Here is a 72,089-nt window from a genome sequence, read left to right as displayed (position 1 = left end):
CATTTTTAACATGCGCATTCCACGATATGCCAGTTTGTATTTTCTTGAGGGCTGTCATGTATCGACCGGCCTATGGACCTCCCATCCGAGGTTTTATTATTCCTGAAACATCGACAACCCAATTTATGTATTTTTTTTGAAGAAAACACATATGTATGTTCTATTTTTCTATATAAGAATAGGAACCCCTGGTCTAACTTATGTTTCCCTTCTAACTATATTATATATATTTAAATTATTTTATATGTTATTATATATTATTGTTATTGTCATTATATATTTAACAGATACTTACATATGTAATAAACAATATCCACATCTTATTAACTTATAAAATGATTTCTTAACAATAAAATCCTGGATTTTTTTGGCAACGAAAATCCTGGTGATTGTGCATAAAAGCTTGGTAAGATTTAAGGACCAATGTAATAATAAATCACTAATTATTTAAATATATTTATAACAAAATTCTCAGTCCCTGTTTATTTTTTTGATAACATTATTGCGCCCAACCCAACATTATAATTAGAATCAGCCCAGCAAAATCGTGTATTTCGAGAAAGTGCAAATGGCATGTAATTTTTTTGGAAAAAAATAAATGGGCCGCATGGACGCTACATTATTTGTTCACCCAGCCCAGCTAATGGACTGTAATTCTAAAAAAAAGATCAAATGGACTATAAATTCTACCCCACAAAAAAGACTGTAAATTCTAAAAAAATGGGTTGAATATGTGCCACATTTTTGGAGGCTGAAATGTTGGCCAATAGGTCGAAGCCAACGCAAGTCGTTGTCAACTTAGTCAAAAAATGATTCTGACATCGTTAGCCATTGGATTTACATCTAACGACCGGCATCCATCTTCAATCTCTCGTCTTCTTCCCCCAGCGCCGCCGGGACCACCTGCTCCCACCTCCTGCTGCTAGCAGCTCTGCTTAGCACGCTTCGCTGTGAAGCGCTACTCCACCGTTGGCCAAGCCATCCCTCCACTCCTCCACACCTTCTGTTCTTCTCCACTGACTACCGAACCAGACCGCAGCAGAACAAATTAACCCTCGTACACCTCTCCATCTGCGACTCTACTCCCGCGTCTTCCCATCTCCGGCTCATTGCTGTTCGGGGCCTTGCCGTCGTCCACCACCTTGGATGCACTCGGCGCGGAGTGGTCAACATGGTCAACGAATGACACCATTGGAAGTAGACTATGCGTGGAGAGGCTGACAGCTAGGTCCATGGCCGCACGCAAGGAAATGCCTCCTTATTACGCGCAAAATAATGATTCATCCACCTGACAGCTAGGACCCACCGGAAGGGCCTCTGTGTTTCGTGAAAAAAATGTTCCCCCCGCTGATGGGTCGGACCCACCAGCTACATCTTCACACACAAGGAAGTGCCTCCTTATTACGCACAAAAAAATGAATACCTCCTGCTAGCTGGGACCCACCTAGTGGGAGGCTGACTTGTGTTCCAACTAAGTAGACGGGGACAGAGGGCTTTGTAAACTTAGTCAATATGAATGATTCTAGCTCCAGTGACCGTACGATGTCCATCCAACGGCCGTAGTGCTTCTTCAACCTCTTGTCTTCTTGCTCCAGCCGCCCAAACCAGCGTCGGTCGTTCCACGTGCTCCTGCCTCCCATGGCCGGTTGTGATGTCGCGGAGGCCTCACCGGCCCCTACTACTCCCACCACTGGCCAGGCCATCCCTCTACTCACCCGCACCCCCTGTTATTCTGCAGCGACTGCAGCCTCACCAGTGAACCCTCATACTCCTCTCTGCATGGGCATCCACTGTCGCGACTTCCCAGCTCCGCGTCGTCCCCTTCCTAGGCCTCGCCGTCGTCCATCGCCCTGGTGCTCTCGGCGCGGCGTGGTCAACATGGTCAAGGAACGACTTCCATCGGAAGATTATTGTACGTTGATAGGCTGACAGCTGGGTCCATGATAGCCGCAAGAAATTGGCTCCTTATTACGCGTAGAATAATTTTTCCTCCACCTGACAGTAGGGACCCACCGGATGGGCCACTGTATTTCACAAAAAAACATTTCCCCCCTGACTGCTAGGATCCACCAGCTGCATCTTCGCATGCAAGGAAGTGCGTCCATATTACGGGCAAAAAAACGATTTGCCCCCCTGACTGTTGGGACCCACCAGCTACATCTTCGCACGCAAGAAAGTGCCTGACAGTTGGGACCCACCTAGTCGAAACGTACGTAGCGTTGTCATTCTGGTCGCAAACGTGTACGTATATACTGGTTGATGTAGAGGCGCGCACGTGTCGTAGTAGAGGAGCGCACTTAGCATGTACACGTATGTACAGTGGCCAGGGTGCAAGAAAGAAAATACGGCCACATACATACATACGGGTGGGGTCTCGAACGCCTACTCGTGCATACGTACTACCAGAGCTCATGTACATGGCTGGGTCGGAACGGAGAAACTGTGTCGTCATCATGTTCATGGGGAGCCAACCGGCTGGGTCGGAACGGAATGCATCGCCGTATTCATCAGGAGGGCTTGGATGGAACAGCCGATGTAAAAAAGGCCTGGCGTACAACAGAACGGAGGAAATGGTCTTGTGTTCGACCGGCCACGGTCGAAACGGGATCCTGTTCATCGGGAGGGGTCTAGCGTACCGCAAAACGGAGGAAACAGACTTCTGTTGGACCTCCTACGGTAGAAACGGGGTCCTTTTGATTGTGAGGGGTGCGGAGTACCGCAAAACGGAGAAAACGGACTTGTGTTGGAGCGCTACGGTCGAAACGGGGGTCCTGTTCATCGGGAGGGGTGTGGCGTACCGCAAAACGGGACTCCATGGGATACTGTTCATCTCCACCGTCGACCTCCTCCAGCCTCCATGGGATACTGTTCATCCACCGTCGACCTCCTCTAGCCTCCACCTACGGCTATTCATCCACGGGCTCCTGTTCATGCAAAACAAGGGATGTACTGCTTGAAATGGAAATTAAGATCGTAAATTAGATATATTGAAATAATAGAGCAAGATGCACATGTGGGAGTAACTGATAGAACAGAATAATATATAGATGAAAGCAAAGTATAAAAATATAGAATTAAAAATAGATAATGTAACAAAGATTTGATGCAAATATATGGATAATGTAGCAACAGACAGTATATGTTCACAAATTTAGGCCATGCCGACCGTGGTAGGTTGAGATAGAACATACCGAGTGCTCCCTGAAGTCATCCGAAATGGTGAGATAGAAGTTTGTTTCCGACTAGCCGCGACCACACTTGCCCGATTTGTGCTCGCACTGTATACACATGAATGAACACCCACGAATCAGCTAGAACAAAAATGATTCCACGGCGATTTCCGCGGGTTGATTAATAGCTACGGGCGGACTATGATAAGAGATGAGTGAATATTTTGCTAAGTTGATTACCTTCTCCATGATAAAAATCCCTGGCCCAATCCCGCAGAAAACCCCAGTCAACCAGAGTCTAGAATGTCGGTGCAGATAGGCGGCGGAAAGCGATAGGGGCGAAATCCCATGCCGTTTGGAGCGCGACCTACGCCCACCGACAACAGCTGTCGAGCTTAGGGTGGCAGCCGCAATAGAAGTTGATGAGGTGCAGAGTTGCAAAGGAGTCCGCGGCGAGTGGGTGGGGATGAAGTGGGCGAGGGTTTTCTTTTTCCTTTTGCATGTGTGAGTGAACACACAAGGTTCGCAGAGGCGACGGAGATGAATCGTGTGCGATAGTAAATCACCGAGATTGAATGGGAATCCAAATTTCCTTTGTCCTTCGTCCATGAGTTTTTTTCTATGATGAACATAAACCCTTCTAATCACTTTGTTCAAATTTGGCACTTCTCTGGGTTCATTTACAATATTTAGGGGATTATGTGCATTTTGTGGGCATTAATGCACATAATTCAAATTCAAACAATTGGTGCTTGAAAAGGTGCACAAGAAAGGTGTGGAAAAACCATACTCGTGGTATTTAGTAAATTCTCAAGCCTTTTACAAGGAATGGGCTGAGATTTCAAGGGGATGCGTGGCAATAGTCAACCACACAAACGCGTCATTTACTGGGTTATCAACTATAAAACAATGAAATATGTGCATGAAAAACATGATGCCTTGCATGGTGCCATGGTATGGCCTCACCTTGCCCTGGTTAAAAGCTGAGAAGGTTTGATTTATGTCCTCATGCATGCCCTTCATAAATCGAACCATCAACGAGGAAGTTCCATGCTTTCGAGAGGGAAATCACCAAGATTGAAGGGGAATCCAAATTTCCGTCCTAGTTTGTCATTCAGTTTTTTTCCAACAATCAGCATACCATCTCAAATGCAACGTATTCAAATTTGACATTTTTCTAGGCTCATTTACCATATTTAGGGGATTATGTGCATTTTCTAGGCATTAATTATGCACATAATTCAAATTTGAACAATCGGTGCAGGAAAAGGTGCACAAGAACGGTCTGGGAAACCATGCTCGTGCTATTTAGTACATTCTCATGCCTTTTACAAGGAATGGGCAGATATTTCAAGGAAATGTGTGGCAATAGTCAACCATAAACCGTCATCACTGGGTTAACAACTATACAAAAAATGAAATACATGCTTGCAAAACATGACGCCTGGTGTGGTGCCATGGTATGGGCCTCACCATTCCCTGGTAAAAATTTGAGAATGTTTTCCTTATGCCGTGATGCATGCCTTTCATAAATCAAACCATCACCGAGGAAGTTTCACGGTTTTGAGGGGGAAATCACTAAGATTGAAGGGGGATCTAAATTTTCTTTCTCCTTTGTCCATGAGTTTTTTCTACGATGAACATACACCCTGCAAATCACCGTGTTCAAATTTGGCACTTTTCTGGGTTCATTTACCATATTTAGGAGATTATGTGCATTTCCTAGGCATTAATGCACATAATTCAAGTTTAAACAATCGGTGCATGGAAGGGTGCACAACAACGGCCTGGAAGACCATGCTCGTGCCATTTAGTAAATTCTCATGCCTTTTAGAAGGAATGGACATATATTTCGATAAAATGTGTGGCAATAGTCAACCACAAACATTTGTTTATTGGGTTTCAACTATAGGAAAAATGAAATAAATGCTTGAAAAACATGACGCCTGGCATGGTGCCATGGTATGACCTCACCATGGCTTGGTAAAATTTTGAGAAGGTTTGGCTTATGTCATCATGCACACCCTTCATAAATCAAACCATCACCGAGGAAGTTCCATGCTTTCGAGAGGGAAATCACCAAGATTGAAGGGGAATCCAAATTTCCATCCTAGTTTGTCATTCAGTTTTTTTTCCAACGATCAACATACCGCCTCAAATGCAATGTGTTCAAATTTGACATTTTTTGGGCTCATTTACCATATTTATGGGATTATGTGCATTTTCTAGGCATTAATGCACATAATTCAAATTCGAACAATTAGTGCATGAAAAGGTGCACAAGAACGGTCTGGAAAACCATGCTCGTGCTATTTAGTACATTCTCATGCCTTTTACAAGGAATGTGTAGATATTTCAAGGAAATGTGTGGTAGTAGTCAACCATAACATGTCATTTACTAGGTTAACAACTATACAAAAACTGAAATACATGGTTGGAAAACATGACGCCTGGCGTGGTGCCATGGTATGACCTCACCGTGCCCTCGTAAAAATTGGAGAATGTTTTCCTTGTGTCGTGATGCACGTCTTTCATAAGTCGAACCATAACCGAGGAAGTTTCATGCTTTCGAAGGGCAAATCACCAAGATTGAAGGGGGGTCCAAATTTCCTTTTTCCTTTGTCCATGAGTTTTTTTCTATGATGAACATACACCCTCCAATCACCGTGTTCAAATTTGGCACTTTTTCGGGTTCATTTACCGTATTTAGGGGATTATGTGCATTTCCTAGGCATTAATACACATAATTCAACTTCAAACAACTGGTGCATGAAAGGGTGCACAAGAACGGCCTGGAAAACCATGCTTGTGCCATTTAGTAAATTCGCATGCCTTTTACAAGGAATGGACAGATATTTCGATGAAATGTGTGGCAATAGTCAACAACAAATGTTTGTTTGTCAGGTTTTCAACTATAGAAAAAAATGAAATAAATGCTTGAAAAACATGACGCCTGGCATGGTGCCATGGTATGACCTCACCAGGCCCTAGTCAAAATTTGAGAAGGTTTGGCTTATGTCGTCATGCACAGCCTTCATAAATCGAACCATCAGCGAGGAAGTTACATGCTTTCTAGAGGGAAATCGCCAAGATTGAAGGGGAATCCAAATTTTCTTCGTTCTTTGCCCTGGAGCTTTTTTTATACGATGAACAAACACCCTGCAAATCACCGTGTTCAAATTTGGCATTTTCCGGGCTCATTTACCATATTTAGGGGATTATGTTCATTTTCTAGGCATTTAGCGTATATAAATCCAATTGAGCTACAACTGCACGGGTGTGATGTCAGGGACGTGGATTGTCGTTCGATCGTGGTGCATCCTAGGGTGCACCAACGTGATCCACGTGGCTGGGGTTCTGGCTAATCATAACACAACACACAATAGGCTCAGTGCACACTGTTTCTGGAAGCGACGAAGATGAACCGTGTGGACTAATGAACGAGCAAAGTTATCAGGGAAGCCGAATTTCTACTGTCATTTTTCCTTGAGCTCTTGAATACCACCGCACTGTACGGCTTCCTGGCCCCTCCATCCCAGAGCCCTCTCCAAGTGTCGTCCATGGCACCGTGGTGCACAGTAACTCGTAAGGAAGCAATGGCATCCCATCACGCCGCGTTGCTCGCCGCCCATGAATGCACACATGGTAAGGAAGCGATGGCATCTCGCCGCGCCGAGTTCATTGCCGCCGGTGGCCACAGAGTTACGTGGGAGAACTTTGAGGCTGCCATGGCCGAATGGGCGGTGGATCTAGAGGCGGCCAAAGCCGCACAGAAGGAGCGGAAAAGGCAGAAAGCAGTCAAGAAAAGAGAGCCTCGCTGCCGCAAGAAAGAAGAGGCCGCATGCCGTGGTGAGGAGAGCTTGGCGGAGATCGAAGCACGGTGGGCTGCCGCCTACAATGTCAGGAAGGAGAACGCCACCGTCTGGCCCACATGCCCTGGTGGCAGCATGTGAGAAGTAGTTTAAGTTTGTAGTATTAGAGAAAATTACTAGTAGTACTTTAAGTTTGTAGTATTAACATACAATGTCGGTAAGAGCATCCTTTGAGGGCTTTGAGCGTTGATTAGCATGTGTGCCCGTGTGCTTTTTTTGTGTTAATCATTTGAAGATCACAAAACACATGGTTTCTATGTCATACCCGTCTGCGTTTTTTGCGTTAATCATCCATTAGTCAGTTACATGTGCGATGTTTCCTAATAAACCAGGCGTACCATTGACCGAAAAAATCAACTCCACGTGTACATTTTTTTGGAGACGGGATGTGCCAATTTTCTGTTTTCTTGCACACGAGTATTTTACGCGCTTCATCTGCATTGTGTGTTTCCCCCGCCCAAGTTTAAAGTTTCGCAACAAAATTTTCATTAGGTGCGCGATTTCAGATTTTATTCCTCCAACCACATCCCCACCCACCAAATTTCCTTAGTATCTCCCCCCACGCGCGCCTCCCCCTACCGGCAGCTCAAACTGCCACCGCTGCAACCACAGCTTCAACCACATCCATGTTCTGCTCGGATCCAGTCAGGTAACCCACCGATCTCTATCGTGGCCCCGGTCTGATTGCTTAAATGGAGCCTGTGAAACATCCTCATGCCTCCAAATCCCCACCGCCAGGAGCTGATTTCGGTCCATGGCGCGATGCCCACTGTGCGTGTTGACCCGGAGGAACACCTCGCCTCCGCCGCCGCTGACATGGTGCAACTTTGGCCCAGATGAAGTGCCCCAGTGACTACCCCCAGGATTTAACAGGTAAGATCTGACCAGCTAAATCTTACCAATAGCACTTTCAATGGCTATGATTTGTACGGTTGATGTATTAAGCATGTTCGTGCCTTGTTTATTTCAGTACTACACACTGTGTGATGTTCAAATATTACCGTGTCCAGCTCAACTTCACCAATACCAGCAACAAACTTGCAAGACATGACTCGGGATATCACTAGAGATGCTGCCCATTTGCTATTTTTAGTGGGTGCTAACCCTATCGTACTTAACATGCCTGTCCATGTACTTACGCAGGGTCATAACAACTGTTGTTGTTGTTTGCCTTCGAGGTTAGCTGCATCCCATGTCTTACAGTATTTCACATCATTTGTGCAATTGTAGTTTAACTTCTACCATTTACTAGTTGCCTATAGATACACATGTCAGTGGCACTGATCCTTGCTTCGACCCGGAGGAACAACTCACCTCCGTCGCCGCTGACTTTGGGCGGGCTCTGGCCAAGACAAAGTGCCCCAGCAACTACCTCTCAGGACTTACCAAGTATGTACTCACCAGTTCAATCTTACCAATACCAATTGCAATTGATGGCTATATTATGTATGGTCGATTTTTTAAGCATGTTCTAGTAAACATGCCTAACACGTTTTAGCTACTTTCCCTACCATTTTATAGACAACTGGGCCATTCTCTGCTCTAGCAGCACCTGCCTTGTGATGTTTAACTCTGCCAATTGCATTTTTATCAGTACCGATTTCAACAGCTACTAAGCCTGTTGCAATTAACAGTTGAATCCATTTTTAAACATTTGTATTTCAATGGCTACAAACTTACAAAACATGAATTAGGATGCTGTTAAGCCTGTTGCAATTAACAATTGTATCCATTTTTTTAATTTGTCCCTTTGCTACCATGTTACTCTCCGCAATGAAGACATACTAGAGATGCTGCCCATTTGCTATTTTTGGTGGATGCGAACCCTGTTGTACTTAACATGCCTGTCCATGTACTTATGCAGGGTCATAACGGCCGATGTTGTTGTTTGCCATTGAGGTTAGTTGAATCCCATGTCTTACAGTGTTTCACATCTTTTGTGCAATTGCAGTTTAACTTCTACCATTTACTGGTTGCCTTTAGGTACACATGTCAGTGTCACTGATCCACGCTTTGACCCGGAGGAACAGCTCGCCTCTGCCGCCACTGACTCTAGGCGGGCTCCTGCCAAGATGTAGTGCCCCAGCAACTACCTCTCAAGACTTACCAAGTATGTACTCACAAGATCAATCTTACCAATACCAGTTGCAATTAATGGCTATGTTTTGTTTGGTCGTGTATTAAGCATGTTGTAGTAAACATGCCTAACACGTTTTAGCTATTTTCCCGACCTTTTTATAGACAACTGGGCCATTATCTGCTCTGGCAACACCTGCCTTATGATGTTTAACTCTGCCAATTGCATTTTTATCAGTACCGATTTCAATGGACATTAAGCCTGTTGCAACTAATAGTTGTATCCATTTTTAAACAGTTGTATTTCAATGGCTACAAACTTACAAAACATGAATTAGGATGTTGTTAAGCCTGTTGCAATTAACAGTTGTATCCAGTTTTTAATCCGTCCCTATGCTACCGTGCTACTCTTTTGCAATGAAGATATCACTACAGATGCTGCCGTTTTATTACCATTTGCTATTTTCTGTGGATGTTAACCCTGTTGTAGTTAACATTGCCTTTCCATGTACTTACACAGGGCTACAATGGGTGATGATGTTGTTTGCCGTCGAGGTTAGCTGCATCCCATGTCTTATACACCATCTATTCCTAAATATAGGTATTTTTAGAGATTCCAATATAGACTTCATAAGGAGCACAATGAGTGATTCTAGATTCTAATCTAAACTATATATATAATTCAACATACATTTGTATGTAGTTCATATTCAAATCTCTAAAAAACTACTTGTACTTAGCAACCTAGGTAGGTGTATTTTACATCATTTGTGCAATCTCAGTTTAGCTTCTAACATTTATTGGTCACTTGTAGGTACATATATGAGCGATACTGATCCACGCTTTGATCCCTTTTGTGTATGGGGCAATGAGATATTCATGAACAAGCGTCAAGAGAGGGAACTAAGAAAGATTGTTAGGCGAAAGAAACGAGTGATTGGAAGTAAGCTCTTTATTTACACTTTGTCCAAGACAATAGTGAACTTTAGGATGGTAAGTAATGTGTTGCCTTTTCCCCCTGCCCACAACAAATTACTCTATTAGACCTCAGTATCTGATATTTTTCTCCTTTCAGTGGTTTCCTAAGCTATTTATTGATAATTACCTTGCAAACTACATGACCGGAGTGGAGGCAACTAAGGTTAAAGTATATAATTCATGCTACCATGATAATGCTCTAGAAGTCTTCCTGAAGGTGGTGAAGGATCGGTGGGCGATCATCACAAGGGGTTGGACAAAAGTGGTTCGTGCCTATGGCATGCAGGAAGGCACATTATGGGCATTCCTCTTCTTGAACACCATTCATATTTAAAAATTTCCAATTCGAATAATAAATTATAGGCAAAAATAGAAATATACAGGAGCCAATAAAATAATGTGCACACGGTTAGAAAGAAAACAACGTGTGCGATGAAAAAAAGAGAACAGATGGTTCTTTGACGTGAAACACTTGCGATGCTCGACGGATGCACACATGGTTTCGTATCATATGCGTGTGTGATTCATGGTAATATGGCAAACGTTTCAAACCAGTGTGCATGTGTGATAGGAATACCAATCGCACAAAGTTATGAAAATGGACATGTTGGCATTAGTAGAGGCACGACACACATTTTAAATTCTTGAACCGTGTGCGATAATGTACATATCACAAACATATCGGCAGGTTAAATGTTGATGTCCACCTTTTTCACACGACTATAGCGGCGTAATCATTTGGGATGTCCCTCTGATCAGAAACGTAATGTCGAGATGTAACGTGCGGGACTGGGTCGGCTTCTCATACGTTTATTCTATGGCGATCGTCAATAGCCCCTCTCCCATCCCCGACGGTTTCTGGGTCATGTGGGAAGGAGCCCCTATCACCCACACTCACTTGGCGGTGGTTCCAAATGTTGTCACGGAAAGGGGTTAAAACCATTTGTATAGCACCGACGCGTGCCAGTGAGTGTGGTGTTTTTGTCAGGTCAAGAGGGTGAGATAGCTACACTCGATGAGTTGGAAGCCCCCAAGTGACCTTATGATCTATTAATGAAAGACTCATGCACAATATATGAGATGAAATGACAGAGGCACTGAGTTTTGGGGGTGCCGGCTTTATAACATTGATCATAAAAGATATATAAAAGATATGTATGTACAATGATTGGAGCCAGTGGCTCAATTATAGTAAGGCCGAAGAAGAGCAATGTTCCAGGCCATGTTTGTCTCCTCCTCATAGGTACATGATTTCTTGTGTTCACGTATGTCGATGACATAGTATGACCCATTGTTGAGGTTCTTGCTAACCACAAAGGGTACTTCCCAAGGAGGTGAAAGCTTATGCATGTCTGTCTAATTTTGAATCAAACAGAGCACTAAGTCGCCCTCCTAGAAAGTACGGCTTTGAATTTTGCGGCTATGACACTGGTGCAGGATGCTGCTAACGCAACACTATGATCAAAGACCTTTTGACAAAACTGTGTGTGATGCATTAATCGCAAATGGTGGTGTAAAAAACCCGTCAAAAAAGGTGCAAAATGTTTGCGATGACGGATGCATCAAACACGGTTCAGATTTTAGTTCTGTGTGTGATGTAGGGCATACGGTTCAGTGCAATTAACTGTTTGCGATCAGGAGCAACAAAAGAAACGGGCAGCCAGATGAAGGTGTGTGCGATAAACATCATACGGTTCACTAGGATGAACTGTTTGTGATTAGGAAACACAAAATATACGGTCAGCCAGATCAAGGTGTGTGCAATATATGGCATGCGGTTCACTCGGATGAACTGTTTGTGTTCAGACAAGAGAACATAAATGGATCAATATAACACGATGTGTGTGATACGTGGCAAATAGGTCTGTAATCAGAAATGTGTGCGAAGACCGAAAATAACACAAACGATTGCTGCTAGTAAGACGTGTGTGTTATGCGATGGGATTGCATACAGAACAACAATATATATATATATATATACACACTTATAAGGACATGGTTGCATAACCAAATTAAACATCCACTTACATAGGTGGCTACTACAACCGTGGCATTTGCACACACCAAAGTTAACTATTACATGCATAATTACATAGGTGGCTACTACACACATGACATTTTCACAAACCAAAGTGAACTATATATTACATGCATGATTAACTAGCATGCACGATCATCTGATCATCATCTACTGCTTGTGAAGCTGGCTCAGCTTGTGGCTCGATCCGTGATCATCGATTTGGGTAACAAGGCACTTCCTCATGTCAACGATCCACCTGTGCATCTCGTAGCATGTGTACACGCTCTTGGCCGCAAACCTGAGGTGAGGTTCATCCAGTTGCCACATTCAGGCCCTGTGCCAGGATACGGGACTTGTTCTCTGGGCATCCTACTTCATCTTTGCATAGTAGGGGTCGATGATGGCCGAGGCGAATTCAACCAGGGAGTCCTTCGCGCTACCCCGAACCCTGTAGTGCTCACGGATTTTGACAAGGTTCTTGCAGGCCAAGCCCGTAACCCTGAGCGCTTTTACATCGTCAGTGGTTTCCACCGTAGCGAACTTGTAGTCGGTGCTGTTGACAAACCTGGCGAAATGGACGCAAGGCTCTGTGGCCATGCAGTAGTGGTAGATGAGGACATGATGGCGCATGCACAACTGGGTGACGGCAACCTTCTGATCTTTGCCGGGAAGACCGGCGGTGTACTGGAGGTCGATGCTGACCACCTTGTACTTGTCTCTAGCAAGCAAAGGCTCAACGGTGTTGATGTAGTCGTCCACCACGGCCCAGTCGATGGTGTACACCACCGAGAGATCCATCTCCCTCGTGTGGGTCTCCACTTTATGCTTGCCGAACTCCATTGGAGCACCGCTAGACATCCCCTCTCTATGCTTCGTCGTGGGTGCTTGTTGTGTTGTGGGGCGCGATCGAAAGGTTGAAGAGACTAAGGTTATAATGGCCGCGAGTGTCGTCGTTCTGGATATGTGGTACCCAGACTTGCCTACCTGTGGCCCATGGCATGGCTCCATCAACAGCCTGGTACGGCCTAGCTTCAACATCAATGACTCAAGACCCTCGCAAGGGGCCAAGCCTCGCGAGGCGGACGACATCAAGACCTCCAAAGGGATTGGCCTCCTCAGGATGGCTCCTGAGGAGCGAAGATTTCTATGCAAGGTTCACCTCGCGAGGTTCAGGTGACCTGAGCAATGACGATCAAGGCCAGGCGGGGGCTAGGCGGGCGCCAGCGGGCGCAGTGTACATGTTTCCTCTTTGGTGCAAGGGAGGCAAGCAGCAAGCGTGGAGTCCCCAGGAATCAACCAAAGGTTTCAATTCTTGTGCAACAAGACCAAGACCGCCCGGACGGAAGGATAGAGGTCATCACAGAGCCCACCGCAGCATCACAACCAGAAGCTTTTGTAGGCGAAGACCACTTTAGTTAGGATAAGATGTACTAGTTGTCCCCCTTCAAATTTGGCCGTTGTGGGATCCCTTCCCGCCTCCATTTGGGAACAGGACGAAGGCCACTATAAATAGGACCTAGCCACCATTAGAGGGGCAAATCGGATCTGTTTCACCCTCACAATCTCACTAGCTCACTTGAGCCCCAAAACACGCCTCCTGAGGCCGTTCTCCACTGTATTAGTTCTTCCTCAGCCCCTCAAGGCAAATCCACCACAAAGCAGGAGTAGGGTTTTACACCGCAAGGTGGCCCGAACCTGGGTAAACTATTGTGTCTTTCTTTCCCTTCAAGCTCGACGCGCTAGGCTGTGAGGTTGGTGAGTTGGCAGTCTGGGAAGGTTGAGATCTCTGGATGCACCCCAGAGTTTGAACCTCTCAAGGGTTTGCAGAACCCGAAATCCACATTTGGCATGCCAGGTAGGGGTGCATCGGACCTCCTCTTCCGTCGATCGATCCACCACTACTCCGACGCTTCCATGGCTGACGCGCGTCGAGCTCGAGCTGAGCGTCGGGCCGCGGTTGCAGCCCGCGTAGCTCAGACGGCACCGGCGGGCGACGACTATCTTTGCCGACCCCCATCTCCAGGGGAAAATGCCGTCACGGGCCCTGCTGGCCACGAGCAGCAAGCTTCATCGCTGCACCCCTCAGTGCCCCGCGACGGGCACACCGCTACTCCGTCGCTGACTGCTACCTCTTGAGCATGTGTTGGTTTTCCCTTGAAGATGAAAGGGTGATGCAACAAAGTAGCATAAGTATTTCCCTTAGTTTTTGAGAACCAAGGTATCAATCCAGTAGGAGGCTACACTCAAATCCCTCGTACCTGCACAAACAAATAAGAACCTTGCAACCAACGCGATAAAGGGGTTGTCAATCCCTTCACGGGCACTTGCAAAAGTGAGATCTGATAGAGATAATAAGATAAATATTTTTGGTATTTTTATGATATAGATTGGAAAGTAAATATTGCAAAATAAAATAGATCGGAAACCTATATGATGGAAAATAGACCCGGGACCATAGGTTTCACTAGTGGCTTCTCTCAAGATCGCATAAGTATTATGGTGGGTGAAGAAATTACTGTCGAGCAATTGATAGAAAAGTGCATAGTTATGAGAATATCTAGGCATGATCATGTATATAGGCATCACGTCCGCGACAAGTAGATCGAAACGATTCTGCATCTACTACTATTGCTCCACACATCGACCGCTATCCAGCATGCATCTAGAGTATTAAGTTCATAAGAACAGAGTAACGCATTAGGCAAGATGACATGATGTAGAGGGATAAACTCAAGCAATATGATATAAACCCCATCTTTTTATCCTCGATGTCAACACTACAATACGTGCCTTTCTGCCCCTGCTGTCACTGGGAAAGGACACTGGAAGATTGAACCCAAAGCTAAGAACTTCTCCCATTGCAAGAAAGATCAATCTAGTAGGCCAAACCAAACTGATAATTCGAAGAGACTTGCAAAGATAACAAATCATACATAAAAGAATCCAGAGGAGATTCAAATATTGTTCATAGATAATCTTGGTCATAAACCCACAATTCACCGGATCTCAACAAACACACCACAAAAAGAATTACATCGAATAGATCTCCAAGAAGATCGAGGAGAACTTTGTATTGAGATCCAAAGAGAGAGAAGAAGCCATCTAGCGAATAACCATGAACCCGACGGTCTGAGGTAAACTGCTCACACATCATCGGAGAGGCTATGGTGTTGATGTAGAAGCCCTCTGTGATTGATTCCCCCTCCGATGGAGCGCCGGAAAAGGCCCCAAGATGGGATCTCACAGGTACAGAAGGTTGCGGCGGTGGAAATAGGGTTACGTGGTGCTCTCGGATGTTTTCAGGGTATATGAGTATATATAGGCAAAAGAAGTCGGTCAGGGGACCACGAGGGGCCCACGAGGGTGGGGGCGCGCCTACCCCCTTGGGCACGCCTGCCTGCCTCATGGCCGCCTCGTTGCTTCCTTGACATCCATTCCAAGTCACCTAGATTGCATTTGTTCCAAAAATGACTCTCCCGAAGGTTTCATTCCGTTTGGACTCCGTTTGATATTCCTTTTCTGCGAAACACTGAAATAGGCAAAAAAATAGCAATTTGGACTAGGCCTCCGTTAATAGGTTAGTCCCAAAAATAGTATAAAAGTGTATAATAAAGCCCATTAAACATCCAAAATAGATAATATAATACCATGGAACAATCAAAAATTATAGATACGTTGGAGACGTATCAAGCATCCCCAAGCTTAGTTCCTGCTCGTCCTCGAGTAGGTAAGTGATAAAAGCAGAATTTTTGATGTGGAATGCTACCTAGCATAATTCTCAATGTAATTTTCTTTATTGTGGCATGAATATTCAGATCCGAAAGATTCAAGACAAAATTTTAATATTGACATAAGAGTAATAATACTTCAAGCATACTAACAAAGTAATCATGTCTTCTCAAAATAACATGGCCAAAGAAAGTTATCCCTACAAAATCATATATTCTGGCTATGCTCTATCTGCATCACACAAAATATTTAAATCATGCACAACCCCGGTTTTAGCCAAACAATTGTTTCATACTTTAGTATTCTCAAACTTTTTTAATCTTCATGCAATACATGAGCTTGAGCCATGGACATAGCACTATAGGTGGAATAGGATGGTGGTTGTGGAGAAGACAAAAAAGGAGAAGATAGTCTCACATCAACTAGGCGTATCAACTGGCTATGGAGATGCCCATTAATAGATATCAATGTGAGTGAGTAGGGATTGCCATGCAACGGATGCACTAGAGCTATAAGTGTATGAAAGCTCATCAAAAGAAACTAAGTTGGTGTCCATCCAACTTGCTTGCTCATGAAGACCTAGGGTAATTTGAGTAAGCCCATCATTGGAATATACAAGCCAAGTTCTATAATGAAAAATTCCCACTACCATATGAAGGTGACAACATAGCAGACTCTCTATCACGAAGATCATGGTGCTACTTGAAGCACAAGTGGTAAAAGGATAGTAACATTGTCCCTTCTCTCTTCTTCTCTCATTGTTTTTCCTTTTTTGGTGGGCTTCTTTGGCCTTTGTTTTTTATTTGGGCTTCTTTGGCCTCTTTTATTTTTATAAAGCCCGGATACTCATCCCAACTTGTGAGGGAATCATTGCTTCCATCATCCTTTCCTCACATGGGACAATGCTCTGATAATGAAGATCATCACACTTTTATCTACTTACAACTCAAGAATCTTAGAACAAAATATGACTCTATGTGGATGCCTCCGGCGGTGTCCGGGATAATGAATGAAGAGTGACATGTATGGGAGAATTATGAATGGTGGCTTTGCCACAAATACGATGTCAACTACATGATCATGCAAAGCAATATGACAATGGTGGAGCTGTCATAATAAATGTAACGGTGGAAAGTTGCATGGTAATATATCTTGGAATGGCTATGGAAATGCCATAGTAGGTAGGTATGGTGGCTGTTTTGAGGAAGGTATATGGTGGGTATATGATACCGACCAAAGTTGTGCGGCACAAGAGAGGCTAGCAATGGTGGAAGGGTGAGAGTGTGTATAATCCATGGACTCAACATTAGTCATGAAGAACTCACATACTTATTGCAAAAATCTACAAGTTATCGAAACAAAGTACTACATGCATGCTCCTAGGGGAAGGGTTGGTAGGAGTTAACCATCGCGCGATCCCGACCTCCACACATAAGGAAGACAATCAATAAATAAATCATGCTCCAACTTCATCACATAACGATTCAGCATACTTGCATGCTACGAGAATCACAAACTTTTAACACAAGTACTCCTCAAATTCACAACTACTCAACTAGAATGACACTAATATTACCATCCTCATATCTCAAAACAATCATCAAGTATCAAACTTCTCATAGTATTGAATGCACTTTATATGATAGTTTTTATTATACCTATCTTGGATGCTCATCATATTAGGACTAAAATCTTAACCAAAGCAATTACCATGGTGTTCTAAAGGACTCTCAAAATAATATAAGTGAAGCATGAGAAATCAATAATTTCTATAAAATAAAACCTCCGCCGTGCTCTAAAAAGATATAAGTGAAGTACTAGAGCAAAATTATCTAGCTCAAAAGATATAAGTGAAGCACATAGAGTATTCTAATAAATTCTGATTCATGTGTGTCTCTCTCAAAAGGTGTGTACAGCAAGGATGATTGTGGCAAATTAAAAAGCAATTCATACAAGGGGCCCACGAGGGTGGGGGCGCGCCTACCCCCCTAGGCGCGCCTGCCTGCCTCGTGGCCGCCTCGTTGCTTCCTTGACGTCCACTCCAAGTCTCCTGGATTGCGTTTGTTCCCAAAACGACTCTCCCGAAGGTTTCATTCCGTTTGGACTCCGTTTGATATTCCTTTTTAGTGAAACACTAAAATAGGCAAAGAAAACAGCAATTTGGACTGGGCCTCCAGTTAATAGGTTAGTCACAAAAATAGTATAAAAGTGTATAATAAAGCCCATTAAACATCCAAAACAGATAATATAATAGCATGGAACAATCAAAAATTCTAGATATGTTGGAGATGTATCACTGACTCTGGCCGCGTCGTACTCCCACGCATGTTGTGGCCCGACAAACGCGCAGGCCGCGCTGCTCATGGCATGAGAGCTCCTGCGCTACCGCCCGCTTGACGACTTCTATGAGGAGTGGCTCGAATGCATCGCTGAGCTCGTCAGCGCCACCGGAGACTCTGCTGTACCATCCCGCTCGTTGCCTCAACCGCCGCCTGCTACAGGCGACATGGCTCACGGGGTACCTCCTCCACCGCCCGTCCAGGGCGCCATTGTCGAGCCAAGTCAGGTGGCGCCTTGGCGTGACCCGTAGCATCAGGCGCCCGCGCGTGATGTAGCAAGTTGTCAAGTGGGGCAGTAGCCCCAAGAAGATGCACGTGCGATCCTAGCACCTCCACGTCAAGACCATGCTCTACCTATGGTGGTGGCACACGAGCACCAAGACCAGGCTCCACCATCCTGACGGGTTCTCGTGACCATAGCAGGGTGTCGGGTGTTCACTCCGGAGCAGCGCAACGTCATCTGGTCGGGGAAGTTCAAGCCTGACCTTCCCCCACCACTACAAAAAAATACACTTCCGTTATGATACGTGTTTGTCACAGTAGGTTGCGTTTTCTGTCATGCATGTACATCCATGACGATTTTATGACAGAATCAAGATAGTAGTACCTCTGTTGTCGTAGAAGTGTTCCATGACATTGCCAAAATTATCATCACGGAAGTGTGGACTTCCATGACGGTAAATTGCACGTCATAGAAGTGCTTTCGTCAAGGGTGACAAACACGTGGTATCCATCGTAACGGAACGTCGTTAAGCTATCGGGTCCGATTTTGGATCCGATAACCCGTTAACAGCCCCGGACCATGGGGATTTTCCACGTGTAAAATCATCATTGGCTGAAGGGAACATGTGTCGGCTTACCATTGGGACAGATGTCATCCACTCATTGGACCGAAGGCGCCTATGATACGTCGACACGTGGCACGGCCCAATAGAGGCCCATTCCTGTGAAAAGGCCATCATGTTTGACTTGGTCAAAAGGTGGCGGGCTGGCCCATGGAAAGCCTATTAACGGCCTATTCGCATATAGCCCATTTACAGCCCGCTAACCCAGGGCTTGTTACGACCTATCCGAATTAGGCCCAATAGCGTCATCTAGGCCGTCCAATATAATTCCAGCCCGTTTTAACTTCCAGCCCATGTATGGCCCATGACGTCTTTCAGCCCATATGAGGCCCTTTGTAACTCTTGGCCCATTAACGGCCCATGGTGAAATGCCCATAATGAACAGTGTATCACTTTATACCCATTAACGGCACGTGGTGAAACTGGCCCGTAATGAATAGTGTATCACTTTATACCCATTAACGGCCCATTATTCTGTTGGGCCGTTTCCAGCCCGTGTTATCTTTCGGCCTTCTCAGGGCCCATTTATTCTTGGGCTCATTTCCAGCATTCGTTTACTTACGACCTGTTACTGTCATATTCTGCTTGTGGGCAAAATTCAGCCTGTGGTTACAGTCGGCCCGTTTGTGGCCCATTAATACGTTGGGCCATTTTCATAGCGTCATCAAATACGACCGATTAACGACAGCCCGTTATGGTTGGCCCATGAACGGATGATTCCAACTCTAGCCCGTTTACGTCCATAATGCGGTTTGTTATTGGCCCATGTTTGGCCAACTGATCATACTACCCGTAGAAGGCCCATTGTGTCTACGACCCGTAGAAGGCCCATTGTTTCTATGCCCCGTAAAAGGCCCATTGTTTATAAGGCCCTTAGAAGGCCCATTGTTTCCACGGCCCGTAGGAGGCCCATGGTAACTACAGTAAATATGTAGCCCATGGTTATTGTGCCCTAGTTTTAAAAAATAGGTTATTGCGGCCACTAGCAAACCACGAAAAAAGAACTGCATTGACTACAAGCAAACAAATAAACAAGACAATAAGGAAATAAATAAGCAAGCAACTTACGTTAGGCTATCACGCCTATTACACATATTACATCCACTGGGCATCAAAGTTCGCCACCAGTGCAAATATATGGAACAAAGCAGCATATAAACCCCGCAGCAAAACAAGTCCAGAACTGAAACCACTTCAGAAGAGCTCAAGAAACAATATCCTGGGTACCCATAATGCTGGCAAGATGCTTAGCAAGCTTATTAACTTTTTCTTGTTTGGCGCTTAAATCCTCCAGCACTTGTTGTTGCACCAGAAAGTATGCATCTGAATTCTACAGGGACTTCCTCAGTCCTTCGGCTTCCTGTCGCATAACATCTGATCTATGTCTTTCAACTTGAAGTTGAGACTCAAGAAGCCGAACTGATTCAGGCAGTGAGTTCGAAGAGCTGGTGCCAGCAATAGTAGCCAGTAACTCGAACACTACATCAAGACAGGACTTTCGGGTTGTCTCAGTGTCTTCAATATAGTTTTTATCAGCTTTCTTGGAGACCAACAGGGATGTCTCACTATCTTGAACCTTATCTGCATTACTTCCTTTACCATTGCATAATGGGGTACTCTTCTCCAATATTTTATCCGCGTTCTAAAAGAGAAACAAACAAACACATCACAGGTTTACAATGTAGTATATGAAACTCATTTTGGTAAACCAGTTCAGTAGTAAGGTGGACAGGATAACAGCATGAAACAAACATATATCTATGTAGTATGGTCACTGTATGGTCTATTTATTCTAGTTTATGTTGCCAAATCAAGATAGATACAATTTGAATCATATCTATTTAAGACAAAGCAGCTTAGATGGAATATAAGTGTGGGAAAGTACACAGCAATAACAACACTTGTAATGTGCATGGCATGAGAACATAACTATTTATTCAATTGAAACTGAAATCAACATAGAGCAAGTTACAACAGCAAACACGTTAAAGAAACAGGTTTAAAATGTACATGTTGCGCCATTGGAGTTTCAATTGCATCCTTCAAATTTGAAATTTGTTAGTATGAGTAAATACAGTGATGCAAGAGCAGAGTAGTATAAACCATAGCTACGGAATCTGACATGAGAACAATTCTTCTTCTGCTTTAAGCATTGACTTGGGGTTCGGAGTTGTGGTCCTCGTGCTTTGGGCACTACAGTTACCTTACTAACTACTCGTGTTTGGGTGCTCTATGGTGGAGACGGTGTTGTTTCAATGGGAACTGGGTTACTATCTGCTGGGGTTGGGGTAAGAAGGGGTGTAGCTGGTTCTCTGTACAACTGGGTAGGGGTACAATCTGCGTGAGTCTAGGTTATGTGTGGTGTGGTGGGGCAAGTACAACCATGGTTCTATCTACATCGACAGGTAGCACGATCTTTTCTGAAGATCGTGTTTTTACTCCCACAGATACTGCCATCACCCCCTCCAATTGAAATGGCTGATAAACAAGAAAAGTAATTGAATGTACAGGCATTGTAAGATAGACAAGTGCAATGGATAGTAGGGAAGAAAACAGGGCATCAAATAATTCACATTTATGTTGTCTAACCAAACAGAATAGTAGGACATAATTTCACATATATGGTTGCTAATTAAAAAGGATAGCATGACACAATTTCACATGTATGATGGCTAACTAAATAGGATAGAATGACATACTTCAAAATATGATGACTATGTAAACAGGATGATATGATATAACTATACGATGTGTCTATTAAAGTGGTTGGCATGCCATAAATCACAAACATGCCGTCAATGGAAACATGATGGCATCATATAATTCACGGATAGAATGACATAATTCAAAATATGACGACTATGTAAACAGGATGAGATGATATAACTATATTATGTCTTTAGAAAATGGGTTGGCATGCCATAATTTAGATACATGTTGTCTATGTAAACATCACGGCATGATATAATTCAAATATATGATTTATATACTAAGGAGGTGAGTAGAGGGCAATCGCATATATGATGTGTCAACTAAGGAGATGGCATTCAATATTGTCTATATGATGTAAAAACTAAGCATTACAATACAACATATGCATGATATGAGTAATATAACTCCGCAAAGTTTGAGAATACACCTCAGGGGGATAATAGGACTGGTCATCTGCCTCTGAATCCTCCTCTAAAGAGCTATCTATAACCAGCAAGATATCTGCTTCAGCAGGTAGCATTGTCTACTCTGAAGACCTTGTTTTCACTCCAGCTTTCTCCATCACCAATTCAAATGGCTAATGCACAGGAAGAGCAGTTGAATATACAAACATTGTCGACAAAAGCAATGAGAAATACAAAAAAAGGACGGCATGATATAATTCACATATATGATGCTTGGCTAAACAACATGGCATTGCATAATTCACATATATAATGCCTTGCAACAAGATAGCATTGCATAATTCACATATATAATGTCTTGCAACAAGATGGCATTGCATAATTCACATATATGGTAATTAGATACTAAACAAGTGGCATTCACACAAAGCATGTCTAAACTAAGCAAATGACATAGCAATGCAAGATACCATACGCACGATATGAGCAACATAACCCTGCCAAGTTAGAGCATGCACCTGTGGGGGGAATAGGACTGGTCATCTGTCTCTGAATCCTCCTCTGAGGAGCTATCCATAACCAGCAAGACATGTGCTTCGTCAGATAGCATTGTCTTCTTAGAAGAACTTGTTTCCACTCTAGATTTTTCCATGACCATGCTGAATGGCTGATGCACAGGAAGAATAATTTAATGTACTAAAATTGTTGACAAATTTAACACATAATAAAAAATGATGGCATGATATAATTCACATATAAGATGACTGGCTAACCAGGGTGGCATTGCAAAATTCACATATATGATGCCTGGCTAAACAAGATGGCATTGCATGATTCACATAAATGATAAAGAAACTAAACAGATGGCATTGACACAAAGCATGTCTAAACCAAGCAGATGACATCTTTGATGTATACAGTAAGCAATGCAAGGCACCATATGCATGATATTACCAACATCAGCATGCCATGTTAGAGTGAAGACCTCATGGGGTAAACTGGAGTGGTCTTCTCCTTCCGAGTCCCCCTCAGAACAGTTATCTTCCTCTTGATTACAATCCGAAATGGGTGGAGGGGGGCTGCCTTTGCACCCACCACGGAGCGACGTCTGCATGAAATTTTATTGCCACGCAAGGCTCGTCTCTTTCGCTCTACATGTTCTGTTCCGTTGTGTACAATAACTGACATGCATAGGAATAAAACATAGAGAGATTATGTAAGGAGTGAATGCACAAATCCAGAGTGATGGTAGGAAACTGTGGATAGACCCAAAACCAATGATAGCAGGCTGATAATAGATTTAGTTAAAAAATGCAGATAATGCCTCCTTTAATGTTTGTTTGCACCCAACATGAAACTCATAGTAGACAGATAGTATTGATTGCTACCCTAATATGTACCGCACAACCATTTAAAAACTCAAGTTTCAGCATTAGTTTGGACCTAAATCGGAGTCTAATAGGTGAACACAATGATAAAGTAGCATGTCATCATATTAAGCGATGCAAAACGTAAGCAGACACGGAAGAGTGCGACCTCTCTTGCGGACCCATGTAGTCCTCAAGGTCATCTGCTCAGTTGATGATGGTAATGCAGTTGTCATGGCTGCCGGCAGCGGGGAAGAAGATTTGAGGCGGTGAAAGACAGTCTAGAGAGCGGATCCCTGCTGTGGTGAACCCTTCCATCGTTGGAGCAGCTGAGCTAGGGTGGAACACAGCGCCGCAGGAGCAGGACAATCCACACAAGGTTTTCTTTGACACATATCTATAACAGAAGTAATTGTGTAAGGGCTTGTTTAATTTTGAGGATTCTAACAATGCGGGGATAGGAAATAGACAGGAATAGGATAGGAATGCATGTGCAAAACAGAGAATTTAAAAACACAGGATTTCCGCCAATCTAGGTGTTTGATTCACAAGAATTGGAAGATCATAGGATTCAAAGAAGCATGGTGAGATTAAATCAAACCACAAGAAATGTACGGTTATAATGCTATTATGCTACTATCTCTTAGTCTTATGCTTCATGAATAGGAATTTGAAAAGGAGGATAAGTGGAAATTAAAATTCCTACAGTTTTTCTTTCAAGGAGACACTAAAGGAACAAATCCTACAGTTTTCCTTTGCTCCATTCCTTTGAACCAAATTCATGAATAGTAGTACCATAGGAAAGTTTCCAATTCCTATGTTTTTCATTCACTTTTCCTTTCAAGCAGTCACGATTCTAGTAGGCAGGCTTGAGCAAGGAAAAGCCTACACTAAAAAAATGTTTTTGTGCTACCTCTATTACTTTGGACCCAGGCCACTGCCCTACTAGCTCCACTCCTAGGCCCATCGACAAATGCACAGCTCAAACGCGCAGAGATAAATAATGATGGCGTTCAAGAGAGTCCATCATGGATAGCTAAGTTGCCTGATACCTCACTGCTTGTCATATATTAGGATAAAATAATCGTATTTCATGTTACTATGTGTGCTCAGTGGACAATATATATAACATGTAGAGTAAAAAAGAGATGCAACAAGTGTACAACCTCTTTGGCGAAGCCATGTCGATCTCAGCGTGATTGGGTAGGCCGGTGAGGATGCTCTAGCTGACTTGGCTGTTGGAGGAGGGGAAGAAGATCTTAGGCATCTGGAGATGGAGCCCGAGGTACTGCTCCGCTGTGATGGAGGGTTTCATCGTTGGAGCAGCACCAGTGAGTTGTACGACGCCGAGGCTAAAGCAGAACAAGAGAGACTACGTTAACCTGAGTGGAATTCTAATAGCATCTCCAATAGATGACATAAAATACATAACCACAAAGTGCTGGATGTAAAATACATCAGCAGCTCATCTCTGAACTTAACTGTCAAAACTGAATTTTACTGTCGAAACTGAACTTAACTGTCGAAACTGAATTTTGCTGTCGAAACTGGACGCACTAGAGGTGAGGCTACACGTCAGTCGTCTGACTTTTTCATCTCTGGTCAGTCGATTTTGCTGCCGTTGGATACGAAATCAAGGGCCTACAATTCATCTTCAAGCTCCACCCCCCTGAGCCACCAGCCACCACCGTCCAAACAGCCACCCCCCGCCGCCTGCAGCCGGCGGTGCGCCGCCCCGCCCGCGCCAAAAACACTCCCACCGTCGGTCCGCCGCCGCCCCGGCCATCCCTCTACGCCCCTCCGTCCTGAGCTTTTTCTCCGGTGATCCCCACGCCACTGCCCCACCACCACTGGCGACCACCGCCCCCACCCTGAACCCTAAGATAAATGGTGGGGTACCTCTCTAGCGAGCCCCCTCCCCGATGCGGCTGGTTCTTCCTTAACTGCGGTGAGCACCCCCACTTCCCCCACCCCCTGAAAATCTACTGACCCAAAAGTCGATTCAGTCGTCTGAAGTGTAGCTAAATCGGAGTAGCATCGCAAGAAAGAGCAAGAGAGAGAGAAGCAACGCGAGCAAGAGCAAGAGCAAGAGCAAGAGCGAGAGCAGCAGCGCGAGCAAGAGCAAGAGCAACAACAATAGCAAGAGCAGACTAGGTAGGGGACCAAGAGCAAGAGCAGAGCAGCAGCGTGAGCGAGAGCTAAAGTAGCAATAGCTCCTACTAATGTGGACGTTGCTGCTGACAGAGCGACACCATGGAGGAAGTGGCCGGTGACACCTCCGTGGATGGAGCCGCACCGTGTTGGCTCGGGACCGAACGCCGGTTGTACCATGAGATCGAATCAAGAAGAAAATGCGGCGATTAGTGTACAACCTCTTTGGTGGCGCCGATTAGGCCGCAGCTTCATCCAAGGAAATAGTGGTGATGCTGCTCTTCCGGTGGTGCAGGTGAAGACGTTGGTGTGGGGATGGAGGTGGCGCGAAAGACGAGGGGAACGTCGGGGCAGCTCCTTGGAGGTAGAGGACGGGGTGGCTGAACCGGTGGGATGACGAGATCAACGATGGATCCTCATCCGGTACGGTGGATGAGGGACGTCAAGGTGTTGCTATGGTCGATGTCGTCGGGGAAGAGGCTCCGGCTGGGTGGCGAACGGAGGAGGGTGTGGGGCTTCGCGGGTTTTCGCGGCCTCGGTGTACGAATGGGTGGGCGGATGGGATGGGAGTGGGGAACCATGGCTTAGGGACGCGCTTGTCCGAAATGTGGGGTAAGTTACGAAAGTACCCCCACCAATTAGAGGTGGTTCTTTCGGTTCAGGGGTATCACGGGAATTTCACATGTCGGGATTTCACAGGAGGTGGGAGTTTTCGCATGCGTTGTAATTTTGGAATAGCAAGGCGTGGGTTGAGATGGAGGGAGTTGTCGGAGCACAACAAGACAAAGATATTTCTTAAATATTTTGGGCTAACAAGGCACGAGTTGAAGAGGCGGGAGTTTCACAGCACGATAGACAAAGACGCTAGCTTGAAATTTCGGCATAACAAGGCGCGACTTCAAATTTCGGGAGAACAAGCTTAACGTGTACCCAAAAAAGACAATTCGCACCTCATCACTATAGAGAGCCATGTCCCATTTTACTATATTACTAGAAATGCATTCAAACACAACAAATAAAAACTAAAAAAATCGGGACAAGAAACTTAACGTGTACAGTACCAAAACAATTTGCACTTCCCTCAACAATAAAAAAAACAATGTGTGTTGTCTAGCATATGGACTAAATTTGAGTACATTTTCCCTATTTGAATGGGATTGTACTCGGGTTAGTTATACAACCATCTAAATATTATCTTCACAACACATGACATGAATATAGGAGAAGTAAATTCGTATATAAATACAAACTACATGTACATACGATCTCAAATTCAAATATATGTATCCATTTTGTGTTGAATTCAAATCATAGTACATGTATGCTCTAGCTAGATGTTCAGAATCTAAACCATGTATAATATACTACGTACAATGTGTTTAAAACGCACAACACACACACACACAAACACCATTAAGACTAGTAAGGTACACGTACATTGCATGCATGAGATTTGGTAACCAAATTATGAATAAATACCACATTATAGCATGTAAGCTTTGACTCATATATGCATGATCTAGATGTTCGTTTAATTCTTATAGTTCATTTCATTCAAAATCATCTAGTTTTTATAAGAAAGCTAATCTATTTTAAGATTCATGGAATTGTGCGTTGTAAGGCATAAAGTAAAAACAAATAATGGCAAATCATGTAGAAAAACATTTGGGCAATTATGATACGGAAGATTCTAGAACAAAGAAGAAGTGCTTGTGTTTTGAGGTTTGTGCATTATGCTTAAGTTCAACCATGGAGTCTTTTAGATTGTACATGTGGCAAAATCTTGTGGATCTAGATGATATCCAACGACCAGTAGTGCTCAAATTTGCCATCTCTGCATCATCGGATTGGCCTCATCCAATGACCATCTTTCAAAGTTAAAGTTATCCGCACACAATATAAAAAATAAAAAATATAATATATATAGGGGTATAGATATAGATATGTGATGCGAAAGCCACCCATCATCTCCAATTAGAATAGTGTGTCCATGCATGGATGCAATGTGGCCAAACGATGTCTGCCATCGGTATCTCAAATTCAAATCAGTCTAACCTTGGTCAATGTGTATACATTACAACATGCTCGTTTCCAAACCACACCACGCAGATCTCCGTTATATTCATGCATGCATGGGTTTCAAACATCATGATCTCTTATTCAAATATTTGAATTCAACTTTACATTGATTATGACATCACCTAGTCTTTTACACCCACACAGTCATCTTCTCTTTATAATTGTACCACTAACTTTCTCTCGTGCATGCATGCACACACACTCCCAGTCGACATTATCCATCGCACACATGCAATCTTTTTCTTCAGGTCGGTCTCCCATGCAGGCACACACACACATCCCCCTCTCCATCATATCGGGCATTCTTTATCTCTCACGCGCATGCGCAACAATCGATGTTCCTCTATGTGTGTGTGTGTGTATAGCTAGGTCTTTCATAGTTTTCCACACAAACCGATCGATCTATATATCTAGTGAGGTCTCACCCTCTTTCCCACGTCCACATCGATCAGTCTATACCTCTCTATATAGGATTACATATATAGCTAATACACCCACAATAATTATATATCCAACGTCCCCTTCTCACCATCCATGCCTTCCGCTTCATCTCTCAGACGCGCGCACAATGGCGAAGACAGGGGCAGGAAGGGCCCTGCCCCCCTAACATCACTATATATCGAGGCTAATATGAATGTGATCATTAGACAATTGCTGGCAAAAATGGTTTAAGTTGATGAATTGGCCCTCCTCGTAAAGGATTAGCAATTCTTTGGCCCCATAGCTCATTTATTTTTCATGGCTCCGCCACTGTGCAGCTCACATTCTCGCCCCCTCTCTCGAAATAACGATCTCGCACTTGTGCACTCCTTCATAGTCCCCCTCCACTCGGCCCCTCGCACCATCTTCTAGCCCCCCACCGGATTTTTCCACATGTACAATCTAGCAGACTCCATGGTTGAACTTAAGCATAATGTACAAACCTCGAAACAACAGTGGTTCTCCTTTGTTCTAGAATCTTCCGTATCATAACTGCCCACACTTTTTTTCTAGTTGAATTGCCATTATTTGTTTTTAGTTTATGCATTACAACACATAATTCCATGAATCATAAAATAGATTAAGGGCTTCTTTGATTCAAAGGATTCTCAAAGGAATTTTGGAGGTTTCTAATCCTTAGGAATTTTTCCTATCTTGGTTGTTTGACTCGTAGGATTGTAAACCATAGGAATTTTTCCATATGATTCATTTGCACAGGAAACATCCCATCCACTCAAACCTCTTTCAAAGAATTCTGCGTTTTTTCTATGCACAATCAAACACTCATACAATCCTGTAGGATTCAAGACAACATTCCACTCTAATCCCATGTTTTTCCTATTCCCGCGTTTTGGAAATCCTACGAATCAAAGAGGCCCTAGCTTTTTTACAAAAACCAATTGATTTTGAATGAGATGAACTATAAGAATTAAACGAAGGTCTACATCAGGCATATATGACTCAGAGCTTACATGCTATAGTGTGGTATTTATTCATAATTTGGTTACAAGATCCAATGCATGCAATGCACGTGTACCTTACTAGTACTTCGAGTATGTGCAAAACACGTAAATTAGAATTCCAATGGCACACTACACAGTGTCTCTCTTACAGTTCATGAAGCCACGTGGCACATGTGGAGGTGTTGTGGCGACCTCCTTGTGTGGATTGATCACAGTGATGTGCTGCTGGCGGAATGCGCACGAAGCCAAGATGTGCACGCACGCCACACACACACACTCATTCTCTCGCACGCACACGCGGGCACACCCGGATGCAATTTTGTACCAAGATCCACCCGATGTGATAATTTGACGTGTGTAAAGTCCTTCACTTCATCGATAGTCAATTAATACAGCGCATGCAAATTGAGTGGACGTGAGGGCAGAAGAAAGACATTACTACTCCACTGCGTGCATGCGAGTAGTTAAATCATGGGTTGCTAGTAGTACTTCCACTGGTCTCCTTCGTATGTTGTGCCAATTTTTAATAGTAACATAATATTTACACATTTGAGTAGTGTAGTCTACTTGAAATTTATGTTCCACTAAACTCATCGGGAGCCGCTTCGGGCCTCAAAACCAAAACCATCAATTAATCTTTACCTTGTTCCTATCACATTCGAAAGTACTAGTGGTACAATTAAGTGCAAGCCTTCTCACGCCTACTAGTACGTACCGAACCTGAACGTGTTCCCACTATGCAGGTATTAGTACTAGTGCTAGTACTTTGGTTATAAAAAGGGGAACTACCTAACCGAAAATTACTCTACCTTTCCTCCTCATAAGTCCTTCTTCTTCGTCCGTCCTTGCCATGGCCGGTGTGCAGAGCTCTAGGTCGAGAACTACTCATAACAAGGGAGCGGCAACCAAGGCTATAGAGAAAAAAGAGAGGGCTCGCCGCCATGTAGAGACCTCAAAAGATCTCTCACGGGAAGGCGATGGCTCCCAGGAGCGCCCTAGCCGCAGAGGTGAACATGCCGAGCTGGCGGCACTGGATTCATTATCCCTTGATGGCATGCCCGACCAGCTGAATAAGCACCTCAATAAGCAGAAGAAGTTCATCCATAGCTTGGTGGAGCTGCTGAAGGAGAGCCTCGATGACATGCCCACTGAGCTCAATAAGCAGGGGGAGTTGACCGCCGGCTTGGTGATGCTGCTGAAGAAGAGCATTGCCTTAGAGTAGAAGGTGACTGGCGAAATCCTGCAACTTCAGGAGGACAATGCGAAGCTCTGCCACGAGCTGGACCTGCTGAAGGAGAAGAACGCCGGCTAGAATAAGCTGCATGAGAATAGTAGTTCCTCGATGAAGATGCTACAGGCTCTCGTCATGGAACAGAACGAGGAGTTGGCGAAGCTCCGCATCGAGCACCCGGCTGCTGTCTAGGTATGTAATGCGGCCGTGGAACAGAGGATAAAGGGTCGCGCCGAGAAATCCCGCGTCATGGACAGAATGAAGAAGATGGTGGAGGAGACACGCAAGGAGATGGGGGTCGTGGAGGCGATGAAGAAGCAGTTACGACTCCGCGGCGAATTAGATTATTTGGGTTGATAATCTTCCTTCTTATTTTGCTCTTGTGTTTCTTATTTTGCTTCGGGTGTTTCGCCGCACGTGTCACGTTCTCTGCGAGGCATGAATATAACAATGCTAACAATGAGATGACTAGCAAATTAGATCATTTTTATTGCCATATGGCACTGGGCTGCTGTGTTTCGTGCTCCTCCATCGTAGTACTACTCTAGTGGCAAACTTGAGTATACCACATGGTTCTTTGCTCCTCCTCAGGTTGTCGGCACATTTATACGAGCAATCAAATCACAAGGTCTTGCCTTCCAACAGTAATCAGCCGTCAAATCACAAAGGCCCTCGCCTCTCGTGAAACCGACCAAGCTAGACTGCCCTGCCCTCTAGCCTTTTAAAAAATGTATACCTTTGTACAGTAGTAGTATCGATGGATTGCGCCATGGAGCAAAACTAACAAGATGAAATTAAAGAAAAAAGGTGGTGCATATAGAGAGCGCTCGTCGCCAAATTATGCATATAGTACTATTAAAGAAATAAAGCAATTAGCATACCTATTTAATTTTTGGGTTCTTATTATTTATGCCACAAGTTGTGTATCACTACTCAGTTTTGCCATTAGAAGTTACAACTACTCAAAAATGCCATCGATCCGTGAGATGCCTGCTCAAAAATGCAATTAGATATCTCAAAAATGCCATCGTTAAGTTAGATGTTTGCTCAAAAATGCCATTAGACATTGTTATTTTCACGTCAAACCCGTTGACCATGTTACATGACAAAAATAAGCCGATTCTCACAATGATAAGTGTGGCCCAGCTTGTCAGGAGTAACCAAGCGAGTAATTTTACAGGAAAATAAGAACGTTGTTGGGATGAAGTAGGCCCCGCACTTTATTTTACTATAGTGAGATAGAGGGAGAGCTGGAATGTTGGTCCATCAGTATTTACGTCATTATAACATGGCAAAAGAGATTTGAGTCACAATAATGGTGTCCAACACAACACACCCCTCAAATAAAACTAAGCACCCTGGAATTCTTTGACAAAACTAAGCACCCTGAAATTCTTTGACAACTAAACTGCTGGCTATATGATGTTGGCCATATATATTGTACGTATATAATGTGAAGAAACGAGTGGTAGTACTATACCAACTAAAAGATGAAATGTAAGAAATATAACAAGAAGAAACATAACATAGTTCTGTTGGGGGCTCAGCACAACACACCCCTCGAATTAAACTAAGCACACCTGAAATTAAACTAAGAAACTAATCCGGTAGACACTGCATTAGAACCACCATGAGCAATGACACTGCCACCTTACTCGTAGTCCTCATCCACCTCCTCAACTTCATCCTTGTCCCTCTTCCTCTTGGTCGATACTTCTTTGCTTGAACCGCACACTTGGCTCTTGCTCTTCATCCAACCCTTGTAGATATTGAAAGAAAGGTATCCATCCATTGCAGCGTACTGGATGTGGTTTATATCTAGTACATTCCACTGACATGCATGACGATTGAACGTGTGCAGAGGTTTCTCCAGTTTACCGTATGAAGGATGAACCATGGCTCCTGCCAGGGTCAGCATTGAAGGCTCATCACGGGAGGGCAGCAGCCCATTCCTCAAAGGTCGAAGGGGTTGCCTACAATGAGGCCTATCCGACCCATGACTCTTCTGTCGTTTGTAAAGTCTACAGTAACGAATTTGACTAGGCCGTCCTTGAGGAAGTTCTTAAAATCCTAGCACTCAACATTGGCATGGTATATGTGATAGACCAAGCATAAGTCATGCATGCAAACCTGGATCACGGCAGGCTTCTTCTTCTCTTCCTCCTTTAGATCCTTCTCTTGTCCCAGGAATATGGTGTACTCAACATCTAGCCCAGCGACCCACTCATCATTTGAGTTTTCGAAGATGCGTCTGAAGCGAGCAAGGCATCCTTTCACCGTCGCGGAAGAATGGGTGTAGATGACGTTGAACTCATCACCGGTGATGGTTCTAACCTTGTACTCACCGCCGATCATGGAGATTTGGGACGCCATGGATTTGGGAGGAGGGTTAGGATTAGTGGAATTGCCGTAATGTGAAAGGACGGGAGGACTAGGAGCGAACTGCCGTAATGTTAAAGGACATCCGGGGACGAGTAGGAGCGAACTGCCAACGGTTTTTCGATCGTAAAAATGCTGAGTGGGGCATGTGAACAGCAGGGTAGTGGCTTGCCTGGTGGATAAATGGATTCATGCACAGTAATATGGGGGCCCAGTTAGATGTCATGTCTACTCGATGCCCAATTAAATGGCTTTTGATGTCATGTCAAGCGTCGGGAAAATTACAGGTGATACAAAACTTTCCATTCTTCCATGATACTGGCTTCCGATAGCCCTTGGATCTGAGATCGAACGGTTGCATGGCGTGATTCTAGACCTATGGGTGAATATCCTATCTATATTGCAAATTTTAAGCAACTTAGCATGCGACCGTTCTGTCAGGACCCCAATCCTATGCCACACCGATCTAGCATGTAACACCTCATATCACTTTGTGGCCTCACGCACGGTATTCCCACGGGTGTCGCCTTACCAGGCCCGAGACTGTTTGCGCCTTTTGGCTCACATATATGATAGTGTTGCTAGCATCCATATGACAAAGAACCCAGGCTGACATGGCTAGTCGTAAACCCAAAGTGGCACTAACTTACAGGGACAGGCATACATGACCCAGCAACGAACGTGTCGGTCATCAGCTAGTGAATCCGGGCTGTAGCAACTGGGTTAGCAGGACTCCGGAGAATCCGGGCTGTAGCAGGCAAACAGGACTCCGGTAGACACTGCGTGACATTTCCCCGAAGGGACAGACACAGGAACGAAGAAGGACACATGCCGGCCAGCCTAAGTGTTCCGGAGAAGTAGCAAGCTACCAGGGCTCAGTGGAAGCACTAGGAGACATTTCCCGGTAAGAGAGGCTACCAAGGATAAACAACTAGATAGTCAGATCCCACACATACTAAGCATTTCAATAACATACACACAATATGCTCGATATGTGCAAATACAACATGGCATCATAACATGACTCTACAACTCAAGTATTTATTCAATAGGCTCCGAGGAGCGAGATATTACAAACATGGGTCTCATGACCCAGCATTCAGAGCACACAAGTCAAGCACAAGCGGAAGCTTAACATGTCTGAGTACAGACATCTACAAATGAAAAAGGCTGAGATGCCTGTCTATCTACCAGATCCTGCCGAGGGCACAAGATAATAGCTGAAGTAACAAGCTAAACGTCGAAGTGCACGTGGAACTACTAGCGAGATTGAAGCCTCTATGCAAAAACATAAGTTAAGCAATGTGAGTACAAATGTACCCAGCAAGACTTTCATCAGAACTAACTACATATGCATCATTATCAACAAAGGGGATGGTGGGGTTTAACTGCAGCAAGCCAGCTTTGACTCGGTGGCTATCCTGAACTACGACTGCAAGTAACTCTTTTGAGGTGGTGCACACGAGTCCACATATTCACCATATCAATACACCACTATGGATCCACTCCCGTCTCCCTACGAGAACGCCATCCATAGCACACACGCTTATCTTGCGTATTTTAAAGTATCCACTTTCACTTGTCTATGAACCGTACAGGCAACCCAGAAGTCCTTTACCGTGGACACGGCTATTCGAATAGATCATATTAACCCTGCAGGGGTGTACTTCTTCACACACGCTCTCACCACTTACCGCCGTTTACACGACATGTACTCGGCAACCTTCAAGCGGAAGCCCAGCGAGGGTGTCGGCCACGACCTGACTAACCACACAAGTCTCTCGTCCAGGTTTATCACCTATTCGGGTTCCATCCGCAAGGAGATCCGGCTGGGGTGTCGCTCACGGCCCCAAACGATGTGTGCAGGGTTCCCAAGCCCACCATACGGGTGCTACTTGGTATGCCGGGCCACTGTGCCTAGTCTGTCCCAAGCCCACCTGTACCGGGTGCCACTTGGTAGACTACTAACACTACCTACAAACACCAGAAACTAGTTGCAACTCCTGGACAAAGATCGAGTTGATTAATAAGTCGAGAGAGCTTGGAGCGCCCGGAGCCCAATGTGTGGTAGTAACTGTTCATGGATCACAAACACAGAACTCAGTTCTTGAGGACGGCTGCAATGAGACAACCCACCATGTACTCCTACATGACCTCTCACCGCTACCTTTACCAAATCGTGTTCACACACTTAGCTCTCAACAGTAGGACATGTTCACACACCTCCGATTCATCCCCGATGAATCAGACCTGACACAACTCTAAGCAATAGCAGGCATGACCAACAAGCATGAATGAGTAGGCACATCAGGGCTCAAACAACTCCTACTCATGCTAGTGGGTTTCATCTATTTACTATGGCAATGACAGGTCATGCAGAGGATAAGGGGTTCAGCTACGGCAGCAAGTAACAAATATGTCGTTGTTGTCCTAATGTAGTAAAAGAGAGTAGGAGCGAGAGAGTGGGATTGTATCAGAATGAACAAGGGGGTTTTGCTAGCCTGGCACTTCTGAAGATAATATAGTTCTTCATCGGTGTCATCGAACTCATCGTCGGTATCACGTCTATTGAGAGGGGACAAATACCGACATCACAGAAGGAAACACAATCAATGCAATGCACAATATTATGCATGATCATGACATCTCAATATGATGTGGTTTGAGCTAATGCAACTAGCAGCAAGTTAAATAGAGTTGGTTTGAACCCTAGGTTCAAATTCAAACTCCATATGTTATTTCTTAAATGCCATTTAGTTGAATTGTCCTAAACGGTAGTCATAAGTTGTTCTAACATGCATGAAAATAGTACAGATGGATAGATTGGATTTTTCTGATCATTTTTCATATACAAATTATTTGATTTGGAGTTACGGTTGAATTTCTATGAATTTTAGAAGTTTTGGTTATTTTCTGGAATTTCCTATAAAAGAATAAATCCATAAAATGAGTTATTGCATCAGCAGTGCGTCAGGGTGACGTCAGTGGTCAACGGGGCTGGTCCAGGTCAAACCTAACCAGTGGGGTCCACACGTCAGTGTCTCAGGCTGGTTTGTGTCGCTGACATGTGGGCCCAGTCAACGGCCACGTCAGCTTGGTTAAAGCTGACGCGCGGGCCCACTGAAGTTAACTAAAACTAAACAGAAATTAAGCTATGTTTAGTTAGACAGTGGGGCCTAGCTGTCAGTGTCTCTAAGCTTAATTAGTGGGGCTGTTAGTGGCTAATGACGGGCCACGTCGACATCGCCGGAGTTCGGCCGGAGACGACCAAAACCGACGACGGCGATGCTGCGGGAAGGCGCTACAGGGGACAGTTTGGAGCGCGGATTGCGGCTATGGGTTGCTGGCAGTGCGGCGCATCCGGTGGTGGCCACGTGGTGTGCTGTGGGTGTGTGTAGCAGCGGCAGCGACGAGCCGGGCGGTCGCCGGAGTTTGGAGGTGCTTCGAGACGGCGCTACGAGGCGCGGCAGGACAGGTGAGTGGGTGCATTCGGCTCCTGGGGGATTGCTAAGCACGAGGGTGGGCTCGGACGCAAGCGGCGGTGGCTAGAACGGCGAAGACGACATGCGCGGCAGAGCCGAGCTTTCGGCCATGGCGGAGATGCATCCTGGAGGTCGCAAACGCGAGGAAAAAGAGAGAGGTTCGGATCAGGAGCTCACTGCGAGGTCGGAGAGAAGCTCGGCGGGCTCGGGGCGTTCTGCGTGCGGTGAATCGACGACGGTGATCCACGGCGGCCGAGGTTGAAGAAGATGGCGGGGACGGTGATTCGGGGCTTCTGGCATCGCTTGGATCGGTGTAGAAGGTCTAGGGCGACGAGGCAGAGCTCTTGAGGCGGTCAGGGAAGCGACGGGGAGGCGGTCGCCGCGGTGGTGCACGTCGGCGGCGGCGGGCGCGTTCGGGTGGTGCGAGCGAGAGAGCCAGAGGAGGGGAGGAGCACGGGAGAGAGTGAGAGCGGTCCAGGGGGTGCGTGGCGTCGTCCAGAAGATCGAGGAGGCCAGGCAGGCAGGGAGGAGCTGGCGCGGCTCGCCTGCGCGCCGGGCATGCAGGTGCTTCTCCTCCTGGCAAGAGGAAGAAGACAGTGATGCCCCTGGTGGGCCGGGCTGGCTTTGCCCTGCTGGGCTGCTACAGTGGTGGGCTGGCTGGGGCTGCCAGGTAAGTCCTTCTCTCTCCCTTTTAAATTCTATTTTTCTATTTTTCTGTAAGTTTGTGGATTTATTAAAAATAGTTAGACACCTTCAAAAATCCTGAAAATAATCATATGCTCTGTTTAGATTAATTCCAACAGCCCACACTTATTTCTAGAATTATTTGAGCATTTAAAATATTTACTAGCATTTAAATGCCCAAATGCAAAGTACATATGATTTAATTCAGTGACCAAATATGTCATGGAAAAATGTGCAACACCTGTGGTTATGGTTCTAGCATTTTCCAGAAATGATGAACATTTTTGAAAGCCATTTGGATTCACTGAAAATATTTTTAGGTTGAACCTATTTGGATTCCATTTGGTACTAGGGTTTGGAAATCCCCATTTCAAGTTTCTTTCAAAGTTTAAACATAATGCACACATGAAGTTAGCCTAGTGCAATGCCAGAAGCTAGGGATGTGACAACTCACCCCTACTAAACAAGAATCTCGTCTCGAGATTCAGGCGTAGGGTAAGATGAAGGGGAAATGCAACTAACGCAATCTTCACAATCCAGGTTGCACTTCAAATGAACGTTGATTCAATCACCATCTTTGTCTTTTCGTCTTGCTCTGAGAACTCCAGCCAACATGACAACAAGAGGAGAAGGAGATTCTAGAAGGATCGATCTTCTCGAAGATCGAGCAACTTAGGATCAACTCACGAAATGAGACATAGCAACACCACTCGAGCTGAGACACAAAACACACATCTAGAGGCATGGAGTGGAACAAATGACGAGGGTTCACTAGGTAGACAATAATTCCACGCTTAAAAGGGTGGTGAACGGTTGTCAACGTAGCAAGGAGTTGAGTTGCCATGATGCCACAGCGGGACATCCTGGAGGAGGGTGATTCGTAGATTATTACCTTAAGTGGCAAAAAGAATTACCTTTGATATAGAGATCATTGAGACTCTCTATACCAGCCTAGGGCAAATCTCGAGCGATCGTTTGGAGGGGTTCGGTAGAATGACATACCCGGATTAGAATGGATGATGGGGATTACCTTGTTGAAAACAACACAAGGGATGATTTTAGTAACTGGGAAGAAGCTCAACAGTAGATAGTGAGTCCACTTGTTTGAAAAGTTATAGCATAACCGAGGAAACTGAGAGCAATCCCAGTTAGTGCCGATGATAACACCTAGCGCTTGTGCGTGCTCTCAAGAACTTGATCACTTCCATATTCATCAAGGTATTACCAATATCCGTGTCAAGGATCCTGGCAACATAACGTACTACCATGATGAATACCGGTGGAAGAGATGCAGATGCAAAGAAGATAACACCGTCTCATATTTCACCTTAGCCAGGCCAAGGAACAAAATCTGGATGATCGACCGAGAGACATCTAGCACTCCGCTTCTAATGTTCTCCTTGATGTGCTATCGCAACCCATTTATAGATATGGTTTGATAACTAGGACATCAAGTAAAAGGTCGGACTTCGGGAGCGCAAGAAACCATAAGGAGTAACTACTGGAGTAAATCCTACGAAATCCTTATGGGGAGGTGGCCAACTTCCTCAATCAAGATACTACAACAATAGGTCTTCCGGCTGGGTGTGTTGGCCACAACATCCACTTCACCGGGTTACAGAGAGACCAATATAATAGTTCTTGGGAATTGTTCCAACCATCATATCTGCCTGAGATTCAGATCTGGTTGGTGTCAGGATATTCCAGACTCACATGTCTGAAAAGAAGAGTTGTAACACAAGTTGACGAGATAACGTTGCGAGATTCTCGGGAGATGAACTAGGATAGCAAGCTCCAAAACATGAGCTAGTTCTGCTACACACATGTGAACACATTGTCCCAGACAAAACATGATCACATGGTAGTCTTACAATAAAACACTACCGAGTTCCGGTGGGGAACTAGCATCGAGGATATCGAAGTCCTTGTGCACTTATCGATGAACTTCTTATCCTTGAGCAAGTCAATCAGTGGCTTGGCGTGCTAGGGACACATATAGAATGGAGGTAGCTAATCTCACAATCCAATGTATACTTCGCACATGCATGACTGACTTGGGATGATTCCAAAGGAAGCAAAAACAATCTTTCTCGGATCCACGGTGGCAACTTACACCAAGTGCACATGAATTAGAGAAAGTCACTTCTTTCATCCGAACATATACCTCATGAATGGAACACGGAGGTAATGTTTACAAAAGTTTCCAACACTAGATGGATGTTCAACATGATCATGGAGAAGGTAAAATGCTGCTGATGGGCTCAACAACAAGTCATCTGGATGACCATATAAATGGAATTCCATAATTATGTGAGCAAGGACATAGCATTGTTCAGACCCAAAAGATGTAATGGTGTATGCTCGAGTGATAACCGCGAGTAAGACAACATTACGAACATCGTTGGTTCTGATTTGATTTGACGATATCCCATACTCAAATCAAAGTTTTTATAAGACAATAGGTCCAACAACTGATCACAGGGACCAATCGATGAAGATATCATCTTTCTTCAACTAACACACCAACACAGGATATCCCTTTGCAAATGAACTAGGTTAGACAAGCTTTTATCTTCCAACTCTCCAAGTTTTTATTTAGCTTGACCAACTAGCTCAGGGGTATCCAACACAGATCCTTGGAGAAGGGGGTGGTTTACAAGAGACCAACTTGATCATGAACTCAACATAAGGGTCAGGGGACAACCTGGTAATACTTCCGAGAAGATATTCGGGAAATCACGAACCACCGATATGTTACTAAGCTCAAGAACTATCTTGCTTTTCAGGGCAAGACGATATGATCAATAGAGCGAAGATTTGAAATAATCCTAACTCATTGATCGAGGAGTGCACCAGGAGAATGGACTAGGTAGCACGATCAATCTTAGAATGATGATTCAATAACCAACATGCTAAGAATGAGGTTATTGTCCATTTAACTACCAAGCAACAGAGTTGCTAGGAGTATAGATTTCACACATCATAGTTCACCTGTCGGCATTCCGGTTACAATAACACGGGAACCGAGGAATTAACAATGATGGCAAGAAGTATTACTGCGTCAAGAATTCATAAGAGGTGGTGCAATTCTCATGACACTCTTGACATAAAGATGGTAACACTCCAAGGTGGAACAGACCAAAAGTTTGATTGCATTTGATCTGCGGAATACAACTGCTTTGACCCAATCCTAGAAATGGATGAGGTACTGGAGTTTGTTTCTCCTAGTCATTCTGAACTAGAATGGCTTGACGGACCACAAGAATGATAGGCACCGATGAACGAATGCACACATACTCTAGACTATCGATTGATAGTCAATGGTCGGAATATAAATGATGAGTAACAACTCAAGGAACATATACTTTCTGAGTTGTGGATGCATAGATTAGTATGTCGAGCAAAGCTCAACATTTCTTCCGGATAACCCATGTAGAAAAGGTAGGACTGGTAGGGTCACAATATAGAATGGGGAACTCATCGAGATCACTCTGGTTGTGATCCTTGGTTTAAAGAACTTCTACCATAAGTGGTTCATAGTATTTGGAAGAAGGAAATATCACGAGCCTCGAGGACTATCACAAAGGTTACTAATAACCTACAGGAACGAGCAAACACTATCAACATGAAGTGAGTAGGGTGAGTTTCGGGTTCAGAACCCGGAAATAGAATACATACTAACTAAATGTCATCACAGGATGCTTTCGAGAATGATGGCCAGAATCATCACACTGGGAACACAAACATGGCTAGATTACTAGATGATCCCCTAAGACACCTAGGGTCATAATAATAACTCCAACATATATGTCGAGGCAATAGAGCACCTCAACTCACTGATTAGTGTGGTTAACCTGGCCCAAAGAACATCGGGAACGGGAAGCAGGGATTTGCAAATGCATCAGACTATTTAGAAACATGGGATGACTCAGACAACATAATGGTTGTAAATGCTCAAAAAAAGATCCTGAGACATCGCGCAAAAATGGTGGCATAACCACTCAAAAGCACAATAACAAGGTTCCGAGACCAACTATGAAAACACAGGGGTATTAGAAACTGAAATAAGCTTAAATCCAACAATCTTACAAGTCTACGGATTACTAACACGTGATCCTAATAAAAAGATGAGAAGCCTAGTTCCTTAACCCCATAGGAAAGATAAGATGACTCGGATCAGAGGGCATGAGGTATAAGGAGTAAAAAGAGCCTTACATTCCATCCCACAATCAATTCCCTTATATAACTAAAGAATTTCTAGACTCGACTTCGACCAGTTTGGCTTGGTAAACCTACAGGCAGTCAGGCTCTGATACCAAAGCTGTCAGGACCCCGATCCTATGCCACACCGATCTAGCATGTAACACCTCATATCACTTTGCGGCCTCACGCATGGTATTCCCACGGGTGTCGCCTTACCAGGCCCGGGACCATTTGCGCCTTTGTGCTCACGTATATGATAGTGTTGCTAGCATCCATATGACAAAGAACCCAGGCTGACATGGCTAGTCGTAAACCCAAAGTGGCACTAACTTATAGGGACAGGCATACATGACCCAGCAACGAACGTGTCGGTCATCAGCGAGTGAATCCGGGCTTTAGCACCTGGGCTAGAAGGACTCTGGAGAATCCGGGCTGTAGCAGGCTAACAGGACTCCGGTAGACACTGTGTGACATTTCCCCGAAGGGACAGACACAGGAACGAAGGACACATGCCGGCCAGCCTAAGTGTTCCGGAGCAGTAGCAAGCTACCAGGGCTCAGTGGAAGCACTAGGAGACATTTCCCGGTAAGAGAGGCTACCAAGGATAAACAACTAGATAGTCAGATCCCACACATACCAAGCATTTCAATAACATACACACAATATGCTCGATATGTGCAAATACAACATGGCATCACAACATGACTCTATAGCTCAAGTATTTATTCAATAGGCTCCGAGGAGCGAGGTATTACAAACATGGGTCTCATGACCCAGCATTCAGAGCACACAAGTCAAGCACAAGCGGAAGCTTAACATGTCTGAGTACAGATATCTACAAATGAAAAAGGCTGAGATGCCTATCTATCTACCAGATCCTGCCGAGGGCACAAGATCGTAGCTGAGGTAACAAGCTAAACGTCGAAGTCCACGTGGAACTATTAGCGAGACTGAAGTCTCTCTGCAAAAACATAAATTAAGCAACGTGAGTACAAATGTACCCAGCAAGACTTACATCAGAACTAACTACATATGCATCATTATCAACAAAGGGGATGGTGGGGTTTAACTGTAGCAAGCCAGCTTTGACTCGGTGGCCATCCTGAACTACGACTGCAAGTAACTCTTTTGAGGTGGCGCACACGAGTCCACATATTCACCATATCAATACACCACTATGGATCCAGTCCCGTCTCCCTACGAGAACGCCATCCATAGCACTCACGCTTATCTTGCGTATTTTAAAGTATCCACTTTCACTTGTCTATGAACTGTACATGCAACCCAGAAGTCCTTTACCGTGGACACGGCTATTCGAATAGATCATATTAACCCTACAGGGGTGTACTTCTTCACACACGCTCTCACCACTACCGCCATTTACACGACATGTACTCGACAACCTTCAAGCGGAAGCCCAGCGAGGGTGTCGGCCACGACCTGACTAACCACACAAGTCTCTCGTCCAGGTTTATCGCCTATTTGGGTTCCATCCGCAAGGAGATCCGACCGGGGTGTCGCTCACGGCCCCAAACGACGTGTGCAGGGTTCCCAAGCCCACCATCCGGGTGCTACTTGGTACACCGGGCCACTGTGCCTAGTCTATCCCAAGCCCACCTGTACCGGGTGCCACTTGGTAGACTAATAACACTACCTACAAACACCAGAAACTAGTTGCAACTCCTCGACAGAGATCGAGTTGATTAATAAGTCGAGAGATCTTGGAGCGCCCGGAGCCCAATGTGTGGTAGTAACTGTTCATGGATCACAAACACAGAACTCAGTTCCTAAGGACGGCTGCAATGAGACAACCCACCATGTACTCCTACATGGCCTTTCACCGCTACCTTTACCAAATTGTGTTCACACACTTAGCTCTCAATAGTAGGACATGTTCACACACCTCTGATTCATCCCCGATGAATCAGACCTGACAGAACTCTAAGCAATAGCAGGCATGACAAACAAGCATGAATGAGTAGGCACAGCAGGGCTCAGACAACTCCTACTCATGCTAGTGGGTTTCATCTATTTACTGTGGCAATGACAGGTCATGTAGAGGATAAGGGGTTCAGCTACCGCAGCAAGTAACAAATATGTCGTTGTTGTCCTAATGCAGTAAAAGAGAGCAGGAGCGAGAGAGTGGGATTGTATCGGAATGAACAAGGGGGTTTTGCTTGCCTGGCACTTCTGAAGATAATATAGTTCTTCATCGGTGTCATAGAACTCACCGTCGGTATCACGTCTATCGAGAGGGGACAAATACCGACATCACAGAAGGAAACACAATCAATGCAATGCACAATATGATGCATGATTATGACATGTCAATATGCTATGGTTTGAGCTAATGCAACTAGCAGCAAGTTAAATAGAGTTGGTTTGAACCCTAGGTTCAAATTCAAACTCCATACGGGATTTCTTAAATGCCATTTAGTTTAATTGTCCTAAACAGTAGTCATAAGTTATTCTAACATGCATGAAAATGGTACAGATGGATAGATTGGATTTTTCTGATCATTTTTCATATATAAATTATTTAATTTGGAGTTACGATTGAATTTCTATGAATTTTAGAAGTTTTGGTTATTTTCTGGAATTTCCTGTAAAAGAATAAATCCAGAAAATGAGTTATTGTGTCAGCAGTGCGTCAGGGTGACGTTAGTGGTCAACGGGGCTGGTCCAGGTCAAACCTGACCAGTGGGGTCCACACGTCAGTGTCTCAGGCTGGTTTGTGTCACTGACATGTGGGCCTAGTCAATGGCCACGTCAGCTTGGTCAAAGCTGACGCGTGGGCCCATTGAAGTTAATTAAAACTAAACACAAATTAAGCTATGTTTAGTTAGACAGTGGGGCCTAGCTATCAGTGTCTCTAAGCTTAATTAGTGGGGCTGTTAGTGGCTAATGACGGGCCACGTCGACATCGCCGGAGTTCGGCCAGGGACGACCAAAACCGACGATGGAGACGCTGCGGGAAGGCGCTACAGGGGACGGTTTCGAGCGTGGTTTGCGGCTATGGGTTGCTGGTAGTGCGGTGCATCCGGTGGTGGCCGCATGGTGTGCTGTGGGTGTGTGTAGTAGCGGCGGCGACGAGCCAGGCGGACGCTGGAGTTTGGAGGTGCTTCGAGACGGCGCTACGAGGCGTGGAAGGACAGGTGAGTGGGTGTGTTCGGCTCCTGGGGGATTGCTGAGCACGAGGGTGGGCTCGGACGCAAGCGGCGGCGGCTAGAACGGCGACGATGACATGCACGGCGGAGCTGAGCTTTCGTCCATGGCGGAGATGCATCCTAGAGGTCGCAAACGCGAGGAAAAAGAGAGAGGTTCGGATTAGGAGCTCACTGCGAGGTCGGAGAGAAGCTCGGCGGGCTCGGGGGCGTTCTGCGTTCGGCGAATCGACGGCGGCGATCCACGGCGGCCGAGGTTGAAGAAGACGGCAGGGACGGCGATTCGGGGCTTCTGGCGTCGCTTGGATCGGTGCAGAAGTTCTAGGGCGACGAGGCGGAGCTCTTGAGGCGGTCAGGGAAGTGAGGGGGAGGCGGTGGCCGCGGTGGTGCACGTCGGCGGCGGCGGGCGCGTTCGGGTGGTGCGAGGGAGAGAGCCAGAGGAGGGGAGGAGCACGGGTCAGAGTGAGAGCGGTCCAGGGGGGTGCGTGGCGTCGTCCAGAAGATCGGCGAGGCCAAGCAGGCAGGGAGGAGCTGGCGCGGCTCGCCTGCGCGCCAGGCACGCAGCTGCTTCTCCTCCTGGCAAGAGGAAGAAGATAGTGCTGCCCCTGGTGGGCCGGGCTGGCTTTGCCCAGCTGGGCTGCTACAGTGGTGGGCTGGCTGGGGCTGCCAGGTAAGTCCTTCTCTCTCCCTTTTAAATTCTATTTTTCTATTTTTCTGTAAGTTTGTGTCTTTATTAAAAATAGTTAGACACCTTCAAAAATCCTGAAAATAATCATAGGCTCTGTTTAGATTAATTCCAACAACCCACACTTATTTCCAGAATTATTTGAGCATTTAAAATATTTACTAGCATTTAAATGCCCAAATGCAAAGTACATATGATTTAATTCAGTGACCAAATATGTCATGGAAAAATGTGCAACACCTCTGGTTATGGTTCTAGCATTTTCCAGAAATGATGAACATTTTTGAAAGCCATTTGGATTCACTGAAAATATTTTTAGGTTGAAGCTATTTGAATTCCATTTGGTACTAGGGTTTGGACATCCCCATTTCAAGTTTCTTTCAAAGTTTAAACATGATGCACACATGAAGTTAGCCTAGTGCAATGCCAGAAGCTAGGGATGTGACATGTTCGATCTCAGATCCAAGGGCTGCCAGCAGCCCGTATCATGGTCGCGCTCTTTCTTTGTAGTATTTATTGCATTTGCCAAGGACTGACCTCTTCCAATGAAATGGTGCTTAGATGAGGTGCTAAGGACATTAAATGGCTTAGCAATCAAGTCCCCAATTCATAGGTGCTTATTTTTTGTTGCTAAGTTTGCTTCATTTAATTAGCTATAGACTCAAAATTGTCTTTTCACCTAGGTACACGCGCTTAGCGCCGTTTCTTCCTTGGGTCACCAAACTAGTCTCTCTCTTCTTAATTAACTTGCCACATCAGACTTTATGCCTATGTGGCAAGCTTAGCACCTGTAGTAGCAAGTAAGTACAATAGTGGGCTATAAGCCAGCTTTACATGGCATTTTTGCATATGTGAAGGAAAGAGGCAAGGGAAAAGTGGACGAGTGGGCTCTCATGCAAGAGCCAACCTCTACATGGTGGACCATTGGGAGATGCACCTGTATGGAGGTGGTTAGGAATCGGGAGACTCGCGCCGGTCGTAGCGCCGCAGTTAAAATGATAATGGCAAGTCAAATCACGGGGCCCCACTTGTCCAACAGTAACTCACTGTCAAATCACACAGTCCTATGTGTGCAGCAGCCTACTCCCTCATCTTCTCGCATCTCTGTCGAACCGACTAGGCGGAACTGACCCGCCTACCGCGCAGGAAAATCCCCACCCTCGACTTTAAATGGTACAGTATACTAATTTTGTATCCATGGATTGCTCCATGGAGCAAAGCCTTAAGAAAATAGCGGTACACATGTATGGAGTATACAGCACGCCCGTCGCGTTCCCATTGCACCCCGGATGGTTGGTCGGTCTCGCACGCCGCTCTCTGAATGGAACGCGCGTCATATTGCATTTGCACACACATGTGGGACCGCAATTGAGAACCGACCATAGGCACACTCCCCGGCCCCACAAGTCGAGTGAGTTAATAGAAGAGAGAGACAAGAGATAATACTAGAGAAGTGTTGTACATACGTTGGTGCCTGGATGATCCCTGCAAGACACAAAAGACCAGTTCATCCATGCATGTGACCAGACTCCAGTAGACACGCCTGGATTGGCTATCGTCTACATATCTTGCAGGATGTGTTGTACAGGGTTGTAGTTCTGGTGAGAAATCTAAAAAAAGGTTTCTTGTCATCTCGCAAAATTAGGTGTCATGTGCTTCGGATCACTGCGAGGGTTAAACAGCGACAACTGAGTTGGGCTAATCATTGTGGGCACAGGCACGAAGACTACTCGGCTGCCATCTAGGTCATGATGGCTATGTTAATTAGGACATCTATCGATGGACCCCTTTTCTATGAGTTTATCTTTAATTTGAGCTTTGATCCTCGTCTAGTTTGTCCGTCGGGATTCATGTTGTCTCCTTTGGGTAGTGAGGTTATGATTTCTTGTCATGTGGCATTTTTTCGTGTTATATGTTATAATCCGGTGCTTCAGATCAAAATGTGACAACTGCGGCTCCGAGGCACGTGCATGAAGACTTCTCGACAGTCATTGACAAGGTCAAGCTGGCTCTGGTAGACAAAAGAAAACTAGTACTCCACTATATAGGCAGGAGCCTCCACGCTTGCTTGCTAGTGTTGCTCTCTTCACACTGTCTCGTCCTCTCCAGATCTAAACACGATAGCGGTGGACACACACACTCTCTCTCTGCTCACCGCTGGTCACAGATCCAGCCGAATCCTCTCCACCGGGAAGGTGAGAAGGTGAAGCGTTCACGTGGTCGTCCTCGGTGATGGCTCTTACCCACTACCGGCATGTCCCGATCAGCGTGCCTTGTCATTCTCTCCCAAGCACCGCTGGCTAGGGAGGGCCTCCGACCCCTTCTTCCTTGTTGCCGTAGTGTGGGCACATCCGGCCTCCCGCCGCCCACCTAGCGACATCCTGGCGACCCTCAGGTATAACTTCCTTAGAAACCGGCCTTGCTCTACTTCCCGAGCTCCTGACGTCGCTGCATTTGTATCGTTTACTATTTCTCAGCCCCCTCGTAGGTAGGATCGATCGGCTGTTCGAAAACCACCTAATTTTTTACTGTCAAGAGGTAAAACTAGTTCATGCACTCGAATCTAGTACTACTTGGTTCAAACAAGTAAGAAAGGGGGTGGGGGTGCGGGAAGATTTGTTATCTGAATCTAGGACTTGGTCGGAAGAGGAAATAATGGGGGCGAAAAGTAGCAGAGACTGGCTATCCAACTGGTCTCTAGGTCTAATAGGGAAATAAAGGGAAATGTAGTACAAACTCAATATCAACCCGATCTATTGGTTGAAAAAGGAAAGAAAGTGGGGACTAGGGGACAAGTCAACACAGTAAGTCCAGCACTATATTTGCTAGCCTCACACAGTATAAGGTGGATATACCGAACAAAAATGGGACCAACCCAGATATCATGTTCTGATGTTTGTTTCCCCGAGCCACTCTTATGTAATGCCACTGGTAAAATGTAGCAGTCGCACTGTTACAAGTAAGGACACGTTAAACCACTGTTGTTTTCAATGAATGCCTCCAGTAATATGAATCAATGGCACTTTTTTCATGTCCTGCTAAATTTCTCATTAAGATAAGTTGTTTCTTTTCGTTAGAAATGCAACTGTCCTGGTCCGCCTACTCTCCCTTGCCCAAATACTGACTCTGTAGCAGTTGTTAATGTAATGTTGCTGGTAAAATGAGGCAATGGCACCATTAAAGTAATGTCATATTTAACGGTTGTCATAGTTAATCCTAATGCCCACACTAATATCTAGCAATGCTGCTGCTTTAGAAATTGCTACTGTCCTTCTAGGATTGCCATTCAGGTAAGTAACATGCTTCTTTTCATTTGATGCATGTTTCATCACTTGTTAGTCACCCTCCTTTCCACCTTTTTTGTGCAAACAGAGATATACATTTCACGCTTGATCTTAGTTGAACTGCACAAATGATATCCAAATTATAGTTGAACATTCCAGGAGCTTCACGAGCAACCTTGTTGTTGCTCAATTATTGCAACTAATGAACAAGAAGCTCTGTGGGTTTCATTTGCTGATGGAAATGGAACTGGGGCTGGAGCCCTTTTCTTAAAAAAAGAAGAAGAAGCTGCTAGCTCATGGGACATTGCTTCATTTTAGGTGAACTGCACCAAAAGGTCCCATGAATTGAATCATCCATGTTGGTGACTGGTGGCATCCCTTCTACGATGGCGTTGACTGCAGATATGGTTCCCATCATGAGGTATGTTCCTTTTTGGTCTGACCGTTTGCCAAAGATCCTGCATGTTGATCCTGCTCTTGTGCTACTTTTTGGCACTGCCATGATAAAGCAGTAATGTTATTATTTTGCACCTTAATCTAGTGGCACTATTAATTTGAGGCAATGTTTTGGCACCGCTAGTGACACTGTTTTTTGTATATATCGAAAGAGGGGGTTCCCTCCGATTTCATTAAAAAACCCAACCATAGAGAACCATTATCCGACAACATCTCAGTGTAAACGAGTAGTTATGTAACTACTACTAGCACAGGTTGAGTACTAGTAGGAGACATGTTCCCCACATAAGCTAGGCAGGTAGGGGGATGCAACACCAACTCGACCAAGTTTGGATTACAACCCAAATGCTACCAAAGAAACATCAGGGGGAAGATAGGGACTGAAAGAGCCAGCTTAAGCATCCCAGTCTAAGCACCCCCGGCCTCCATCCTTGCGACGCACGGTACACCTCGTTTGCCACCTGCTTGGACCTAGTGTCATTGATAAAATGAAGTAATAATACAGTTAAAATAGAGCGAATGTCCTCTCTATCATTTCATTTCCAATGTAGATAAAAAAGTGCTTCTCTTTGTTAATGTATGTTTCATCAACTAGTCCCATTGTTAATGTTTAAGCATTTCTACAAACTAGGGTGCTTAATTTTAGTTGATCTACACAAAAATACAGATTTGAATGTCTCAAGGCCCCTCCTTGTACTACCGTTGTACACTGATGTTCATCACTGGAAGAAGGTGTATCGGGGGGAGACTTGGGACGATTTCCAGTATGAGGCGTACCGTATGAGGCATCGCAGGGCCCATCTCGCTCTCGCAGCATGGCATACTATGATACTATCACAATATTTTCTTCTATGTATTAGTGTATGTTTCATCAACTAGTGCCACTATAATGTAATCACGCTTTTTCATTATCTATGCAAACATGGTTATTCAGTTGCATTTTCGTGGAACTACACAAATGTACGGATGGAACCGACATATATGCAGAGTGCGAGGTCTGCCAAGTAAAAATTACTGACACCAACAATGTCCATGCATGCATTGGCATCCACCACCACGAGTGGGATGTGTGGCGCTCTCTGTGGACGGATCTTTCTCAATAGCAAATCCTCTAACCAAATACTAGTAGCTTATATTGGCAGTTTCCTAGGGAGTACTCTTTTCTGAAAGTAGCACCAATTTATTTTTATTTACATGTACACAGTGTCACAACTTTGACCCAAAGGTCTAGAGCTATTTTAGGGTGATTGGCATAGTACTCGGAGACTTATTGTAAGCGCGATTTCCATTAGCTGTCACACTGATTGTAAGCATGAGCATATGGAAGATTAGGTTAGTACGAAGCTTACTTTAAACCCTACCGTTGCCGTTGAAATGAGGCGACCGTCAAGGGAACCGTGAAGAATGGCGGGGAAGCAACATCGTGCCATCCGGCCTCCTCTTGCGGTGGGAGAACGAATACTCCTGTGGCTCCGACTGGCTCTGCACCATCACGAACGGCACACCTTACTCGATCGATTCGTTATCCTCTAGGTGCTCGACCTTCGACCTGTATGCCCACCACCTCCGCCTAACTTTCGCCTTGGGCGAATCTGTCTGCTCCATCACCCAGAGGAGATAGTCGATGAACTTGAAGGACTACGGCGTGACTTCCGCCGAGGAGTACATCGCCGTCGTCTCGCTCTTTCTCATACATTGCCACATGGCCCTTAGCGTCCTCGAAATCTCCCACTCATTGTGAAACCAAGTAAGGATCTCCTTCAACCTGGCTAACTTTTCCTGGTCATCGCCGGTGATCTGCTTGATTCGCTGCTGCATCCTCTCCATAGATGTCCTTTTGAGTGGTCTAGTGCTAGCTTTGGAAGATGGGAGAAGAGATGGTGGTCTTGCAATAGAGAAGAGGGAGAGGCGAGACGGTGGTTTTGGAATGGAGATGATGGAGAGGAGAGGAGGTGGTTTTGCAATGGAGAAGAGGGAGAGGCGAGACGGTGGTTTTGGAATGGAGATGATGGAGAGGAGAGGAGGTGGTTTTGCAATGGAGAAGAGGGAGACAAGGGTGCGGCAGCGATTTAGGATTGGATGAGAGGGCCGGTGTCGGTGTCAAAACCGGCGGATCTCTGGTAGGGGGTCCCGATCTGTGCGTCTAAGGCGGATGGTAACAGGAGGCAAGGGACACAATGTTTTACCCAGGTTAGGGCCCTCTCGATGGAGGTAAAACCCTACTTCCTGCTTGATTGATATTGATGATATGAGTAGTACAAGAGTTGATCTACCACGAGATCATAGAGGCTAAACCCTAGAAGCTAGCCTATGATGATTATGATTCTGTCTCTAAGGACTAAACTCTCCGGTTTATATAGACACCGGAGAGGGCTAGGGTTTACATGGAGTCGGTTACAAAGAAGGAAATATAATATCCGGATCGCCAAGCTTGTCTTCCACGCAAAGGAGAGTCCCATCCGGACACGGGAGGGAGTATTGAGTCTTGAGTCTTGCATCTTCACGCTCCAATAGTCCAGACAAAGTATATAGTCCGGCTGTCCGGATACCTCCTAATCCAGGACTCCCCGGTAGCCCCTGAACCAGGCTTCAATGACGATGAGTCCGGCGCGCAGTTTGTCTTCGGCATTGCAAGGTGGGTTCCATCTTCGAATACTCCAAATTAATTATCAAACACTTAAACCGTGTCCGGATCTGCAAGATGATCTTCACATACCACCGAGAATGATATTTCACAAATGTAATCTGCTGACAACTTTAGACAACATGACATGACACTACGGTCGGGTCATTATTCGAATCATTTTCCCACAACCAGCCATAGCGCATATTGTGAGGCGGTTTCCTCGGCACGTCTTGTCAAAGCAGAGATCATGTCCTCTTATCATGGGATTCCCATCAATACGGGTATGGGTAACCCAACCGCACCATCAGTCGTGGCACTTGGGAAATAAGCGACCCTCAACGGGCAAGTGGGGAGGCGCACCACTTTCGTCACCTCTATAAAGCGATAAGGGTTCCCCATTTTCACCCACGCCTTCTCCCTCCTTTGCTTATCCATCCTTGCCTCCTCGGGCTCCAACGCCCTAGTCCATGCCTTCTCCGCACAGCCAAACATGTCCGGAGCAGGAGGCAATTGGGTGGCCTCCACCATGAAGGAGGAGCATATTGCGAAGCTCCGAGCGACCGGATACTTGGCCGCAGACATCGCGCACCGGCTACCAGACGAAGGCCAGATCATTCCAACTCCGAAACCTCACAAGAGGGTCGTGTTTCTCGCCCACCTCGTCCGTGGACTGGGATTTCTAATTCATCCCTTCGTCCGCGGGCTCATGTTCTACTACGGGCTAGATTTCCATGATCTAGCCCCAAATTTTGTCCTCAACATCTCGGCGTTTATCGTCGTGTGTGAGGCCTTCCTCCGCATCAAGCCTCACTTCGGCTTGTGGCTACGAATCTTCTGCGTGAAGCCGAAGATCATGAGCGGCCAGCAGGCGGAGTGCGGAGGTGCCATGGTGGGCAAGGTGCCCAACGTCACACGGCTTGACAGCTCCTTCACAGAGACCGTGAAAGGGTGGCAATCGAGATGGTTCTACATCACCGAGCCGCGCGACGCCAACTGGGCGGCGGCCCCCAAATTCCGATCCAGAATCCCCATGCGGCTTACCTCTTGGGAAAAGAAGGGTCTGGCCTGGGGCGAGCCTGTGGAGCTGACCGGACTTCAGAACTACATCAAGAATATGAAGGACAAGAAAATCAAGCTTGTCAACATGGTCCAAGTCATGCTTGTCCGCCGGATTCTTCCGTGCCAAAGGCGGGCATTTAATCTGTGGGAGTTCGTCCCGGCCGAACACCAGACACTTCGAGAGCTCTACGGCATGACACACAAGGACGCATGGAAGGCGCTATTCAAGGCCTCCGAAATACCTCCTCCCACATCCGAGGACCGTGGACTTAATGCCACGTGGCTCCCCCGTCTGGTGAGTTTTCTGACTATCACCGGATGTAGTCTTTCCCAGTGTACTCATGGGAGGATCTTAAGTCATTGTGTGTGTTTAATCAGGAGTATATGGAGACGGCGGAGCAGATTGACTGTCCGGCTCTACTGCCAGAAGGTCCAGCAGATGCTCTCCTGGCGGAGAAGCTAGTCCCGACGCCTTACAAGGCACCGGAAAAGATGGCCGAAAAGAAGGACCCGGGGACCAAGAAGGGTCTCTGGCGTAAGGTCATACCGGACGCCTCGTCCGAACACGATGAGGCACACTCCTCCCCCGAAGGGGAGGAGGAAGAGGAAAGGGCCGCCCCGTCCGGAGAGGACGAGGGGCCTAAGAAGGCGACCCGAGGGACCAGGAAGGGTCCCCGGCGCAAGGCCGTCATACCCTCGTCGTCCGAAGACGACGAGGCAGATTCCTCTCGCGGAGGCGAGGGGAAACATGAAGACACTCCGCCTCCCCGCACTGGGGAGGAGAAGAAGAGGAAAGCCGTCCCGGAGGGGGAGGCCAGGATGCCCAAAAGGGAAAGGCGTCCCTTCCGGATTACTCTACTACGGCCGCCTATAGCGAGGAGTGGCTGCCCAGGGGGAAGCCCCTAGTGAGATCATAAGTATCTGCACTATGTTATACTTTAGTGCGACTTCGCTTCATAGTTTGTTATAAGGCCGAACACATATATGCAGTCCGGCCAGGGTCCATCCCGAGGTATCATCTTCGGATGGGTCCTTCAGTGATTCAGCGATGAACTCGCTCCCGACGGCCACTACTCCTCGGCCTGCGGATGACACGGAGGTGTTGTCCCAAAGGCTCCCGGAGCAGGGGAGGTGACTCTGGAGATGCCCCAAGGCGAGATTCCAGATGCCGGGCACACGGGGTATAAGATCCCCGCGGATTGTGCCGACGAGAGCCGCAGCAAGCCGGGCTCTCAACCGGATACTGTGCTGGAACCTCCAATGGTTCCAGATTCGGGCAGGTAGCCCCTCGCTAGGGAGGGCGAGCCGTCCATGCCGATGACTTCCGTTATACCAGAGGCGTCGGATAGTCTGCTGGAAGTGCTTCGCGGTGCTTCCATGGATGAAGAGCACCGTACTCTTATGAGTGCGGTGATTCAGAAGGTTCTGTCCGCCAAGAGCGGACTAACCAAAGCCTGCACCAGCCTCCTGACAGGTTTTGAGGTAAGTAATCAAAAATGTGTGAAATTATCACCCGATAGGTAGTAGCCCCTGATACTCTGTTTGGTGTTCGGAACGAAAAGCCAAACGGATGGTCGATTATAATCGGCGGGAGTCTAATAGTAGGTGTGCATGTGAATAAGCAGGCAGTGTTGCTTGTCGCTGCTGCCTGCACGGCCGAGGTCGCCGGACTCAAACGGGGCCTGGAGCAGGCACAGGTAAAGCTCGGCCTCACGAAGAGGTAGCTCGAAGAGAACAAAGGTTTGTGATACCCCGTTTGCATATCATAAAGAATAGACAAAATTGGTGATCCTAACGACAAAGCGTCGTGACTTTGGAATAGGGGCCACAACCGAAGTGGCGTACTTGAAGAAAGCGCTGTCCGAGGCCGAAGACAAGGTGGCCCTGGAGTGCATTGAGCGCGAAAAGTAGAATGCTAGGGTGGGTGAGGTACAGCAAGAGCTCCAGGAGCTCGGCAAGAAGTTCGAGTCCTTGGAGCGTGACCTCAAGACGACGGAGTCTGAGCTTGCGAAGGCCCTTGCGAGTATGAAAGACGCCAAGGCCGAAGCCGAAAAGGCCCAACAGGAAATCCAGGCAGCCAAGAAGATAGCGGCGGGTAAGACATTCTTTATGCAAAGCAAGCATGTGGAGGAGGCGTTTCTTTTACTTACCCGAATTCAGAGCTCTCCAGGGGCATTCGCAGATCTTCCATGCAGCGTATCAGATGCTGTGGTGTTCTACCGTGCCAAGGAGGGGAGCTCAATAGAGAAGCTGTTCTGGTCCCAGTATGCTAGAGCCGAACACCCAATGCCTCTGAGTGACAAACTGAAGCAGTTGGTTGAACTCCACAGGGCGGCCGAAGTGGCTATGAAAGATTTCATAGTCCGAATGTGGCCTGGTGAGCCCCTGCCTGCTAGCTACTTTGGCCTGATAAAGCGGATGGTAAATGCCTGTCCGCGGCTTGAAGTGATCAAGAGATCCGTTTGCATTGAGGGTGCCCGCCGGGCCTTTGCCCGTGCGAAGATGCATTGGGGCAAGCTAGATGCGGAGAAGCTGGCGAAGGACGGACCGCCGGAGGGCAAGGCGCATCGCTGTCCCGAAAAATATTATGATGGCATTATGAAGGGCGCTCGTCTCGTGGCCGAAGAATGTACCAAGGACATGATCATTGAATGAATGTACTTCTGTCGGTTTTGTAATATAAAGAAGAAGTTATTTGCGCTATATAGCGCTTTGTTTTGATTTAAAATATTACCTTCTGTGCGGCTGTTTATAAAATTCTGATAGTAGGCCAGTCGTCGGCTTCCGCCCCATGTAACCAGTACCGGGGTGTTCGTGGAAAACCAAAAACACTCTTTTATCCAAATTTTGGTCCATGAAGGAGGTTTTTGACGCAGCGAACAAGGCAATCGGACTATGCGGCTTTATAACTTTCACTTAGCCATAGAAGTCTACAATTTTAAATTTCGGCGAAGCCCCATAGAATTCAGAAAGCCGAATTGGGGCGCTATATACGCCTAAATCGGACGAGGCCGGTTCCTCGCCTAAAGCGGAAAAAATCTTTAAGGATTTTAAGACCTCTCGAATAGCGACTAGCTCTAGCCGTATCATGTCGGTCAGTTTTTGGCTTTCTCTACTGAGGTGCTCATCCAGAAGAACCGGGACACAATTGCAGTAGTTCTCCCTGCACTACCTTAGCCGATATAATGGAACGTAAGGTACCAAAGCAAGGGAGCCGGGCAAACCAAACTATTGACCCAAGACATGATTCGGAGCTGATGCATATAATGCCATAAGTTCGAGGTGCCGCATTGTTGAAAGTGTTCGGACTTGTCTTGCCGTATTACGGGGCGCCATAAGAAGCCCCTGGCAAACTGAGCGTACCAAGGTGTACGGATGCAATATTAAATAAATATTTATAGGAAAAATGTGCAAATAGGAATAATAAGCTGACGCTATATATTATCTCCCATTGATGAATAATACGTTTAAGCGCATGTTTACAATGAATGTGTTTAAGCATAAGTAAATAGGACTGTTTAACATGTCATGTCCAAGGGCGGGCTGCATGTGGGTATATAAAATAGGTATAACGATCATGAACAGATTCCACCTGGGTATTCCCTTTGTGCGCAAAGCCTGTTGCCTCCTTGGTTTTCTCTCCCGTGTAAGTCCGGCAATCCGGCTCTTCTGAAGAGGCTTCCCGAAAGCAGTGTCTTGAAAGATAAAGGGGGGTTATTAAAGTATGTTGCGGTTATACCACACTGTTGACTGAGTCATTGTTGCGCCTCCGCCTATTCCCATGGTATTTTGAGTGCGTAATTGTGTACGCGCGGCACGAGTGCTGCTTTGATGGGGCTTGGGCGGAGGCCGGACTGCTAGTCGCGCTCTTTGCGTGCCTGGCGATCCTGTTGCGGGGTGCTCCGGACTGGCTTGACGGTGTTCGGGGTTGTTGTCACCGGATTGGTGGTTGGCCGGGGAAGGCTGCATTGTACTTCTGCTACGAGGGCTACAGTGTATCTTCTGTATGGAGAGAGCGGTCCATGTTTCCGTTGACTGTTATGACCCCGCGAGGTCCTGGCATCTTGAGCTTGAGGTATGCACAGTGTGGTACCGCATTGAATCGAGCGAATGCGGTTCGTCCAAGCAGTGCGTGATAACCACTGCGGAAAGGGACGATATCGAAGATTAACTCCTCGCTTCGGAAGTTATCCAGAGATCCGAAGACCACTTCCAGTGTTATGGAGCCCGTGCAATGGGCCTCTACTCCTGGAATTGCACCTTTGAAGGTGGTTTTGGTGGGCTTGATCCTCGAAGGGTCGATGCCCATTTTGCGCACTGTGTCCTGATAGAGAAGGTTTTGGCTGCTGCCGCCATCCATAAGGACTCGCGTGAGGTGGAATCCGTCGATGATTGGGTCTAGGACCAATGCGGCTGAACCGCCATAACGGATGCTGGTAGGGTGATCCCTACAATCGAAAGTGATCGGACAGGCTGACCATGGGTTGAATTTTGGGGTGACTGGCTCCATCGCGTAGACGTCCCGTAGTGCTCGCTTCCGTTCCCGTTTGGGGATGTGGGTGGCGTAGATCATATTGACCGTTTTCACCTGGGGAGGAAATTTCTTCTGTCCCCCCATGTTGGGACGCCGGGCGTCCTCGTCATTGTCGATGTGCAGCCCCTTGTCCTTGTTTTTGGCGTTTATCTTTCCGGCCTATTTGAACACCCAGTAGTCTCTATTAGTGTGGTTTGCTGGCTTATCCGGGGTGCCAAGAATCTGGCACGAGCGATCAAGTATGCGGTCGAGACTGGACGGTCCTTGATTGTTTCTTTTAAACGGGTTTTTCTGCTAACCGGATTTCGAGCCATTGAATCCGGCGTTGACTATCGTGTCTTCCGTGTTATCGCAGTTGTTCCATTGCTTATGTCTGTTGCGCTGTGGTTTGCCGTTATTGTCGTGGACATCCGAGCTGCCAAAATGTGGCATGGTGCTACTGCGAGCCAACCAGCTGTCCTCGCCCGCGCAAAAGCGGGTCATGAGTGTCGTGAGGGCCGCCATGGACTTTGGTTTTTCCTAGCCGAGGTGTCGGGCGAGCCATTCATCATGGATATTATGCTTGAAGGCCGACAGGGCTTCGGCGTCCGGACAGTCGACTATTTGGTTCTTTTTAGTTAGGAACCGAGTCCAAAATTTCCTGGCTGACTCTCCAAGATGTTGGGTGATGTGGCTCAAGTCATCGGCATCCAGTGGTCGTACGTATGTGCCCTAGAAGTTGTCGAGGAACGCGTCCTCCAGGTTTTCCCAACTGCCAATGGAATTTGCCAGCAAGCTGTTTAGCCAGTGCCTTGCCAGTCCTTTGAGTTTAAGGAGAAGGTACTTGATGGCGTGTAGATCATCACTGGGCCATGTGAATGTGGAGAAGGAAATCCTCGATCCATACTGCGGGGTCTGTGGTACCATCGTATGATTCGATGTTTACGGGTTTAAACCCTTCTAGGAATTCATGATCCATCACTTCGTCGGTGAAGCAGAGGGGGTGTGCGGCGCTTCTATGCCGGGCTATGTGGCTACGCACTTCGGCTGAGTCCGGTTGGCTGTATTTGGCCAGGCCGGACTTGCTGATGGTGTGTCCCGTGTAACGATCATCGTTACATCTTGGGTCGCGCCCCCGCGATCCGTAGATCGATCTTGGCTGTCCTGCCTTGTTTTCCAGTATATCTTGCAGGTCCTGCCTATTGCCCCGGGCCGTAGTGTATTGGCGTGAGGGTGCGGGCTGGTATTCGGGCTGGTATGCCGTTTTATCCCGGCCGCTAGGTGGCCGGTCAGCCGTCTGGCGCTCGAGTCCGTATTCCTTCGCTGCCAGGACTTCAGTCCATCTGTCTATGAGCAGGTCTTGATCATCCTGGAGCTGCTGTTGCTTCTTTTTCAGGCTTCTCGCAGTGGCCATAAGCTGGTGCTTGAAGCGCTCTTGCTCCACGGGGTCCTCAGGCACGCCGAACTCGTCATCGCCGAGGCTAATCTCATCTTTGGTGGGGGCATGTAGTTGTCCTCCTCCGGATATCCATCCTTTGCCTGTTCGTCTGGGTTGTCCTGCCCATCTTCCTGTTCGGCCTGCTCGAAGGTAGGCTGATCGGGGTTGTCTTCATCTTCGGCACCATCCGGACTGTGGCGGGGCTTGGAGTGGCGCCGACGGCGCCCATGCTTTGTGTTCTTCCTTGAGGGGTTATCCTCCATTGCCTCATCGCCATTGGTTTCTTTTGGAGTGTCCACCATATATATATCATATGAGGAGGTGGCTGTCCACCAAGCCGTGGGCGGTGGTTCCTGATCTTCTCCTGCATCGTCGTTCACACCGTCGATGTCTTAAGAGTCGAATTCAAGCACGTCGGTTAAATCATCGACCGTGGCAATTAAGTGGGTGGTGGGTGGGCAACGAATTCCTTCGTCGCCTGCTTCCCACTCGAGCCGGACATAGTTCGGCCAAGAGTCTCCTAACAAAGAGAGAGACTTTAGCAAGTTCAGCACGTCGCCAAAGGGCGAGTGCTGGAAGATATCCGCAGCGGTGAACTCCATTACCAGAGCCTAACCAGATTCGGGGGGCTCGGGAGTGCGTGCATTGGAACCTACAGCCGGATATGAGTCCGGGGGTCCGGTGTCACAGGCTTCCTTGGGGTGTGGCATGTGTTCGGCTCTACCGCCTATGAGTGTGCGGCCTCCGGGGCGGGGTCCATCCACCCATCCTCGGGCGACGCAATCTGCTCCGGATTTAGGTCCGGGGCTCCTGCAGGGGCGACATCCTGAGCATTGTCCGACAGCAGGTCTAAGCCGTGCTCACCGTGACTGTCCGGCGCTCCTGGCGCAGGCCCGAATCCATTGAAGATCAAGTCTCCGCGGATATCGGTCGTTTAGTTCAAGTTTCTGAACCTGATGTGATGGCCAGGGGCGTAGCTGTCGATCTGCTCCAGATGGCCAAGTGAATTAGCCCGCAGTGCGAAGCCGCCGAACACGAAGATCTGTCCGGGGAGAAGAGTCTCACCCTAGACCTTGTCGTTGTTGATGATTGAAGGAGACATCAGGCCTTGCAATGACGACACAGAGGAACTCTCAATGAAAGCACCCATGTCAGTGTCAAAACCGGCGGATCTCGGGTAGGGGGTCCCGATCTGTGCGTCTAAGGCGGATGGTAACAGGAGGCAAGGGACACAATGTTTTACCCAGGTTCGGGCCCTCTCGATGGAGGTAAAACCCTACTTCCTTCTTGATTGATATTGATGATATGAGTAGTACAAGAGTTTATCTACCACGAGATCGTAGAGGCTAAACCCTAGAAGCTAGCCTATGATGATTATGATTATGTCTCTAAGGACTAAACTCTCTGGTTTATATAGACACCGGAGAGGGCTAGGGTTTACATGGAGTCGGTTACAAAGAAGGAAATATAATATCCGGATTGCCAAGCTTGTCTTCCACGCAAAGGAGAGTCCCATCCGGACACGGGACGGAGTCTTGAGTCTTGAGTCTTGTATCTTCACGCTCCAATAGTCCGGACAAAGTATATAGTCCGGCTGTCCTGATACCTCCTAATCCAGGACTCCCTCAGCCGGCGCTCTGTGACTGGATCAAAATCAAAATCAATTTACCCTTCAATTAAGAAAGCGACCCCACATTAACTAGTCTCCCTTTTATTCTGGGTCATAATTGACTATGATTTTTGCAAATAAAATATATGTTATACGTTGTAAAAATAATATAATTTGAAAGTACATTCAGATACGAACCAAACGATACAATTTTTGGTAACATGCGTTCACATTTTGCTTGTCAAATACAGTACATGGTCAAACTTTGACCAAAAATACGCAAAACAAAAAAATACTTCCAAGACCAGCGCCGCTATTCCGCTCTTCTCCTCTTAAACTACCACCGCTCCTCTCCTGTTCCAATCTAAATCTAGTGCCGCTCCTCTCCTCTTCCATTTCAAAACCACCGCCACTCCTCTCCTGTTCCAATCCAAAACTAGTGTCGCTCCTCTCCCGTTCTAATCCAAAACCAGCGCTGCTCCTCTCCTCTTCCATTCAAAAACCACCGCCGGCGAGTGAAGGTGTTGTGGAGAAGTAGATCGATGGAGGAGTACAACCGATACGTGAGGATCGCAAACGGCGACCTCGTGAAGCTAGCTAGGATGTTGGAGATACAGTCTTGGTTTGACAACAAGGACCAACTAGTGGCGACAGCGACATCCATAGCCAAATATCTGCAACAGAGCGAAAAGGCGGCGATAGTCCCGGAGGGAGTCACGCGGGAGTACATAGAGTTGCTCCTCTGGGCCATGGAGCAAACAAATTCACTGAATCCGATCGTGAGGGAGCGGTGGTGGGAGTATCGATCCCAGATGGAGCATCCACCAGAGATTGAAGGATCGAGCATCTATAGGGTGCCGTTTGTGAGCGTGTCGTGCCAGAGTGAGTTGGTGGAGTCTTTATCGACTGAACCCAAGAGGAGAAAAACAGTTGGCCCGACGACGCTTCCCCGCCATCCTCTCCCTCGCCATTCACATTGTCTCACGGGGCGGCTGTCTGCCCCCGAGGAATAGGAGGGGACTGCCCCCCCCCAGCCTAATAGTCGGGTAGGTTGTGAATTGTCAGGAGGAGCTTAGGGTTGTCAGTATTTGTAGGTTGTGAATTGTGTTTTGTGTTGTGTATTTTGACAGTACTTTCAGATATGAATGTCTTTTGAATTTCAGATTTTTAGTATTGAGCATATGAAGTATTTTATGAATTCTCGAGATCTACTTTTAGCACTTAAAAAAATGTAGTTTCGTAGGAGTATAAAAGTGCAGACAATGTGATTCTCAGGGAAGAAGCTGCAAGTTTTAGTTTCACATAAGAAACTGCAAGTTCAGTTTCAGAGAAGAAACTGCAACTTTCAGAGGCAGAGCATTTATATTAACACGGCCTTTTCAAAGTGTTAACATCATGTTGGAAGTTTTATTCATGGTCGAAAATGGAACTACCAGCCAGTTAACATCATGCTGATCAACATTCATGCATAGCACATCTTCATATGATGCATAGTAAAAAAGACCACACATTGTCGAGTGTGTGAAAAAAGAGAAAACGAGGGACGGAGTTTTGGCAAGTGTTGGACGTGGTGTGCGTAGATGACAATGGGGACACACATGTCAATAATGGTAGAAGGCAAAAAAATTGGAGATATTTCCCTGCATCAGGTGGAATCAAACCAGGGCGGAACAACTGTCGGGTAGTGTCACTTGACCACTAGGCTAGTTCAGTAGTTTCGTTACTAATAGGCACTTCCTCAGGTGGTCGGATCTCCTCCTGCGCCTTTGTGCACTCACTGCAGTGCTGCTGTCTGTCATTGTGAACATTATGAACAAACGAGAGGAATCTGGAGAGGACTGTACGTGGAGAGGCGGACAGTCGGGACCCACCAGGTCTATGGCCATACGCAAGCAAGTGCCTCATCGAAAAAATACTTCCTCCTAATGCTATACTGACGTTGGGGCCCATGGGTTTTTCAACATAGTTACATTTTTTAGGTGCTCCAACGTAGTTACTATAGGAGATAAATTCACAACGAAGCCGGGGAGCTGGCAGGTATCATTTATTATCACTGGGGCAGCAAGTATCAGCTGGGTTTTGGGCTGCCCCGTCTAGGCTTTCTTTTTTAACATGCGCATTCCACGATATGCCAGTTTGTATTTTCTTGACGGCTGTCATGTATCGACCGGCCTATGGACCTCCCATCCGAGGTTTTATTATTCCTGAAACATCGACAACCCAATTTATGTATTTTTTTGAAGAAAACACATATGTATGTTGAACCCCTGGTCTAACTTATGTTTCCCTTCTAACTATATTATATATATTTAAATTATTTTATATGTTATTATATATTATTGTTATCGTCATTATATATTTAACAGATACTTACATATGTAATAAAACAATATCCACATCTTATTAACTTATAAAATGATTTCTTAACAATAAAATCCTGGATTTTTTTGGCAACAAAAATCCTGGTGATTGTGCATAAAAGCTTGGTAAGATTTAAGGACCAATGTAATAATAAATCACTAATTATTTAAATATATTTATAACAAAATTCTCAGTCCCTGTTTATTTTTTGATAACATTGTTGCGCCCAACCCAGCATTATAATTAGAATCAGCCCAGCAAAATCGTATATTTCGAGAAAGTGCAAATGGCATGTAATTTTTTTGGAAAAAAATAAATGGGCCGCATGGACGCTACATTATTTGTTCACCCAGCCCAGCTAATGGACTGTAATTCTAAAAAAAGATCAAATGGACTGTAAATTCTACCCCACAAAAAAGACTGTAAATTCTAAAAAAATGGGTTGAATATGTGCCACATTTTTGGAGGCTGAAATGTTGGCCAATAGGTCGAAGCCAACGCAAGTCGTTGTCAACTTAGTCAAAAAATTATTCTGACATCGTTAGCCATTGGATTTACATCCAACGACCGGCATCCATCCTCAATCTCTCGTCTTCTTCCTCCAGCGCTGTCGGGACCACCTGCTCCCGCCTCCTGCTGCTAGCAACTCTGCTTAGCACGCTTCACTGTGAAGCGCTACTCCACCGTTGGCCAGGCCATCCCTCCACTCCTCCACACCTTCTATTCTTCTCCACTGACTACCGAACCAGACCGCACCAGAACAAATTAACCCTCGTACACCTCTCCATCTGCGACTCTACTCCCGCGTCTTCCCATCTGCGGCTCGTTGCTGTTCGGGACCTTGCCGTCGTCCACAACCTTGGATGGACTCGGCACGGAGTGGTCAACATGGTCAACGAATGACACCACTGGAAGTAGATTATGCGTGGAGAGGCTGACAGCTGGGTCCATGGCCGCACGCAAGGAAATGCCTCCTTATTACGCGCAAAATAATGATTCCTCCACCTGACAGCTAGGACCCGCCGGAAGGGCCTCTGTATTTCGTGAAAAAAATGTTCCCCCCGCTGATGGGTCGGACCCACCAGCTATATCTTCACACACAAGGAAGTGCCTCCTTATTACGCACAAAAAAATGAATACCTCCTGCTAGCTGGGACCCACCTAGTGGGAGGCTGACTTGTGTGCCAACTAAGTAGATGGGGACGAAGGGCTTTGTAAACTTAGTCAATATGAATGATTCTAGCTCCAGTGACCGTACGATGTCCATCCAACGGCCGTAGTGCTTCTTCAACCTCTGGTCTTCTTGCTCCAGCCGCCCAAGCCAGCGTCGGTCGTTCCACGTGATCCTGCCTCCCGTGGCCGGTTGTGATGCCTCGGAGGCCTCACCACCCCCTACTACTCCCATCACTGGCCAGGCCATCCCTCTACTCACTCGCACCCCCTGTTATTCTGCAGCGACTACAGCCTCACCAGTGAACCCTCATACTCCTCTCTGCATAGGCATCCACTGTCGTGACTTCCCAGCTCCACGTCGTCCCCTTCCTAGGCCTCGCCGTCGTCCATCTCCCTGGTGCTCTCGACGCGGCGTGGTCAACATGGTCAAGGAACGACTTCCATCGGAAGAGTATTGTACGTTGATAGGCTGATAGCTGGGTCCACGACAGCCGCAAGAAATTGGCTCCTTATTACGCGTAGAATAATTTTTCCTCCACCTGACAGTAGGGACCCACAGGATGGGCCACTGTATTTCACAAAAAAATGTTTCCCCCCTGATTGCTAGGACCCACCAGCTACATCTTCGCATGCAAGGAAGTGCGTCCATATTACGGGCAAAAAAACGATTCGCCCCCCTGACTGTTGGGACCCACCAGCTGCATCTTCGCACGCAAGGAAGTGCCTGACAGTTGGGACCCACCTAGTCGAAGCATACGTAGCGTTGTCATTCTGGTCGCAAACGTGTACATATATACTGGTCGATGTAGAGGCACGCACGTGTCGTAGTAGAGGCGCGCACTTAGCATGTACACGTATGTACAGTGGCCAGGGTGCAAGAAAGAAAATACGGCCACGTACATACATACGGGTGGGGTCTCGAACGCCTACTCGCGCATACGTACTGCCAGGGCTCATGTACATGGTTGGGTCGGAACAGAGAAACTGCGTCGTCGTCATGTTCATGGGGAGCCAACCGGCTGGGTCGGAACGGAATGCATCGTCGTATTCATCAGGAGGGCTTGGATGGAACAGCCGATGTAAACTAGGCCTGGCGTACAACAGAACGGAGGAAATGGCCTTGTGTTCGACCGGCCACGGTCGAAACGGGATCTTGTTCATCGGGAGGGGTCTAGCGTACCGAAAAACGGAGGAAACAGACTTCTGTTGGACCTCCTACGGTCAAAACGGGGTCCTTTTGATTGTGAGGGGTGCGGAGTACCGCAAAACGGAGAAAACGGACTTGTGTTGGAGCGCTACGGTCGAAACGGGGGTCCTGTTCATCGGGAGGGGTGTGGCGTACCGCAAAACGGGACTCCACGGGATACTGTTCATCTCCACCGTCGACCTCCTCCAGCCTCCACGGGATACTGTTCATCCACTATCGACCTCCTCCAGCCTCCACCTACGGTTGTTCATCCACGGGCTCCTGTTCATCCAGCCTCCACCGCGTGCTCCTCCACCGGCTACTGTATAACCAACCCTCTCCACGGGCTACTGTTCAACAACTCCTCCATGGGCTACTGTTCATCCAGCCCTCCACCGGCTACTGTTCAACCACCCATCCACCGGCTAATGTTCAACCTTCCCTCCATGGGGTCCTGTTCATCTAGCCCTCCACGGGGTCCTGTTCATCCATGCCCAACCGGCTCGATCGGTCGGGGTCATGTTCATGTAGCAGCAACACCACGGGGTCCTGTTCATCCAACCCCCATCGGGAACTGTTCATCCAAACCCCCTAGCAACACTCACTATTCATCCAGAGGCAACATCGACCGGCTTCAGTTAGCAGCAGTAGTGAAGGAATCGCTCGATCGCTCGGGTTCAGTAATGTGTATCCTGCAGTGCAATCGCTCGGGTTCATCTAGAGCCCAACACCTCGCTCGGGTTCATTTAGAGCCCAATGCCTCGCATGCACGCGTGTACGTGTACGAGAGAAACGCGCATCGCTCAGCCCCCGACCACCCACCGTAACCGGGAACTCCCCGATATTTTCCTCGCCCTCGCTTCTACCACAGTTTTTCCGTCATGGACGGTCCAAAGAATGTCATGCAGCTGTGTCTCCGCCCTGCCCAGGATGAAAAGCCCATTTTCTGTCATGATTTTTTGTCATAGAAGTAGGAGCACACCACATCTATGATGATACCAGGTTTTTTCACAATTATTGTCACAGAAGTGTCATAAGCATGACAGAAAAAAATTCATTCGGCCCAAAATGTCACAGATGTGTATTTTTTGTAGTGCACGCTATGACGGCACCGCCGGCCCTGCCGAGTTCCTGCAGTTCTATGAGCTGAGCTAGTTCCTCATGGCCCTCAAGGACATCGCACGCTCCTGGCTCCTGAACCTCCCTGTGGGATCGGTCTCCTCCTGGGATGAGATGCGTGACCACTTCATCGCCAACTTCCAGGTCACACGCGAGCGCTCGCCGGCCGTGGGTGACCTACGACACATCAAGCAGCAGCCAGGAGAGACTCTGTAGAAGTACATACAATGCTTCAACAACGTTCACCTCAAGATCCCCAAGGTGTCGAACGAGGCCATCATCTCAGCGTTCACTGATGTCGTCTGCAATGTCAAGATGAAGGAGGAGCTCACCATACATGAAGATCTTTGCATAGCTCTAGAGATGTTCAACACGGCGACCAAATGTGCCAGAGCTAAGGAGGGATGCCTCTCCCTGCTCGAGGTCCCCAATGCAAACCCATAAGACAAGAAGGCCAAGGCCAAGGATGTGAAGCACAAGGGACCGGTGCTAGCTTGTGTTGGTTTTCCCCTGAAGAGGAAAGGGTGATGCAGAAAAGTAGCATAAGTATTTACCTCAGTTGTGAGAACCAAGGTATCAATCAAGTAGGAGACGACGCACAAGTCACCAAATACCTGCACAAACAATCAAGAACTTGCAACCAACGCGGTGAAGGGGTTGTCAATCCCTGCACGACCACTCGCAAAAGTGAGATCTGATAGAGATAGATAAACGGTAAAGTAAATATTTTTGGTATTTTTGGTTTATAGATTGGAAAGTAAAGATAGCAAAATAGTAGATTGAAAACAAGCAAGATGTAAACGAGATTCAATATAATGGAAAAGATACCCGGGGGCCACAAGTTTCACTAGTGGCTTCTCTCGAGATAGCATGTATTACGGTGGGTGAACAAATTACTTCTGAGCAATTGATAGAAAAGCGCATAATTATGATGGCATCTAAGGCAATGATCATGAACATAGGCATTACGTCTGTGTCAAGTAGACCGACTCCTGCCTGCATCTACTACTATTACTCCACACATCGACCGCTATCCAGCATGCATCTAGAGTATTAAGTTCATAAAGAACGGAGTAACGCATTAAGCAAGATGACATGATGTAAAGGAATTAACTCAAGAAATATGATGAAAACCCATCTTGTTATCCTCGATGGCAACAATACAATATGTGCCTTGCTGCCCCTACTATCACTGGGAAAGGACACCGCAAGATTGAACCCAAAGCTAAGCACTTCTCCCATTGCAAGAAAGATCAATCTAGTAGGACACCGCAAGATTGAACCGATATTTCGAAGAGACTTCCAAAGATATCAAATCATGCATATAAGAATTCAGAGAAGAACCAAACAATATTCATAGATAATCTTGATCATAAATCAACAATTCATCAGATCTCGGCAAAGACACCGCAAAAGAAAATTACATCGAATAGATCTCCAAGAACATCGAGGAGAACTTTGTATTGAGAATCAAAGAGAGAGAAGAAGCCATCTAGCTAATAACTATGTACTCGAAGGTCTATGGTAAACTACTCACGCTTCATCGCAGAGGTAATGGTGTTGATGTAGAAGCCCTCCATGATCGAATCCCCCTCCAGCAGATCGCCAGAAAAGGCCCCAAGATGGGATCTCACGGGTACAAAAGGTTGCGGCGATGGAAAAGTGGTTTCGTGGCTCCCCTGATGTTTTTAGGGTATAAGAGTATATATAGGTGAAGGAACTAGGTCATGGGAGCAACGAGGGGCCCACGAGGGTGGGGGGCATGCCCTCCTGCCTCATGGCCGCCTCGTTGCCTCTCTGACGTCATCTCCAAATCTTTTGGTTTGCTTTCGGTCCAAGAAAGATCATCGCGAAGGTTTCATTCCGTTTGGTATTCCTTTTCTGCAAAACTCTAAAATAGGCCAAAAAACAGAAACTGGCACTAGGCCCTTGGTTAATAGGTTACTCCCAAAAATAATATAAAATAGCTTATTAAATCCCATTAAACATACAAAACGGATAATATAATAGCATGGAACAATCAAAAACAGATAATATAATAGCATGAAAGCTATCCCTACAAAATCATATAGTCTGGCTATGCTCTATCTTCATCACACAAAATATTCAATCATGCACAACCCCAATGACAAGCCACGCAATTGTTTCATACTTTTGATGTTCTCAAACTTTTTCAATCTTCACGCAATACATGAGCGTGTGCCATGGACATAGCACTATAGGTGGAATGGAATGGTGGTTGTGGAGAAGACAAAAAGGAGAAGATAGTCTCACATCAACTAGGCGTATCAATGGGCTATGGAGATGCCCGTCAATAGATATCAATGTGAGTGAGTAGGGATTGCTATGCAACGGATGCACTAGAGCTATAAGTGTATGAAAGCTCAAAAAGAAACTAAGTGGGTGTGCATCCAACTTGCTTGCTCACGAAGACCTAGGGCACTTTGGGGAAGCCCACCATTGGAATATACAAGCCAAGTTCTATAATGAAAATTCCTACTAGTATATGAAAGTGACAACATGGGAGACTCTCCATCATGAAGATCATGGTGCTACTTTGAAGCACAAGTGTGAAAAAGGATAGTACCATTGCCCCTTCTCTCTTTTTCTCTCATTTTTTTATATTTGGGCCTTCTCTTTCTTTTATGGCCTCTTTTTATTTTATTTTTTTATTTTTCGACCGGAGTCTCATCCCGACTTGTGGGGGAATCATAGTCTCCTCATCCTTTCCTCACATGGGACACTGCTCTAATAATGAAGATCATCACACTTTTATTTACTTACAACTCAAGAGTTACAACTCGATACTTAGAACAAAATATGACTCTATGTGAATGCCTCTAACGGTGTACTGGGATGTGCAATGTTTCAAGAGTGACATGTATGAAAAATTATGAACGGTGGCTTTGCCACAAATACGGTGTCAACTACATGATCATGCAAAGCCATATGACAATGATGAACCGTGTCATAATAAACGGAACGGTGGGAAGTTGCATGGCAATATATCTCGGAATGGCTATGGAAATGCCATAATAGGTAGGTATGGTGGCTGTTTTGAGGAAGGTATATGGTGGGTGTTTGGTATCGGCGAAAGCTGCGCGACACAAGAGAGGCTAGCAATGGTGGAAGGGTGAGAGTGTGTGTAATCCATGGACTCAACATTAGTCATAAATAACTCACATACTTATTGCAAAAATATATTAGTTATCTAGATTGGAAGGAAAAGACCATCGCTCGTCCTCGACCGCCACTCATAAGGAAGACAATCGATAAATAAATCATTCTCCAACTTCATCACATAACGGTTCACTATACGTGCATGCTACGGGATTCACAAACTTTAAAACAAGTATCTCTCAAATTCACAACTACTCTACTAGCATGACTATAATATCACCATCTTCATATCTCAAAACAATCATAAGGAATCAAACTTCTCATAGTAATCAATGCACTTCATATGAAAGTTTTTATTATACCCATCTTGGATGACCATCATATTAGGACTAATTTTATAACCAAAGCAAATTAACATGCTGTTCTAAAAGACTCTCAAAATAATATAAGTGAATCATGAGATTTCAACAATTTCTATAAAATAAAACCACCACCGTGCTCTAAAAATATATAAGTGAAGCACTAGAGCAATATTGTCTAGCTCAAAAGATATAAGTGAAGCACATAGAGTATTCTAATAAATTTTGTTTCATGCATGTCTCTCCCAAAAGGTGTGTAAAGCAAGGATGATTGTGTTAAACTAAAGAGCAAAGACTCAAATCATACAATACGCTCCAAGCAAAACACATATCATGTGGTGAATAAAAATATAGCCTCAAGTAAAGTTACCGATAGACAAAGACGAAATAGGGGATGCCTTCCGGGGAATCCCCAAGCTTAGGCTTTTGGTTGTCCTTGAATTTTACCTAGGGGTGCCTTGGGCATCCCCAAGCTTAGGCTCTTGCTACTCCTTATTCCAAAATCCATCAAATCCTTACCCAAAACTTGAAAACTTCACAACACAAAACTTCAGTAGAAAATCTCATGAGCTCCATTAGTATAAGAAAATAAATCACCACTTTAAGGTACTATTGTGAACTCATTATTTATTTATATTGGTGTAAAACCTACTGTATTCCAACTTCTCTATGGTTCATACCCCCCGATACTACTCATAGATTCATCAAAATAAGCAAACAACACGCGAAAAACAGAATCTTTCAAAAATAGAACAATCTGTAGTAATCTGTAACTTTAGAATACTTCTGTAATTCTAAATATTCTGAAATAAATTTTTGAACGTGAGGAATTTGTCTATTAATCTTCTGCAAAGAGAATTAACCTAAAATCACTCTTCTGTAAAAAATGGCAGCTATTCTTGTGAGCGCAAAAGTTTCTGTTTTATACAGCAAGATGGCAATGACTTCACCCAAGTCTTCCCAAAGATTCTACTTGGCACAAACACTAATTAAACATAAAACCACATCTAACCATAGTCTAGATGAATTATTTATTACTAAACAGGAGCAAAAAGTAGAGAAAAAAATAAAATTGGGTTGCCTCCCAACAAGCGCTATCGTTTAACGCCCCTAGCTAGGCATTGAAATTTCAATGATGCTCACATAAAAGAAAAGAACTGAAGCACAAAAGAGCATCATATAGCACATGAAAAACACATCTAAGTCTAACATACTTACTATGCATAGGCATCTTATAGGCAAATAAATTATCATAGCAAGCAAAAACTAGCATATGCAAGGAGGCGCAAAGAAACAATAGCAATCTCAACATAACGAGAGGTAATTTAGTAACGAGCGGTGTGCTCTCTCGAGCGCCCTACCAGGCTGCTGTAGTTGAGAACTCTGAGGGTGCTGTCCCCCCTCCTAAGGTCGCCCCCAAGAAGAAGAAGCAGATGTTGGGCCAGGGATCTCAAGAGGATGTGGCGTCTGGCGGTGCCTCCTTAAGCCTTGCGTCCGTGGATGGAGCGCATTCACCTATCGCATAGGAAGGTGCGTCCGATGCCCCTCTCAGGCTGGGCTCAGGGGCTCTTCTCTGGAGGGCCTCTGACCTGGCCAACGTCACGAGGGAGGTGCTCGAGCACCATGTGGAGGCATGCTTCAGTGTACGCTTCCAAGGAGAGAGCACAGGGCGCGAGGCACCATGCGCTCGGGAATTCATTAGCAGGGTAGTCAAGGAGATTCAGGAGGTGAGGGCTGTGCGGGGCGATTGCCGCCCACCACCATCCGTGGCTCCTTGCCCTGGTAAGGACAAGGAGTTGCGCATCTGTGTCGACATCCCAGGGCTCAACAGGGCCGCGTCTCAGAAGCTCTTCTGGCTGTCCTGCGTCGGCCGATGTGAGGGTCCTGCGTCGGCTTGTTCAGCGTGGCTGTTACATCTCAGCGCCACATGCGGGACATCCTAGCAGCTCGGGAGGCTAGGTGCCAGGCGATCCAAGCAGAGATGGCGATGGATCCTCACGATCCCCCCGGGCCACCAGAGCCTCCCGAGGTTCAGGGCCAAGGTGGCTCATGAGGAGCGACTGCAGCAGCGCACACCACCTACTACCCCCACATTTCTTCAGCAACGGTTCTAGGTGACATCTTTTAGTTCGTTCAGTTGGGGCGCCCCTTGGGCTGCACTATCCCCAAGCCATGTGGGTCCGGCCCTGCGGCATGTATCCTTCTTGCATTTATCAGAGATGCCTAACCGTCTCCCATGAGTTGCTTTATGGTCATCGCACACTTGCTTTGAGTCCTATACGCTTTGCAGTCTCTCACCATTGCTGACTCGTCCTTTGCTCATCCCGCAACGGGGGATACACATGCTGGCACGGCGCTTGTGCTCGGGTCCGCCCCAACAATGCTGACAAATCCGAGGGACCAAGCTCAGGCTCACGACCCGCCTCACGTACGCCACCTCGCCAGGTCCTCGGTGCCTTCGTCTTCCCGCGGAAAGGTCCAAGGCAGGCAGCAAGCACCACTGGGGGTCATATTCTCCTCCGCGGGTTAATACGCAGGTACACCTGAAGCCTAGCTACGGGCGGGCCCAGCGGCCACCACCTTCTCACGCGAGTCGCTTCCATGTTAAAGGGGGGCTCCTGAGCATCGTGCGTCAGAAGCTCCTACTGTCTCTCCAATCCTCACCCCTTGGCCTTAACCACGGCATCGAAACCTGGCATACCAGTGGCGACTGAGTCTTGCTCGAGGGCCAGGACCCGAGGACGTAGATCACCTAGACGAGCGAGAAGAGGGGA

Source organism: Triticum dicoccoides, chromosome 3B, assembly GCF_002162155.2.
Source record: "Triticum dicoccoides isolate Atlit2015 ecotype Zavitan chromosome 3B, WEW_v2.0, whole genome shotgun sequence".
Classification (NCBI taxonomy): domain Eukaryota; kingdom Viridiplantae; phylum Streptophyta; class Magnoliopsida; order Poales; family Poaceae; genus Triticum; species Triticum dicoccoides.
This window is presented reverse-complemented; position numbering follows the sequence as displayed.